Source organism: Quercus robur, chromosome 5 (genome assembly GCF_932294415.1).
Source record: "Quercus robur chromosome 5, dhQueRobu3.1, whole genome shotgun sequence".
NCBI lineage: Eukaryota > Viridiplantae > Streptophyta > Magnoliopsida > Fagales > Fagaceae > Quercus > Quercus robur.
The window spans coordinates 79,195,998-79,261,045 of record NC_065538.1 but is presented as its reverse complement, the minus strand read 5'-3'; the positions used below and the strand labels follow the sequence as shown (position 1 = coordinate 79,261,045).

The following is a 65,048-nucleotide window of genomic DNA, read 5'->3' as shown; positions in this document are numbered from 1 at the left end:
TTATCAAGAAGATGGAAAGCATATTAACTACTGCTTTGATAATTGGTGACTCACAACCTCTATGGATATGGCAGAGTTTTTGTTAGGGCCATGTGTTAGTGTTGGCAAACCATATCAAATTGTGACTTTGGTTGCGTCTTAGAGTTGTAATTGATGATCAAGGTGAAGACTCGAAGATTACTCAATATAAGCTCAAGAAAGTGAACTTTTTGTGACCCCGACACCACCTTGACATGTCAAGCCTTGAAAAATTTAATAAAGTGAAGTTTATGTAAGCTCAATGCAAGCTCGATTTCACTTGATCAGTCGAGCTGCCTTGACTCTAACCTTGATTCCTCTCGATCGATCAAAACTACACAAATTAGTAATGTAAAAGTTCTAATAACTTGTTTGTTTTAGCATTAATTCAAGCCCTACTTGTTGGGATATAAAAGAGATTTTATGAGTTGACCCTAAAGAAGTTTTTAGAGGAGAGACAACTTCCTTTTTGTGTGGCTAGGGTTGTGTTACCCAGTTTTTCTTAATTTCACCATACCAAGGATATTCAAGTGTAGATCTAAAGATTTGCTGGTGAAGAAGCATAAACCATATCATCTATCATTGACTTGTTACTATAAAAAAATACCTTTAAGAGGTTCATGGAGTTAATTGGAGGTTCTGGTCATAAAAGGTTTTCTTTGAAAGTTGTCTACAAGTTGTAGAGTTTAGAAAAAGGTAATTCTTGAGATTGCAAAACTTTTCTCTTGATAGTGGATTTGCTTCATGGGAAGGATTTGCTTCATGGGAAGGTTTTCCTTGTGGTGGTTTTTCATTTATAATTGTTTTTCTATCGATTTTCCTAGCATCACTATATCACTATCTCCTTTGTATTTGATTTTATGCGATTAGTGACAGTTGTGGTGGGCCTTTTTGTGATTTTGGGCTTGGACTATCTCTTGTTACATTGAGGGCCCAAATATTCTGGATAAGAGAGTTGGGACTGATCCAACTGTAACTCATTTTGGTTCGGCTTGTGCACAAACTATGCTCCGTTTGCCAAAACTTTGGTCACATGCCCATGGCAGGCAGAGTTGCCATGGAAGAGTTATGGCAAGCAGATGTAATAATAGTAATAAAAGAAAGCACTTTTGTCATCAAACAAAATAAATAAAGGATCCCTAATTAAAATGAAGACCACAACAATAAGAAAAACCTTGTAAAGAAAAATGGCGGAAGTAAATAGGGAAGAAATGAGTTATCAAAGAAAGAAAAGATCAATCTGTCATGCCAAGTTATGTTGCAGGACCAAGACCAAGGAGGGAACCATTTTTTCTCAATGTGAATATTCTCTCAGGAAGATCCTGCCGTAGAAATTAATCACTTTGAGGGAAATGAGTCTGAATGGCTTATGCCCAAAAGAATCCTTTGCTTCTGGCAGAGAGTATGTCTTTAGAGGGAGAGAAGGGATTAACCTATTGGTGCATACCTGCCATTCTACACTCTCCGTTTTCTCTTATTGATTCTCTCTTTTCTTCCTGCTTTTTGTTATTTCTAATTCTTTTCTCCCCTCGTTTCTTTTCTCAGTGCTTACCCATCTAGTAAGGTTGTGATTCTCTCTTAATAGTTACTATTATCGTTCTGATGATCCCCCTCTATTGTGCATGACAAGGGTCCTTTATATACTACCTACTGTGACTGGCTTTTACCATTTTAGCTTTTAACTACCTTTGTCTGGTCTGAGTATCTTTGCCAACCATCACTGGTTTGTTAGTTGTCCAGCCACCACCATTTACCTGTGTTGGCTGCGCCACTCTCCATTACCAGACAAAAAAGATTATTTTGTTTGCTTGCTCACCGTGGCATTCTTATCCGCCACGGTGTGGGTATTCTCTCTTGCTATCCCTCATGGCATGCACCTAGTGGTTTTAACTCATCCTTACTTCTTTTGGGTGGTATGTCATCCCAACGAGACATTTTCCCCAAAAGAACCTGAGCAGGATCCCTAGAATAGGTTTTCCCCTCTCCCCACTGCCAGACCATATCCTCTCTTACCTTTGACCCACGACCCACCACTTCTTGTATTGGTTGAGTACAAGCTAGTAATGTTTGGGCCTTGCGCGTGCTCCACTTTTGTGTATGTCCAAAACTTGTCCACTGCACATGTGTTTGCCATGGTCTGGAGGCTTGTCTGCATATTCTGCCGCCTATCTTTGACTTCTTATGGCGTGAACTATTTTCTGATTTCTCATTCTTTATGGCCTGCTCCTTTTAAGGGCTAGGTTTTGCTTGATTGTGGGCTTTTCTTCCTTCAGCCTACTCTTTTATTCCTTCCGTAGTCTTGCTACCATTTCTTGTCATACCATTCTGTCATTCCTATTGTGATGTTATTTGACCCAAGCTTGCTGGGTTTCTTTGGGCCTGTTACTTATTCTTTTCTCAATGACTCAATATGGTCATTGGATTCATACTCATGCCATTTTGAGCTTTTTTTTATTACATTGCTTGTGAGCTCCTTTGTCCCGTTTATTTCTTCTTGGGCATCCTTGGCCCATTTGCTTTCCTTGGGCATCCTTGGCCCTTTTTCTAATTCTGCGTTCCCATGGGCTTTTACTAACTCCTTTGGGATTCCCTGACCCAATTACCTTATCCTTTATCCTTGGGGTTCATGGGTTTTCCATCAATCCCTTACTTTCTTTATTTACATTACTTCGGGCTTGTTGTGGCCCATTCTTACTTTTCTACATTACATACTGCCCGTGGATTTGCTACTTCTCTCTTCGGGCTCCTTTAGGCCCATTTGCTTCCTTGAGGCTCATTTGTTTATTTTATGGGCCTATGATCCATTATTCTTGCCATTTGGGCTTAATGGTTTTTTTATCCACTCACTAACTCTTTTCTGCCCATATTATTGGGCTTCTTCCTTCTACCGAGCTTCCCAAAATGAGCATCAACAATAGTATTAATTTTCCATTGCATGCTTATATTGATTACAAAAAAATTGATTTGGCATAATTGGATTAATCAAACTACTTGATTATCCTGTACTACAAGCCTTCAACAACTACAGTCTAAAACGTAACAATCTCAACAAGCAATTGTTGAAACTAGTTTTTTGCCAAGTGTCTTGTAAGTTGTAACTCAACTAATAGCTGTTAGTGTTTTCAACAAAGATGTTTGAGATTCAAATCCCAACTCCAACAACTATAGAATTTAAAAAAAAAAAAAAAAAAAATTTATCCCTGGCTTCTTTAGGTAAGAAATCTAAGATGATAACTATCTATAGCAATTGTCCTTAATTTGAGAAGCCATGAATGGGTGCTAAATAAGCTTGAGTTGGATTTTGTTGTAAAAAAATTATTGGTCCAAATTTCGGTCCAACATTAATTGAATCTTTTCATAAGCAATACAATTCCAAAATTCCAAACTAATTCAGAATTCAAAATGTTTCCTCACTGGGTTTTAAATTTGTTAGTATTAATCCAAGTAATTGGCAGTTTTAAAACAATTAATGAAAAGCGCTCCATTTGATTTTTAAAAGGTTCCCCCCACCTCTTCTCTCTCATTTTTCAAAGAGAAGCCATAAAATATTTCATCATACAGTCTCCACTCTCCAGGCATCCAATACTTCCTCTGAGGTAAATGGTAATATACAGCTTACTTTTAATTTCTACTGTTCCATTGTTGATTGTGATTCTCTCTGCTTTGCTTCCTTCTATCATTTTTTGCTTTCATTCAATCATTCTTGGATGTGTATGGCTGTTGTAATGTTTTCTGTACCATTATTTACATTGCTATGATCTCGAAATTCCTCAAATTTATATTTTCATTTTGGGTCAAGTTGTTTTGAGCAAAGAGAGGAGAGGAAGACATACATAATACATCCGACAACTTTTTCAAATCTCACATTAGTTTTAAGTAGTCACTTTTTAAATAGCATATTTTTAAAATGTCGAAAAATAACATAGATTAGCGTATGTGTTTTAGATTAGATTATAAGTTAGTTTTTAGTTTTTTTTAAATTTTTTTTTATAATACTATCAGCAACAAAAATCCGCTTATTTTATTTAGTTTTTTTTTTTAAATTATTTTATTTACAGTATTTTTAGCAAAAAAAATTAGATAAATTTTTTCCAAAAAAATCTAGATAAATTATTTTCAAATGCAAAATCTTCAATCATTTATTAAAAAAAAAAAAATCCAGAATCTGTAGTAAATTTTGTTTTGTTTTGTTTTTTTTTTTGTTTTTTTTGTTTTGAGAAACTGTAGTAATTAAATTACCATAAGAAGAATTTGGGCTTATGTGGGTAATATGGGCCGGTTAAGATCCGGTTCGGCCCAATAAAAAGGCAACGTCTCTATCGAGGAGCGTTTTAGATGTACCGCCAGATCCAAATTCAAATTTCATTCTCTCTCTCTGTCTCTGTGTATCTCTCTCTCTCTCTCTCTCTGCAAACCCTAACTTCCCAAATTAACCTTCCAAATCCTCAAAAGAGTTTTTTCTTTTTTCCCCAAAACACAAACACTTCGATCTCTTTCCTCTCTCTCTCTCTCTCTCTTATCCATCAACTACAGTCCATTTCCGCAGATCGACGACCCAGATTTTTAGATGCTACGCCGAAAACTCGTCGGAATAGCGCTGTGATTCTTAGTGCAATTCGTATTTCGTCTTCAAAAATGACTTCTCGTAACCAGAACCGACCTCCCCGTAGTCCCTTCACTGTAAGCCTTTGGTTTCATTCAATTTTTTTGTTTTTGTTTTTTAAATTTTCTAGTTGTGTTGTTTGGTTGCTGAGAAATTGAGGGAAAATAGAAGAAAATAAGAGATTCCTGATTTCTGGATCTGAGGTTCTGTCAATTTTGTGTATGTAATGGAAAATTTAGGATCTAGAACCCTAATTTCACTTAACCCACTGTTTGGATGCTGAGGAAATACAAGTAATTGAATGGGAAAAAGTGAGATGCAAGTGAATTTATGTTGTGTATTAGGTTTGAAATGGATTGAAATTTGGTTTCAACTTTTTGTGTTGCGTTTAAATTCATGTACTTTGTTTGGTACTTTTTGTGCTTTAGAAAAAGGATGGTAATGAGGAGGTTCCTTTAGACAAGCGTCGGAGAATCGGAGCAGGAAGAATGGTGGGGCCACCATTGGCGGCAAGCAGGGGCCGTGGGCGGCAAGCGTTTTCCGAGGTAAACAGTAGACAAGATGTTACGGCTACTAGTGATGTGGGAAGTGGCGAGGGGTCGGAGTGTGGAACTGTGGAGTTTACAAAGGAGGAGGTTGAGGCATTGTTGAATGAGAAGTTGAAAGGGAAGAAGCTTGATCCTCTTAAGGTTATAATTTTTGTCTCATGAATTTTGAATCTTGGGGTTTAAGCTAAATTGGTTTGTGGGTTTGTTATTCTGAGTTTATTATTTATATGGTTGGCAGGTGAAGCTGGATAACGCGATTGACTATATTAAGAGGCTCAAACTTTGCTTAAAATGGTTCCAACAAGTTGAACAAAACCATGTTCTTGAGAAGGAAAAGCTTCAAAGTTCGATTGAAGCTGTTGAGAAGAAGTGCACAGATACTGGTACACATCTTTTGCATTGTACTGACATTAATCAAACATCTTAGTAAATTTTTATTTACTGTATTTGTGCATGTCTGTTTGAATTTATCATTATGTCTCTTGCACACTTGAAAAGGTTCATGTGTTTCATGAATAGTGTATAGTCATGCTAGTGGTGTTCTCATGTCTAGATCTTGTGAAGTACACACTATTCATGATACATGGGATAATAATTAGCAATACATAATTCAATTTAGGCAAAGTATAATTGTTCTTAAAGAAAGGAATTGATCACAATGTAGAAAATTTTTGGTGAAGGTAGAAATTATTGATATTGGAAACATTGATGCTGGGGTGGGCTTTTTTTTGTTTGTTGGTTTTTTTGTTTGTTTTTAAGATAAGGATTTTATTAAGAAAGAAATATATTGTTTATATCACTACGCCTTCATTTAATGAATGTGGTTTCTCATGTGTTGAAGTTCCTAATATTGCAGTTCTTGTTAATTGGGAAACTTCATAATGTAGATTCATTTTTATTTTCTTAGAGCTGGAGATGAAAAACAAGGTGGAGGAGTTAAATGTGATTATCTTAGACTTGCGGAAAACCATCTCTTCTTTGGAAGATAGAGTTGCAAAAGAAGAATCAGATAAGTTGGTAAGTTTTTCGGTCATTGCATTTTGTGTACAGGCTATACCTGTTTGTTTCTACATCTCATTTTTATTGTGGTTTGATGACTAGGATGCAATCGAATGTCATAGAAAAGAAAAAGAAGCAAGAGTTGCTGGTGAGAAGTTGCAAGCTTCTCTTTCAGCTCAGCTTGAAAAAACTAGGCAGGAGAAATTAGCTGCTGAACAAAAGGTAATATAAATTCATAATTTGGATGTCTCGCATTTATCATCTATATAGCGAAGATTGGTAATTATCTTCCTACAAATTTTGTGAATTTTTAATGTTAGTCTTAGTAGTTGTGTGTCATTAAGTTAGTTGGACTCTGTGGATTGCCAGATGACCAATGTAATGATATTCTCTCCCCAAAAAATTGTTGAATATGCAGGCAGCCTCATTTGAAGATATGTACAAGCGAGGACAAGAATACAATGTGAGTTTACAACAGTATAACGGCAAACTTCAAAAGGATAATGAAACAATTAGTGAGTCACTCAAACGAGTTGAAATGGAGAAATTGACCATTGTGGAGAATCTCAGCAATTTAAGGTGTCACAATAAGGCATTGCAAGACCAATTAGCTTCATTCAAAGTAAGTTATTAGGTGCAATATTCATGTATGACAGCAGTTGTGTTTGTATGCCATATGTTTTCCCAAAATTAATTTTGTAAAATTAAATGAAGTTTGACAAATTGCTTTGTATTGGTTTTTTATTTTTATTTTTTATTATTTTTTTTTATAAAATTAATAATAATAATAATAATACTTATTATTATTATTATTAAAATAATTAATTTGTGATTCTATTATGCATATTGAATTTTTTGTTGTTTTGGATAAATTTTTAAATATTGTGGAAGACATATCATTACTATTGTTATGATTCCCTTTTGAACCTCACTTATTGACATGGCCTGATATGAACAATTAAGTTCTTATCTGGTCTAATTTAAGAAATTAAGTTCGAGGTTGTCTGGTCTGGAAGCTCGTCTTAGTGCTGCTCTTGTCTTAGGCAACTTGTTTTTGCCATTGTTATTGATTTTGTTCTGTTCCGGTCGGAACGGTCGAAATTTTTCGTACCGGTATGCAAACTGGTACCGGAATACCCCACGTTCCACCTCGGGTCAAATTTCGGGCCGTTTCGGTCTATTCCGATCATTCCGGCCAATTCCGGCCGAGATGTAAATTTTGGCCGGTACTAGATTTGGCCTGTTATTAAAAAAGAAGAAGAAGTTATATTTGGGAGTTCTTTTGATGATGAATTTGATCCTTCTCTCATAGATGATGATGAGGAGGAGTAAATCTTGTATTATTTGATATTTAGTTATTGTCTTGTAATCTCCTTATTGTGTGATGTTAAATTGATGTTATATTTCAAGTTATTGATGTTTAAAACTTAAGAGTTAAGACTAAATGATTTGGATTATTTGATATTTAGTTATTTATTTATTAGAATTGACAATTTTATGTTCTACAAGAATATATATAGATTATTTTTTAAGAACTCCGAAACACCCTGAAACGGTACGCCGAAATCGGCCTGTACCGAAATATTCCATTCCACTGGACAAACCGAAACGGGGTCCGAAACGGTATTAATAACAATGGTTTTTGCTATAAAGTCAACCTTTATTGAATAGAAGCTATATATTTAGATATTAAAACAAGAAATCTATTAGGTGACTTATTTATACGCTCTTGATCTTAAATGTAAATTGATTAGACAATGAATTTAAGAAGTTACAAAATTGTTAACAAAAAATATTCAGGGGTTTGGAATTCATAAATTCAGTAGCGATTTGCTTGGCAGATGGCACTAGAAGCACTTTTCATCTTCAGTAACAATCTGCAACTTTTGGAGGTGTCTTGATTGGTGTTTTGTCTTGTTCATTCTTTTAGGCTTCACAGGAAGAGGTGATAAAGCAAAAAGAATCATTATCAAATGAACTTAGATGCCTTCGAGTGGAATTGCAACAAGTGAGGGATGACCGCGATCGCCAAGTGACACAAATGCAGGCTTTAACTGCTGAAATAGTGAAGTACAAAGAATTTACTGGGAAATCTTGTGCAGAATTGGATAATTTGACGATAAAATCAAATGCCTTGGAGGTTTGTCCCGATTAATTTATTATCAAACTAATTTATAGTTTATTGATAATCTTGACTTCACTAACTGTAAGATTTTGGGTCCTTTTATAGGAGACATGTTCTTCCCAAAGGGAGCACATTCGGACATTGCAGCATCAACTCACTGCTGCAAATGAGAAACTAAAGGTAATGCTTATAGCTTACAAGTTGTAGGAAGGGTTGCTTATGTTTTGTACAAGTTTTACAAGTTCTACTCTGGACATTATTAGCATGCTTGTAGATTATGACATGTCTTGTACATGTGATTGAGCTAATCCAACAATAATGCTTATTTTCTTTATTAGATGGCTGATTTATCTGCTTCAGAAACAAGGACAGAATTTGAAGAGCAAAAGAGAACTGTGTGTGAACTACAAGAGCGACTGGCAGATGCAGAGTTTCAACTTATTGAAGGAGAGAAGTTAAGAAAAAAGCTGCACAACACAATTTTGGTAATTCTGTTTTCCTCTTTCCTTGAATCCTTGTCTAGCATTATGTGGCTTGTACTAAAGTGCCTCTTATTGCAGGAACTAAAAGGGAACATTCGGGTATTTTGCCGAGTGCGTCCTTTGTTGCCTGAAGATGGAGTTGGAACAGAATCCACAGTAATTGCTTACCCTACATCAACGGAAACTCTTGGCCGGGGCATTGATTTGGTACAAAGTGGTATGTTTCTTTGCCTTTAATCCTAGTGGAACTTCAGAAGGCTATAGGAGAATCTTTTGACTTATACACCTTGTTACACATTACAAGTTTGTTGTTTGTTAAAAACAAAGGTCTTATTCTTTAATCTAATGCTACTTAATGTCAGCAGGACAGAAGTATCCTTTCACATTTGACAAAGTGTTTTCTCATGAGGCTTCTCAGCAGGATGTTTTTGTTGAAATATCACAGTTGGTACAGAGTGCCCTTGATGGTTATAAGGTAATTTGTTGTGCTTGCAAGTTGTTCTTTTCAATTCTGTCATAATGCATTTTATCCCCAAAAAAAAAAAATCTGGCATAATGCATTAGAATATGTTCTATCAAGGTTCTAGTTCTTGCATTTTGATAAATGGTGTTTTCACTTGATTGCAACTTTCCAGTTCAAGATCAGGTGTTAATTGCTCTACCTAAGTTAACCAAAATGTCAAATAAGTTGAAAGAATATTTTGTAATTGACGCATGATTAGAGTATCTCCTCAAGATGCTATCACTATGATGCGACTAATAAATTTTTGTTGGTTGTAGTAGGGATGTAAGATTTCTTACAAACTTGTTTATTAGGGGTTTATCCTCAATTTTGAATTGTATTGGGTTTGAGTTGTTTTGGTCTTTGATATGGGGCTACAAGTGTAAAGCTATTGTTGGATTTCATTTGGTTTTTTGTATTGCCTTTTTGGTTGAACTCATTTTATTGTATGGTTAAGTTGTTGTTGGGTTGTCTCTAGCTGAAGTTGCACTATGGCATGGTGTCTTGGTGTTGGTGTTAATTTCATGACATTATGTTTATCTGTCAATGACTTTATTATGGATGAAATGCTTAAAAAAAAAAAAGGTAACTGGGAACTTATAATCAGATTCAACAATATTTTACTGTGAAATGCATGGAAATGCATTTGTAATGTTAGGCTAAAGTTTAAGCTTTATTTGATTGTGTATCATCTGTTTCAGAAGTTTGATTGGCTTTTTAATTCTGAACTTTCATTAATCTAATGTTCGTGTAATGTTTTGGTAGGTTTGCATATTTGCTTATGGGCAAACGGGATCAGGCAAAACTTATACCATGATGGGTAGACCAGAAACTTCAGTGCAGAAAGGGCTGATACCACGTTCACTGGAACAAATCTTCCAGACAAGTCAGTCCCTTCAAGCTCAGGGCTGGAAATACAAAATGCAGGTAAACTATCTTGAACTTCTGTCATTAATCTGCTTACTTTTGCTTGTGAAACTCTAACAATTCCTTATAAACATGTGTAGGCTTCAATGTTGGAGATTTACAATGAGACCATCCGTGATTTATTGTCAACAAATCGATCAAGTGGTCTGGACATGTCACGGACAGAAAATGGGGCTCCTGGAAAACAGTATACAATTAAGCATGATGTGAATGGAAATACACATGTTTCTGACCTTACTATAGTTGATGTTTGTAGCATAAATGAGATATCCTCCCTTCTACAACAGGCTGCACACAGCAGGTAACAACTTAGGAGCTTTCTACATTGTTCTGCAGGTTTTGTTTTTCTGCACATCCACTGGAGTTGTGTAAAAGTGGAATTATGGTATCTGCTCTCGGAATGCTTTTCTGTTGTAGAAATTTGAAATGAGAAATGCCAATGCTTTTTAAAGTATTGTAAGGGTTAAACAGTCAAGGTTCATGAGGCATAGGAAAAGGCTTAGATAATTTTACCAAGTTTCATGGGGCCTATGACAAGGCTTAGTCAATTTCAGTTTTCAAGATTTCACACACACAAACGCACAATATCATTGTTCTTCTGTGGATTGTGCATAACTAATGTATTTTCTTTTAGTGATGATAGAACACGGTTTATGCTTTTCATTGAGCTTTCCTCTAATTATGCTTTTCATTGAGCTTTCCTCTAATCTTGTTAATTGGATGAATAAATTTAATGGAATGGTTGTTGCCTTTGGGTCTTTTAGGTCTGTGGGTAGGACGCAAATGAATGAGCAGTCCTCGAGAAGCCATTTTGTTTTTACATTGCGTATATCTGGTGTAAATGAGGTACCTTAACTAGTAATTCTGTATTCCTATTTGTGTTCAAAGCACTCATGTATGTTTTTAACTGTTGACATACTACTCTTTCTGCTTTGCTAGAGCACTGAGCAACAAGTACAGGGGGTGTTAAACCTCATAGATCTTGCTGGAAGTGAGCGCCTATCCAAGAGTGGGTCAACTGGAGACCGTTTGAAGGAAACTCAGGTTTCAATCTGATGAATTCCATTAATAACCCACTTCTTTTGTTGTTTTAATGTTCACCTTTTTAATATGATCATATGCTAATTTTTTGCAATCAGGCTATAAACAAAAGTTTATCTTCGCTGGCTGATGTAATATTTGCATTGGCAAAGAAGGAGGACCATGTTCCTTTTAGGAACTCAAAACTGACATATCTTCTCCAGGTACAGTTGTTTCTTTGAACTTTTTAATTATATGCTTGTAATCTTCATATTGCACTGTTGCTTTATAATAATGTACTTTTTTATTCTATGCATAAACAGCCATGCCTAGGTGGAGATTCCAAAACCTTGATGTTTGTAAATATCTCCCCTGATCCTTCTTCAGTTGGTGAGTCACTTTGTTCACTACGGTTTGCTGCCAGAGTCAATTCCTGTGAAATTGGAATTCCCCGACGTCAGACAACAGTGAAGCCTATGGATAACCGATTGAGCTATGGCTGAAATTGTGTTCCTGGTATTCATGCATTTTGTTGTCAGTCTTGCTGCATTTATAATCTGCGCAGAGTAATTGTTATTTGTATGATTAATGGTTGTAATTTGTATAAGGGGGTGGATTGGTTGTATCAATTGTTTGTAGTGTTCTGTTTCTAGAAATTACTAATTTGTACTTTAGGTTTAAGTTTAGTGTCTTGATTGAATGATGCAACAGATGAAATTATCGACCTTGTGAGATGATCCTTCAAAATTATTTGAAATTGTTCATCATTTGACGAGTACTGGTATAAAGGAATTATTATTAGCATCATAGAGTGGATTTGAACAATCTTATTTAGGTTACAGATGTGATTTATTCATAATGATCATTCTGTTGTCACCACACATACTAAACCTTGCATTCCTTCTATCCATACCTCTATTTTAAAACATCCAAATAAGATTACTTTATTCTTTTCCATTCCATTCCTTTATGATCATTTCATTCAATTCCATTTTATTTCTTTATGAACTCCCAAGAGAAGGCTAAATGGATGAATTGTTCTCAAGCTCATTATAACATATGAAAACTAGTGAAGTGGGAATGTTTTTGAAACTGTCATTAGAGATGTCATGTTTATGAGATTGTCATATGAATGGTATCTTGCTTAAGAAGTGCATTATTGCTATGTTCTCGTAAATCTGGATGCTATAACTTGTTATTGCTATGAATTAAGGGGGTGTGCGCAAAGGATTAGGTGTGTATTGTGTATGATTGAAATGTTGAACAGTGAACTTCATTTTGGATGCTGCAGAGGGATAATGATGATCTGTATTGAAAACAATAAATCTAATGACAATTTGGCAAAAACCATAAAAAACAAGAATTTTCACAGGCTTGAAGTGGTACGTTGAAATCAGTGCATAATTAAGTGTTGTGATGTGGAAGACTTTTGTAAGTGATTTTGCAGCAACTTTGATATCTTGGTTTGCTCAACTACTGCACTAACATCTTGTCCAAAAAATGATGGGCTTAAGTTCTGTAATGAAGAATTGGATTGATTCTTTTTGAATATATGCTGTTGTGGACCACTCATCCTCTTTGGGTATATTTTTGTCTTGCAACTTAGATGCCCTGCTATGTTGTCAGTGGCGCCCATTGGTTTTTCTTTTTCAACACCAGGAGGGAGTAAAGTTTGGGCACATGAATTAATTATAATTAATGATTTGACAATGTCAGGTTCTAGATTGTAGATGCAGTTTGTTCAAGTGGCTTTCAATTTAATACCACGTTTTTTAAATCTAGAAAAATCGAAATCAGAAATTTGAATGTCCCTAATAATTATCCATCCATTCCCTTCTTTTCTTTAGCAGTTGTTTGGTCACTTGTCTTTGTCAATTGATTCATGCATATCCTTTTAAAAAAAAAAAATCATGCATATCCCGAAAATATATCAAACCGTATATGCTATTCTATACCATCATTCAGAAAACCAGATTGAAGGGCCCCTAGGATTGACAAGAAAGACTGTGGACCATGGGCCCAACATTTCACCATAAAAAAAAAAAAAAAAAGATTCTTTAAAAACTATTCACCCAGTAACTAAAAGACGCACCCAAACAAATAAAGCTAAAATTTAAATTACAACCTTATATAAATTATTATTTTCGCTCATAAAATTTATTCTTATCATTTTAATCCTTGAACTTTAATAATTTTTTTTTAAATATTTTGGTTATTTTGTTTAGTAATTGTCAAAATGTGAAGTGATGTTGTTTTATTATATTTAATGACAATTATAAAAATGATAGAGCCATAGAGGAAGGAAGGACAAACTTGATAAAGATATTAAAGACTAAGAGAAGTAAAATGAAATTCACACTATCTTAGGGTGTGATTTGGGGTTTTGACACAAAAAAGGCAATTTCTTGGCGGAGAAATATAATAAATCTAAAGGTAGAGAGTGTAAACTCTATGTGATAGAGTGAAGTTTTTAGTGTTTGTAGACTCATGGTCGTGGGTAGGTGTGTTCACGGAATCGTTTAATGTGGTTTTGGTCAATTTTTATCGCCACACTACAAGATGTAGTTTGGCAAAAACCATCATTACACTATACCTCAATTTTATGGTCCCATGTGCGCTGTAGTACACAGTGTAGTTTGGTCAGTTTTGAGTTAGGACATTCAAAATTTTGGGTTGGATTAGGTAACCCAAAGTTGATTTTTCTTTTGTTTTGGGTCAATTTTTAAATGTTGGACTTTTTATTTTTTATTTTTATCTTTATATAGAGCCATCCAGGAGTTAGGCTCTTTTAAATATAAGGCTCTTTTAAATATACACCACTATAGGTTTCTTTAAAAAAAACATTCTCTTCTCTCCTCATGTTTATGTGTGTTAAAAATACTTAGGCTCCGTTTCACCTTTTTTTATTTATTCTCTGTGCCGTGATTGTTGACTGGAAAGGTGTGAATAGTGCACACCTCAGCAACTTTTAATTAACTTTTCAACAACTTTTCAGTCACGGGACCCACAACTTCACTTTTCAGCAACTTTTTTTAATTAAAAATGGGTCCTACGGTACTATTCACATATTTAAAAATTATTTTGCTACAGTGTTTTTCAGTTTTCAGTTTTCAGTTGTATCCAAACGAACCCTTAGTATTCTAAGAAAAAAAAAAAAAAGAGTATCCCAACAAGTTTTTAGGTATGAAAGGGCTTATCTATACTACTAATAAGATGATTCTCCTTGGGTCTCACCATTTAACGTACCAAAATACCCTTAAATCAAAAAGTATAGAAAATTAAAAAAAAATTCCATTCATTTTTCTCCCTCTTCATGTTTCTTTGTCAAATTCGATTTAAAAAAAAAAGGGTTTTTATAGATAGTTTCATGCGTTTCCTCTCTCTCTCTCTCTCTTCAAGTTCAAAATGTCACCACTTTAAATGGGACACTTACTCTTCCTCTTAATTATGAGAAATTATTTTTCCTTAATTACTATCATTAAAAAAAAAAAAAAAAAAAAAAACTCCTACCAAAATACATTTTACTTTCTCTAAAACAAATAATTTACTATTTTGAATACACTATTTTTTTTTTTTTTAGTTAACTATTTAGAGAAATGCTATGTTCACAATTAGAAACAGATCCACGTTAGGGTAGACAGGCCATTCCCCCGCCCCCCCCCCCCCCCCCCTTGCCCAATTTTGAAAAAATATAGTATTGTATACATATCTAATCGGAAAATTTAAAATTTCCCTCAAAAAGTATATTTTTGGCCCCCCTCCTTCAAATATTTACATATAACCCATGAAAAGCAAAAAGAAAATTGCAGTTGGCAATCAACAGTCGTACTATGGCTCACAACTAGTGGCTTGGTCTCTTCTTGTCTACTGTGTCCACACTAACACATGAGTTGAATCAATTGAGTATGTCCTCTCTTCTCAGATCTGAGTTGATTTCTCTCTCTACTCTGATATGAGTTTATTTCTCTCTATGATGTCTATCCACTTTGTCTCTATTTTGCCACTGTGACAGACTGATAGTGCAATGTGTTTTGTGTGTGTGAGTTTACTGTGTACATTTTAAGAAGTCATCCTTTGTAATAATGATTGAGTCTTGACTCTTGAATTTGAAAAAAGAGATGGTCAGATAAGGACAAATGAGATAAAAAAAAAAAAAAAGAATAGAAAAATTGAAATTGGCAATCAAAAAGTGAAGCCCGTGGGAACTATGAATCAAATGTGTGCAGTGGTTAGTAATAAATGTTATTAATTGATAACGCTTGTTTGTTGGTTTATTTTATGAATTATTAACTATTTTTAGAAACTAATTTATTAACATTAATGTTGTTGTAGCTTGTGGGGTATGTTTGCTTGGTTTATTTTTTGGACTAAATTTTGAAACTATAGAGCTATATAATATGGAAAAAATGAAACTTTTATTTGAATGGTTGATGATGAGAAAATTATCTATAATATTTGATTTTTTTAAAGAGAAAAAATTACAAATAATTTGAAGTTAATAATGCAGCATTACCTCTAGTGTTGATGTCCCAATTCTTGAAATTTTTTAAACAAAATTCCAAAAAATTACCACCGATTAAATCAATATCAATCCAAATTGTGAAAATATAAGATTATAATTGTAAGGACCAGATTTGAGTTTCTAGCCCAATAAGTAGATGGACTGAGGCCCAAAAAACCCAAAACAATGAATTTGTAGAGAATGAATTGGAAAACTGGGCTCTAATGAATTAGACAAATACAAAAGTAGATTTATCAGATAGGAAGATGTAAATGGACAGGTTTATAATGAGGAAAATCGTCCTTGGCAAAATCCAAGGAGATTTTTTCTTATATATTTCTATCATATTTGATTACACTTCTTGATAATGGAATCCGCGGACAACCAATGAGGGATGGTCATAATAAGGTTTACAAGTCGTTTTCGGATGTAATTGAAGGCAAAGAGGGAAGATTTCGTGAGACTCTGCTTGGCAAACAGTTCTTAATGCTATAGTAATTTTCTCTTTCCTTTTCGATCCCTGCTTCCAGTGCCTTCCTTTTTCTTTTATATTGTCTCTCCTTTTCATCTCCACCTTCCACGTGCATGCCAGATGGTTGGTCTTGATACTTGTCCCATTAACTCTCCCCATAAGTCTTCATGTAGTAGTTGTAAGGTTGAAATCTACTGTTCAGGTATTACCTCCACATTAATGTGGCTAGAGAGTTAGCTGCAGTGCATTTAATGTAGAGGCATCAGCTTTCTCTTAAGATATTTTTAGGATTTCTCATTGTCTGATGTCACTGCAATACGTATCCATGCCAACGGAACTTCTTGGAACATTACCCGAGACGACAGATAATCTTTTTGGACCTCGGCATTGGTTAGCTGAGGATGTGCTTATCCTCGGCTCACCCCTTGAACTGTTATGATCAAGACTAATCTCTCTACTTACTAACGCAGTTTTTTTTGACAAAGATATCTCTTCCTCAAACAAACCCTCGTCCTCGGATTCGGCCATAGACCCAATATATAAATAGATAACGAACTTCTGGGCCCAATATCCCTACAATAATGTTAATAAATAGGATGAAATTCAACAAAGCTTGAGTAGATGTTAGTTTTTATTTTCATAAACTTTTTTGTGTTTATACTTTGGCCCTCCCCAACTTTGAATCCTAGTTCCGTCCTTATCTACAACATTTTCACAATATCCTAAGTGACAGGTTGCTATTGGTGGGCAAAAAAGTAATTTTAGTGATAGATTCAAATTATAACCAATAATAACTAATCACCTATGATTTGTTGTGAAAATGTTGTAGATGTAGCACTTCTTAACTATTTATTTTGATTAAAAGATAACCACTTATCTATATCCCTTAAAATAAGGTACTTCCACCTCTCCTTATTCCTTTGCAAGTCAATTGCCAAAATCAAACATAAATAAACATCTCTCTTCCTTATGTTTAACCTTTAAAAAAACCCCTCTCTATTTCTCTCCTAGGGAAAGGATTAGTCCTTTCCTACGAGGTAATTCTCTCAGTGCTATTATTATTATTATTATTGCTCATATGATTTTGATTGTTGTATATGATTTTGATTCATTTGTTATGGAAATTGTAAGAAAAATATTTGAAATAATAAACATTGTATTATAACTATATTTAGTGTTAGAGCATCCACAACAGATGTGGTATAAAAAATGCCATTTTGACACACCAAAAGTCTACTTTATTATTTTACCATATCATTTTACAACATCCCATTTATCAGATGTTTTATCATTCAATTCTGTACATTAAAATAATATTTACTACACATTAAAATAATATATTATCTTCTCCCCATTATCATCAATAATAGCAACAACATCAACGCCGATCAACAACAGCAACAACACCAACAAATTCCAAATCCAAAAACCTCAACAAAAGAGGAAAAAAAATAAAAACCAAACCATCACAACAGCCATCATAACATAACAGCAATAGCCACTTCCACAGTTGCCCCACCATCCACAACCACAAACTATAGCAGCAGGAAGAAGAAAAAAAAAAAACACAATCTAGGCCCCAACAACCTTCCTCTTCCGCCACTTCTCAATCGGCAACCACAAACCACAGCAAAAAAAAAAAAAAAAAAAAAAATCCCCACAATCCAACCACCACCAACCTTCCTCTTCCACCTCTCAACCACAACCACAAACACAGCATAGTCACCGTGACTCACCTCTCACTGAAATCAAGCCATCGAAACTCAACCCAGAACCTCAATCCAAATCAAAACCCAATCTCAGACATAATCCATGATTCGGTCGCAACCCATAGCCTCAACCTAAATCACCTGAATCAACCCATCGAAGCCACAACCCATAACTTCAACCTAACCCATCGAAGCCACCTGACTCACCACCCACAGCCTTAACCCAAATCAAAACCCAATCATAAACCCAAAACCCACCAAATCAACCAAAACCGAAGCATGAGGCGGTGAGGACTGGCGAGATCGGCGGTGAGAACTGGAAAGTGAGGCGGCGAGATTGACGACAACTTTCTTGAGAGTGATCTTGAGCAACTTTCTTGAGCACGGAGGAGAGGGAAGAGATAAAGAGTGACAAAGAGAGAAGAAATGAGATAGAGTCGATAGAGAGAGATATTTGTGGAAGAGGAGAGAGAAAAATGCAATAAAATAATAATATCCCATTTTGCCATTGTTGTCTGTACCGTCTCATATTTGAGATGGTACTGTAGCAATGTGGCATAATTTTTGAGATTTGAAACATTTGATAAAGCTCTGTTTTTGTGTTTGGTGTGCCAAATGTGCCAAATATTTGGCATTTGACACATTTGAGAGAGCTGCTACGGATGCTCTTATTGTAGCAGTTGCAGTTGTTGTCTATCAAGGGATGACATTGTTTTCTTACCCTATTTGTTTTGTCCCACCCCCCCCCCCCCCCCACCCCGCCCCCAAAAAAAAAATTTTTTTTTTCCCTTTCAACTCTCCTTAAAGGTTACTCCCTCCATCCCATTTTGTTTGTCCTCTATTCTATTTTGGGACGTCCCAAAATATTGTCCTGTTTCTAAAAATAAAAATCATTAATTTACTAATGTTCCTATGATACCCTTATTAATTTACTAATTCAATTTTTTGATAAATTTATTTAAGGGTAGTTTTGGAAACTTATACATTTTTAAAAGGTAGACAAGACAATAAATGATGTTTCCTTAAAAAGTTTGACTTTTCAAATAGGACAAACAAAGTGGGACGGAGGGAGTACTAGCGGTTGTTAATGAGTGAGTTACATGTGTGAGTAGTTTTTTTGGCATTGTTTTTGTAATTTTGTCATTGTGAATTATAGAATTTTAGGTAAAAAAGTGTAATTAATTAATTATTTTTTATTGCAATTAGTTTGTCCATGATGATGAGTTCTAGAATGGAAGGACATAGAAATAGGAGAGATAAAGTAAGATGAAATTCCTGTGAAAAATAAAACCATGAGTTAATGCTTAATATTTGCAGAAAAACGTGTAAGTCTTAAATTATGATGAATGAAAAATTATGACACTAAATCCTAAAAAGAAAGAGACTAGTCTTTTATAATACCAGTTTATAGTTAATACAGAGAAATCCTCCATTTTCTTCAGCCCCAATACAGCCCAAGAAACTAGAGAAGATATTTTAAATATCCTTGGCCCTATGCAGGACTCGAGGCTTACTAAATACCTTGGCCTCCCATCTTTTATTGGTAGGTCAAAGAACCAAGTCTTTGCAATCCTAAAGGAGAGGGTTGGGAAAAAATTAGCGGGCTGGAAAGGCAAGCTTTTATCTTCGGGGGGAAAAGAAATTCTCATCAAAGCAGTGGCACAAGCAATTCCAACCTATACTATGAGTTGCTTTCAACTCCCCCAAAGCCTTTGTCATGATTTAGAAAGAATGATGAAAAACTTCTGGTGGGGTCAAAGACAAAAGGAAACAAAGATCAGTTGGGTTAGTTGGAAGAGATTATGCATTTCAAAGACAAATGGCGGCTTGGGGTTTAGAAACTTGCAAGCCTTCAATCAGGCAATGCTAGCTAAGCAAGCGTGGAGGATTCTCTCTAACCCGAGCTCTTTGGTGGCCCGTGTGCTCAAAGCCAGGTACTTCCCCACTGGTGATTTATTAAATGCTAAGCTTGGCTCTTCCCCTTCTTACTCCTGGAGGAGCATCCACAGTAGCTTAGAAATCATTAGATGTGGAACCCGGTGGAGAGTCGGGAACGGGAAACAAATCCACATATGGGAGGATAGATGGCTCCCAACACCTTCCACTTATAGGGTCATCTCCCCTCAGAACCATAACCTTGTATTCCCTATGGTCTCCTCTCTCATTGATTCGGAAACCAAATGGTGGAGAATTGATGTTCTTCATGCTACTTTTCTTCCCTTTGAGGTTGAGACCATCTTGAAGATACCTCTGAGTCACAACCTGGCTGAGGATAAAATTATCTGGATTGGGAATAAGAGAGGTGAATTTACGGTGAAAAGCGCCTATCACATAGCTTATAATCTAGCTAATACAATGGAGGTGGGTGAAAGTTCCTCTGGGGACCCTTGTAGATTACTTTGGAGAAAACTTTGGCATTTAAACCTTCCTGCAAAAGTAAAAATCTTTGCTTGGAGGGCTTGTGTTAATGGGCTCCCTACCTTCGAGAATATAAACAAAAGAGGGATTCAGAGTAATAATGCCTGCCCTATATGTGGCTTGGGAATTGAGGATATCAACCATGCTCTCCTTCATTGTGAAGCTGCGTCTTCTGTTTGGAATCATTGGGCTGATCTATCTAGTTCCTTGTGTCTCATGTGGTCCTTTCTAGACATGGTTCTGCACCTCCTTCAATCAAATGCCCCACAGTATGTGCATAATGATTCCCCCCTTTCCCCATCTCAGGTGTGGCAGTTAGCATCCTGCACTTTGGAGGATTTCAGAAAGGCCAACTCTTTGGCTCCCACCCCTCCAAGTCATCCTTCATCCAGATGGGAAACTCCTCCACAGGGAGTGTTCAAAATCAATGTTGACGGGGCCACCTCAGACCAGGGGAATAACTCCAGCATTGGAGTAATTATTAGGGACTGCAATGGCCATGTTGTGGCAGCCCTCAGTAAATACCTTCAAGGCAGATTTGCTGCAGATCAAGTGGAAGCTTTGGCTGTGGAGCAAGGCATCCTACTGGCTCAGGAGTTGCAGCTGTCAAGTGTCATTGTGGAGAGTGATGCCCTGACTGTGATTCAAGCCATCAATGACAATATCACAGGTAACGATTTGGGACACATTTTGCAGGGAGTTCTTCTTGTGTGTAAGAGTTTTGAAAGCTGTATTTTTAAACATTTGAGTAGAGATTTTAATGTTGTTGCGCATGAGCTGGCTCAACTTGCGCGTAGAACTAAGTCTTCTTGCATGTGGAATGGGGTTACCCCATCTGAGGTGTCTAGCTTAGTTCAAAAGGACTTATTGGCGTTGGTTTAGTTTCTGCTGTATCTGTAGCTTGCTGTGGTCTTTGTCCTCTGCTGTATCCTTGCTGGCTTTTATGTTATAAAGCTTCCTCTTCAAAAAAAAAAAAAATAATATGAGAAAATTACACTTTTTTCATATGTGGTTGGTCTGAAAAAACACTTTCTACATGGTTTCCTTAAAAAATACTTTTCTTACCTGTGGTTTGTTTCCCATTACACACTTTTATTAAAAACATGAGTAACTTTGTATTTTTGCTATCGTTTTATGCCTCTCTCCTCTCAAAACATAAAAAAACTATAAAATTAAGAGAAGAGAAGATCTAAAAGTTAAGTTTTGTAAAAATAAAGTGGGAAATTGTTTGCAGCTGGTTCAGGCAGTGGGATTGTGAATGTTTACAACATAGAGGAGTTCTTTTTTTTTTTTTTTTTTTTTCGAAATTCACATAAAGGAGTTTTTAGGGGGCAAGAGAAAGCCTATCAAGACCATAGAAAATCTAACCACCAAAGTGGATTTTTTGAAATTTAATAATGATGCCTCATCGATCACCAGCACATAAAACACATGATCACTTCTTTGGCTCTTATTGAAGCCAACCAAACTGATTTGAGTTACACTTGAGTCCACCGTGAAGGTCATAGATTGATTATGGGCTATGCCATTTTGCGATAGAAAATTCTGAATTGTCCTTGCTCGAGTCCACACAGTGAATTTTCCTTAATACAAGTCATAGATAGAAACCCTTTGTGGAGGTCACAGTGATTAGGATTCTGGAGAGGGTACCTTCGGGACTGAGTAGTGTTTGGAGGTTGACGTATTTTATAACAGACCATTGCTAGAGTTGAGGCTGAGTTTGATTTGGCTCTTCATTGAGATGTACTCACCAGAGATTTTGAGAAATTCCAGTCCCACCTCAAATCCAGTGTTCACTGGCAAGTTGTCTGCAATTGAAATGGCAAAATTTAGTATTAAGTGACAGTTAAGGGATCAAATTACATTTTCATGCTTCAGATAGTCAACTTAAGCTCGAGACAAGTCTTGGTGACACTAGTAGTACACAAAGTTTTCGTGTGTGAGTTTCATTTGAGAAAAAGTTAGGTTTTAATTTTTAGAACTTGGTCTTTAAATCTTTTTTTCCTTTAGTTTTTTATATTAAAAAAAGAAAAATATAAAAAAGCAACAAAAATATAAATTTACTATTATTTTTAATAAAAGTGGATAACGAGAGACAAATAATTTTTTTTTGGAGAAGAAAAAGAAAAAAAAAAAAAGTTAAAAAGAACAATTTTGTGGCCCACGCAGATATTTTTTTTTTTTTTGAGAAGAAAAAGAAAGAAGTTAAAAAGAAAAATTTTGTGACCCATGCAGATTAATAATTGGACCAAATGCGAAGAGAGAGAAAACGAAACATGGGAAGACAAACTGATCCTCTCTGCTTGCAGCTGTCGTACATATCCATCTAAGAGTAAAGTGGCCCAAGTGGGTCTAACTCAAAACATTTCATATTTTAGGGACTCAGTTTTATACTTCGTTTTATAATAGCTTCTAGAGTAGGTGAAGAAGAAGAAGACGAAAGAAAAAAAGGAGGAGGAGATGGAAGGCCTAGAGCAGCAGAACAAGACCAGAGTTGTGAAGGTTGACTCTTTGGAGTCATGGGACTTCTATGTTACCCAAGCCACCAACCAAGGCACCCCTGTAAGTTTCCTCATCAACTTCACAAATTTTCAAACTACTATTAAACTACACAAACTCTTTCTCCCCCTTTCTGGGTCTTGAAAATAAATATAAACCTTCACTTTCTTCATGAGCATCTTTTTTTTTTTTTAATAGAAAAAAAAGTTCTTGATGATGTTAATGGAATTGTGGCTATTAAAGTTATTGTCTTGGTGGGATGGGTATTATAGATTGTCATACACTTCACTGCTGCATGGTGCATACCTTCAGTGGCAATGAACCCCTTTTTTGAAGAGTTGGCTTCAAGCTTCCCTGATGTTCTGTTCCTCACAGTTGATGTCGATGAGGTTAAGGTAATTCATCTAATTTTTGTTAAAAAAAAAATGATTATTGATTTATTTGTTGCTTCTCTGTTTGTCATATCAGCTTAGAAACAATAGTTTATCTAAAAGCATATAGCATATTACACCACGTATTGAGTGCAGACTGATATGTTATATATGGGGTGTATGAACAATGATATGTTATGTACAATTTGGAAGTTGACTTTTCAAAGATTTGTAGCTCTTGCTTCAACCATTAAAAAATTGCTAGATTCCTCTTCACATAGTTACATTTCTATATGTAATGGCGTGGATAAGTATCATCTTTTAATAATAAAGATTGATTTCTTGTAATACAAGGAATGTGCTTTGTGAACGCGTGTGACCACAGCCATAAATATGAAGTGCCTTTGTAAATTTTATATAAGAAAACTCACCAAATGTGAAATGGGAAATTATTTTATTTCTAAAACTCATCCTTTGCGATAATATAGATTAATTTGGGAATTAAATGTGGACAGATTTTTTTAGTATGATAATATTATTTGTTTGTATGCATTGTGCATGAAATATTTAATGTTTTGTTGGTTAGTTTCGTACCTTTGGTTGCCCGAGATATAAAAATGATTAGTACAAAAAGCAGTAGTGCAGCTAAGCCTGATCAGGGGTAGCATTAATTAATCTTGGGCACAAGGAGTCAATAACTGGGGAAATGATGAGTGATCCACCAACTGAATTGTAAATGATGATCAAGTTTCCATTTTTGAGGCAAACACGTGAAAGGTCTCTCTGCAGAAAACATTGGCTGTGGAAGCTCCAATTGAGTTTAGGAGATGAGGCTAGTTGGCATCTTTGATCCGTTGTTGTCAATTTAGTTGCTTCATCTAAGTGACTTCTCCTGTCAGTATCAAACTCTTGGATTCTTGCGTTTTGGGATACTGAGGTGGTGTTTGGTTTAGCAATTTTTATCACTCAATTTTCAATTTCCATCAATCACTCAAAATTTGTGGACCCCACTAGTGGTTTTCTTGTTTGGCTTAATTTTTATTCTCAATTCTCATTACTCAATACTAAAAAAAAAAGTGAAAATGAGTGATGAGATATGAAAACAAGTTTTGTGAGTTTTTAGATTTTAGAAAATTGAGTTAAGTGGCAAAATCGTAATAACAAACACAAAATTGGGACCCACATGTGATGAATTGTTTCATCAAGTCAAATGGTATTTATTACTCCAAGGTTCCCAAGGGCTATTTGCTCTTTTTTTTTTTTTTTTTTTTTTTTTTTTAAATTTTTTAATTTTTTTTATTGAGGAACTGACTATTTACTCTTTTACTAAAAAGGAGGGTACTATACTAAAGGCCCACCAACTGAGTTATATTTTGCTTTTTACAAAACAAAAACTAAGGAAATATCAAGTGCCAAATAAGAATTGGAGTTGAGTTAAAGAATTATAAGTTATGAGAATGAATTTATGAATTGTAAGTTGTGAGTTATGAAAATTGAGATATGAATTATGAGATATGGATAAGATATGAACCAAATAGGACCTGATGTTGTAATGTTTCACTGGTGCAAAATTTTTTCCCCTATATTTCTTGGTGCTGTGGGATCTTTTGTTCTTTAACATTATTCTGCTTTCTACATAAATGTTCTGGTGTGTGCTTAGCTTGAATCGTTCATTTTTCAGTTGTTCAGATGTGTGCCTGCTAAATTATTAGCCTAATATTGATATACATATATAAGAATCAGTCCTCAGAGATATTTTATGTGCATATTTAGAGTGATTATGTGCTACCAACTACTTAGATATGTGCTCATGATCAAAGGATAGGCATTTGAACAATAAAAAAAAAATCAATCACTAGCACATGGAAAACAAATAAGGAGAAACCATAGTACAATTACTTTTTGATGCCTTTATTTTGAGCTGATGCAGTCTTATTAAAGGTGGAACAACTTGCAACCCTGCTACTCCCAGATTGGGCTTTTAAAGCACATACATTGGACGCTTTGCCCGTGCACTAGACCAACAACTAAGTTGAAAGTTTTGTCAATTCCAGAAAGTCAAGATAATCAAGTCATTTTAACCACCATAGCCGAGCTTTAATCTGGGGGTATATGGGCATGTGTAGATAAAATATCTTCTTACTTTCAGTAGCTAGTAATACAAAATCCAGATTGGCTTGGCAATCACAAGCATTTAATGGATACACTTAAACCTCATATCTAAGATTCCCCAAATTGATGTTTGGAAATATTTTTGTTGATAATGTTTTGACATAATATATTTTTGCATTTTGATTGGTTAGGAGGCAGCAACCAAATTGGAGATAAAGGCCATGCCCACATTTGTGCTGATGAAAAATGGTGCTCCGGTTGACAAGCTTGTTGGTGCCAATCCAGAAGAGATAAGGAAAAGGATAGATAGTTTTGTTCAGTCCATTCGTGTGTATGTTGCCTAGTTAATGTTTTTATATGTATTTGGTATTGTATATATTTTGAACATGTAAAATATGTGATTGTGGTGGTCCAGCATCAAGACAAATGATAAGTTGGTGTGCCTTTTGTGGGTGTGTGATTTCAATCTCATAAGTGTAAAAGTGCTTCCTTCCTTTTGCATCAAGTTGGCCATGCTTTTTATTTCTGGATTTTGATTTGGTGCCCTGAGTTAAAGGTCATGTCTCGAAGCAGGAAATACAGGTGAATACAAGAAAAGTTGGCTGTTTACATGTTTATTACTCCTAATAGTCCAGACAAAAAACCCCTGCCTATCTGTGCAGATTGATGTCATGTTGGGACTTTGGATTGGCTGCAAATACAGTATTCTGGGCAGGTTTAAACCAAGTGCCATGAAACAAAATTGCTTGTTAATTTTCTCCCCACAATCATATTCTCTATAAATGAGTTTAGAAAGGTTTAATGAGGTTCTGTTCATTGTTGGAGGGAATATGATCATCTCCATTTGAAATGGATGGATTTCATGATTCAAATTAATTACCACAATTGTAAAGATTTATCTAAATTATAGTATAATAGTGATACTGTAACTAATTAACTATTTATTCTATCCATTAGCTAATGGACTGCAACTAAAATAATATTAATCAATAAAAGTTGGATGGTGAAGTCCTTTTAAAAAAAAAAAACAAATCCGTTATTTATTTATATTATATGATTTTTAAAGTTTTTTTTAATTGTTTTTTTATATGATTTTCAAAGTACTATCCAAGTTTCAATTCCAAAATTGAAACTTGGGTAATTTGTGAAGCTCAAGCCCAAGTATTCAGTAAGTAACTTCAAAATCCATCCAAAGTTTCTGAGCCTTAAAGAAGTCCAAACACAAAAGGATACAACAAGCCCAACCCAACACACAAACACACCCACCAAAAACAAGTGGGGGTGAGATACAGTACAACACGTTGTTGTTGTACAACAGGACCCAAAAAAAAAAAAAAAAAAAAATTGTTATGAGTGCATGCGTGTAAGACGCAAAGGGAGCAGTGTGTGGTGGAAGTGGGTGACCTATCAGAACTCTTCTCTCTCTCTCTCTCTCTCTCTGTACAAATTCTCAAAAGGTTCAAAAAAAAAAAAACTCCTGTTATTGTGCTTCTCTACCATCATCATATATTCCAATATTTCCACCACCACCTTTAACTCCACTCAATTACATAACCGTTGACCAAAACTCCGAACCAACCTCCTTCACTCATTCCTTCATTCTTATTAGTCTCTGCTCATCATTTCTCTACGTACCACCAGCACGACGGCTTGCCGGAATATCTTGGAATTTCCGGCAATATGGAACACAGAGAAATGGGGTCTCAAGGAAATGAAAACCCCACCATTTGGATGTTTGATGAATATAATCTTATGGAGGACATTTCTGTCACTTCTCTCCTTGACCCTACAGGAGTTTTTGCTTCTACTACTTGGCCTTCTCCTCCTCATCTTTCTTTCTCCAACCCCACTTCTCTCAGGTCGTCCTTAATTCCTTTTTTACTCTTTTTATTTTATTTTATATTTTTTTATTTACTTTTTATTTCTTGTCTCATTACTTATTTGCCAATTATATAATACACCATGTCTTTTTTTTTTTTTTTTTCTTTCTCTTATAATTTTTTGTATAAATAATCTTGTATGCTTGGGTTGTAACACTTTCTATATAAACCATGATGAAGGTTTTTATTTACATTTTTTTTTTTTGTTAATAATTTAATATATGTGACTGATCCTGATTAATATGTTGAGATTCATAGCTCATTCAAAAAAATTTGACACTAGGTTTGGTCCTTGTTTTTATTATTATTTTAAGGTTTTTTTTAATATATATATTTTTTTCTTTTGTGATTTTCTGGGTGTTTTTCAATTTATCTTTATGTTTTATGGGTGATTGGTAATAATGCAGGCAAGGAGGGCTACTTTAATACCTTAGATGTTTTTGACTTTTATGAAAATTCGACATTTGAAGCTTTCAATGTGTCAACTGTCAAGCAGCATGAGAATCACATGCATGGGCGTGTGCGGTCTACACATATTGATTTATGAATATATTAGTGATTATGGTAGTCATTTCTAGTGATGCTGTCATTTAGGACTTGGTATTCCATTGTAAAAATATAAAAATAATAGCTGCTTCCAGCCAGAATAAGATTTGTTTTTAGCACTGTTTCATTATTGACTTGAAACCTAGTACTCCTCAATTTAAGAAGTTTGTAATTATGTGATAGTCATAGGATTTTAAAGAATCTTATGTTATTGGCAAAAGTTAGGATCTCTAACCCCTTTGATTATAATGAGGTGACATGATCTTTGGGAGACACCAACTTTAGGGGTTTTGCATTTCTTGTGCAGTTTGTAATTAGAGAATCAAGATCATTTCCATTTCAAGTGGAATGGAGACAACTTGTTTCACTGTTATGAATTTATTTCATGAATCTAATAGCGTACTTGCAATCTATTCGAACTCCATTTTATTTCCTCCTTTACATGAAAACCTGGGCTGTATCTTGAGCAGGATTAACTCCACTTATCTACTTAATTTTTTAAAAACTTGTATAATGGACAAGCTCATATTTTCTCTTGTTGTTTTCTCAGTATGGAGCAGATTGATGACTCATTTCCAAATTCAGATGGTCCCAAGGAAATTAGCTCTCGAAAAAGGTAAACTTTAGTTGGCTAAGTAGTAAGTACAGTATATCTTGTCTTCCATTACTGGCTAGTAGCAGTTTTTAGGGTGTTTGAGTTTCTTTTTGGTTATGTTATGTTATTTTTTTATTTTGATTTTTCCCCCTTTCTCTTAGTTCCCTCTTTCATTGTGGTACAGTTAGATCTGTTATCTTAAAGCTGATTGTTTCTCAAAAAAGAAATGTCACTAGATTTGACATGAATCTGGTAGTGCCCTGCTCCTCCTTTCCTTTTCTTACTTTGATTCATTGCTATTCTTTTCTTATTGTGAAAGTCTGATTTAATGGATTAAGTTCCTTAATAGTTCTTATGATAACTTCGCTATAGAGTTCCTAAAATTTTTATCAATCAATTTTGAAATAAGTTGATTAAATTTTATCATGTCATCAACATTTAAACAAATATTGACTATCACCATTTTGGCAACTACTGATGATAACAGAATCTAATCAACTCATTTTCAAAATGGTTGGAAATGATTTTAAGAATTCCATGACAGAGTTACCTTAAGAACTCAAAATATGCTAATCCCAATTAGCTCACAGGATCTCCTTAAAACTTAGTTTGTAATAATACACAACTTTTTTGAACTAGTCAAATTATGAATTAATTGTACTCCTTCACCCACATAGCCAAAAAATGATGATGATCCTGAAATTAGAAAAACTATTTATTGTATTTAAGTTTTTGATTATGAATGAATAAATGACAAAATGAGGGAAAATGTAAAAATGTCAGTAACATGACATTTTTTCACTGGCTAGGAGGTAATGTATAGCTTATATGTGGCCTTTTACATTTTGCAGATGAGGTGATAGGAACTAATCTTTAGGAAAGTTTCATGTTTTGTACTCTTTAACTTTTTGGGGGGAGGGGGGAGATCATAAAATGTATTTTTCCATTTCTTATTTCATATTTTGTGTACAGGGTGAGGTCTGGATCATGCTCTACATCTGGTTCCAAAGCATGCAGGGAGAAAATGAGGAGGGATAGATTAAATGACAGGCATCCTCTAATTCGTTAATTTTCTGATTCTCTCTCTCTTTCTCACTCTGTCTCTGTCTCTGATGTTGACTTTGGAATTATCTTAAGGTTCATGGAACTGGGTTCTATCCTGGACCCTGGAAGACCTCCTAAAATGGACAAGGCTGTTATATTGGGTGATGCTGTGAGAATGTTGACTCAATTAAGAGATGAAGCCAAGAAGTTGAAAGAGTCAAAAATGGATCTGCAGGAGAAGATTAATGAGTTGAAGGTGCGCTTTGATATTTCAGTTTTTACTTTTGAATGACACTAAGGATGGTAATAATTTTACAACATAGCAATATAAACTGATGTGTTAAATTTTGAACACAGAACAAAATATTAGAACTCTATTAATTATATTATTTTTTTTTTTGAGAGAGTTTCAACCTATGACGTTCGCTCTTAATGATACTCATTATTATTAGACCAAGACACCAATCAGTTTTGTTAATATGACACTAATTAGTAATCACATTCATGGTCACGTTAGTCTGTAAAAGTTTTGTAATAACACTGGTAGAACTAGAACCTTTTGTATTTTCCTTTTCTTTTTCATTTTAGAAGGCATATGAAATCACACTTGTTTTTAGGAGTTACTCCATATATACCTGATAGCTGCAAGGATATCCAAAAAATAAAATAAAACTGACCACGTTCAAATTCAATTCTTGTTGGTTATGTTGAGTGGAGGTTTGTTTGTATAGGCAGAAAAGAATGAGCTTCGTGATGAGAAGCAAAGGCTAAAGGTAGAGAAAGAGAACCTTGAGAAGAATGTAAAAGCTATGAGTACTCAACCAGGATTTTTGCCTCATCCTCCTGCAATCCCAGCTCCACTTTCTGCCCCAGGCCAAGTTGTTGGCAGCAAGTTGGTGCCATTTATGGGGTACCCTGGAGTTTCCATGTGGCAGTTCATGCCACCGGCTTCTGTTGATACCTCACAAGACCATGTTCTCCGTCCCCCAGTTGCATAAGACAGCAGGCTTCATTTTTTGCTCTGCAATCCTTGTGCATTAGGAAGCCCTTGTTCCTAATGTTTCTTTAGTATTTATATTTTGATGAAGGTTGCATTTTTAAGACTGGATTAGGCGGATGATAAATGTGATTTGGGAAGTTGGAAATGCCATTGAATGTTTAGGGATAAATTGTAAGTTTATCAGCCAATTTTGGAATCTAATTACCAAATTTAACATGTCAAGCATGTGTTTTGCTAATTGTGCGATCAATGAGAATGTTAGTTTGATTGAGCTGTGGAATTTCACATTATGGTTTGTTTTCTGCATACGAAGGCACACAATAGCGGAATCAGTATGAAGAATAAACTAGTTCATTTCTACATTATGTAGAAATCAATCAAGCTAACTCTAATTTTTAGACTCCCAAAACTTGTGTATCTACTATAACAGGAAGTCTAAGGAAGTTGTGAAACATTGGAAAACTTAAAAGGATTAATACTAAAATGAGACCAAAATACGCAGTTCCAGAATTGAAAGCCTGACACAAAATACATGATTAATACGCAGTTCCAGAATTGAAAGCCTGACACAAAATACATGATTAATACGCAGTTCCAGAATTGAAAGCCTGACACAAAATACATGATTAATACGCAGTTCCAGAATTGAAAGCCTGACACAAAATACATGATCATGTATTTAGTAGTTCTCTTATTTCTCACTGCAATTTGTTTCATTAGTACTCGCCGCATTACATTTGAAAACACATTTCTACGCATATCGTACTACCCTCAACTGAGAACATATTATAGGAAACTATTTACAAAAGTTATTCTTAACGGGGCGATTTGAATCCCATGTATTTCCCAGACACATAGTCCCTCCAAACATCGAGTGCTCCAAAGCTAGTCATTAGGACAGTACTCAAAGCCATCACAATGCTGACTGAGAATACAATGAGAGTTTCCCTCCCATAAACTGAGGTCTTATTATAGGAACCTATTTACAAAATTTATTCTTAACAGGGCAATTTGAACCCCATGTATTTCCCAGATATATAGTCCCTCCAAACGTTGAGTGCCCCAAAACTAGTCATTAGGACGGTACTCAAAGCCATCACAATGCTTACTGAGAATACAATGAGAGATGCCCTCCCATATTCTTGAATTGCTCTCTGCACCACTACCAATCCAAGAAGTGATGCAACAAAACAGACTATGGCCAAGATGAGGGCAATGTCTGTCTGTTCCATGCCCAACAATACATACTGAAATGACGACATTGTAGCTGAGAAGAACACCATGAAAGAACAAGTTGCTGCTGTTACCTGCATCAAGATATGAAAGCAAAAATAAGTATTCCTGGCAGTTTAACATGAAACATGATTAAGTGAAAATGATTGAAGATGGAATTAGATGTTACCTCTGGCGTTATCCCAACTTGAAGAAGAAGTGGGCTTATAAGCATTCCACCTCCAATTCCAAAGACGCCACCCAACATTCCCGCTAATGATGCCATTAAAGGGAAAATCATCTTGTTTGATGGTCCATCTCTAATAAGATCTTCCTCCTAAACAAAGAGTACAAGTTTAGGCAAATTGAAATATAAACGTTTTAATACAGGTAAGTCATGGACAACATTAGTCAATCTTCAATTTTTTTCAATGACCTTGTCGTTAGAAGTCTGATGTTGATTGCTTTCCTTCTTGCATAGGATCCATGCTGTGAAAATCAAAGCTAAGGGTAATTGCAATGATGAGATAACCCAGTAAAGCACTCCACAAGGCTCTATTTGTATTATACCCTGCACATATTTCAAAGGGTCACATGTTGAGAGTGCTAGGAAAAAAAAAATTGAGAATCCTTACTATATGTTTATCAACAAGTAAATCACACAAATAGAAAAAGGAAAAAAGGGAAAAAATAAGTAACAGTCACCAGATTCACCACCAGTGTGTCATATATGAACTTATGCATATAAAATTAGGATGTGGTTTTTGAACCTTTGCACAAATCAATGATTTTGATATTTTTAGAGCCAGAAAGTTCACAAATCAATTCAATAGTTTATTTAATCAATGATTTGTCGTCGTAATTGATATTCTAGTTGAAAAAAAAAACAAAGAAGTAGACAGCTATTCTCACTTTTTGGGTGTGCATATCCTAAAGCTGATCCTCTTCTGACTAAAATAACAAATAATTTGTTTTCCTTTTCTATTCTATTGGTTTAGAGAAAGAGACTTTTGCTATTGAGAGAGTTTGCATTTCAGCGTGTTTGTGTCTCCGTTAGTGGGTCCCATGTACTGTTTACAGGACCCACAAGTTATCTAATTCAGCAAAATTTTCATTAAAATTGGGTCCTACGGCACTATTCACACATTTAAAAATTATTTTACTACAATGTTTTTAGTTTTTAGTTTTCAACAATAAGCGGTATCCAAACAGATCCTACATATACTTTATTCTGAAAAGTTCCCTATGGACCATATATATTAACATTTCATAGGTACACTTTGAACTAGATATAACTTGAATTAAGCTTTGTAGAGAAAAACCTTACTTAAAGATGGTTGCAACTTACAAAAAATAAAATATTGTAAGAGACCCAAAATGCAATTTCCCTTGTGATGGTTTTTGAAACCAAGGGACCACGAAGCTAGTGGGAATTCCCAAACTACATGGATGCAATTCTATTGATAGGATTGTACCTCTAGATTTACTTAAAAAAAAAGCACAATAGCTACACATCACTTAGCAAAAGTAACATATATAATGGTCCACCACTTGATATTGCAAAATAATAATATAAAGTGAAGTCATCAGGTTGCAAGTAGTACTTTTATTCTACTTAATTAATGGACCATCAAGTTAAAAAAAGGTTTGAAATGGAGCATAGATTTCTAATCATCAAATTTAATCTCAATATGCAAAGTAAATTAAACTAAAAAATGAAATTCAATGAAATTATTGTTAGCCTTACCTGTCCATACCGATTGCCACGAAGAAGATAAAGAACGAAGAAGGAAAACCAGACCAAAACTAAGATCCCAATTTTCGTCCATGGAAGCCTCGACTTGCCATCTTCTTTCATACCCAAAAGAGGTTCTTTAGTACTATCAGAAGTCCCATCTTCAACCGACCCATTTTCCAAATTTTCACCACGATTTCTCCTTAGCTCTTCAGATTCCATTTTCCAATGCGACAAACCATTTTTACAAGTCTTTGAGGTAGTCCAAGCAAGAAAAGTAGCAAACAGGATGGTAATAAGCCATTCTGGAAAGACAAGGTTGCAAATAACTCCTATACTAACTCCTAACAACATACATGGCTCTGATAAAAGTGCTATATCAAAGTCAATCAAAGTTTTGCCACCAAACTTGGGTCTAGTGGTGCACAGGTTGCACATAACATTTGCAATTGACCCACCTGTGACCATAAAAGCTGAGAAACTTGAGGCTGTCTTGAGGTCTAGGCCTGCCACAATAGTTAAAATTGGTATGAAAAGCCCACCACCACCAATCCCGCCTGCACTAGATATAGAGGAAGCTATGAAGGAAAGAACACCAGCTATAACCATAGGAGATGCGAATTTTAGTTGGGTTTCTTGGAATTTTGTTTGCTGAGTATTCCCATATTCATAAATTTTGTTGAGGAAATGGTCAATTGTGAGGGTTTCTGAGATGGGTTGTGTTTGTTTTGCATGAGAATGACCGATGGTAATGAAAAGGATGAGAGGAAGAATGAAACATGTAAATTTATGGATCTTCATTTGTTTTGGAATTCCTCTTGATCTTTCTTGTTGTGTCTCCAGATGAACTGTATCTGGAGTCTTATATAAGGTCAGGGAGGTAGTCTTGCATGGCATTCGTGAGAAAGCCGACAGAAATGATTACACCGACTAGACAAAGGACAATGAAATGACTATGATGCTTATTTATAATTATAAAAAAACAAAAATTACTATGATGCTTCTAGTAACACTTCTCAATTATGCCTAATTTAATTAAGTTTAAAATTAGAAATTAGTCACCTTTTTAGGACCAATAGTTTTTTTTTAAGCCTCACTTTTTATAGATGTGCTACAGGTACATCTGTATTTGTAAATAATAAGCATTTTAAATAAAATAAACTATTTTATATAGGTTTGCACGTAAAATAATTGCTTTCTTTATATGTATATATATCCGTAGATTTTGTATTGAAAATTAGGAGGTGTTAATTAAACTATAAATAGTTGCTTGTTAAATATATAAAAAAGTAACTTGCCATGGAGATAGTCTTTTATAACATCTAGTTTAGTGAGTAATGGACTTTGATCTTTTATTAAAGAAAGACCAGTATGGATTAGGATGAGAGTTAATTAGGAATTGTTGGAACCAGTTGTACCCACTGTTTTGTTTGTGATTACTAGTCACAATAATAAAATAAAAAGTTTAAGTAGGTTTTATTTTTATTTTTATTTTTAATTGTTACTTATCTCTAGTTTATGGAAGAGAAATACAAGGGTAGTTATTGCGGGGGGCGAAATTTATGGTAAGACTTAAGACGTGGGAGAATATAGTGGCTTTCTATAAGAGAGAAAGCAGTGGGATAGTGGGTAGGTTTGGAAGAGATTTGTGGTGAAAGGACTCACTATTTTCTTGTGGTAAAATAAAATTACAAAAAAATATTATGCTCATAATATTTTCACGACAAATTTTAGATGGTAAATTGTTACTCATTAATGGTTATAATTTGAACTCACTACTACCATTTCTTTAAAATTATAAGTCAGGATATAAATGATGGGGTATTCCAAATTAATAATAACAAATCTCTTAACAAAAAAGTTAATTTTTCCATAGGATATTCGTTGCAGAATTCTATTTTAAGGTTCGTTAGCGTACAGCCGTACAAGAGATTTTATTTTTGAAAAAAATAAAATCAACCTTCTCAAGATTCCAAAGGCTAATATTTTCTATCAGACAAGTTTAAATTAGAATATGCCGATATTATGCTAAAAAGGCAAAACCATTTTTTTTTTTTTTTGAGAACCATTAAAAGTGTCAATTTTTTTTTTTGATACAAGATAAAAATTCTACTTTAGCTTAGGTTGCGTTTGGTTGAATGTAAAATATTTTTCGAGTGTAAAATATTTTCAGGTGAAAATATTTTCGGGAAAGGAAAATATTTTCAAGTGTTTGGTTGCATTCCAAAAAATGTTTTGGAAAATATTTTCTAGTGTTTGGTTGTGTTCCTGAAAATGCTCTAAAAAACCCATTTTTATCATGTTTCTCACATTTTCTTAGTATCCAAACAAATATTATTACAGAAAATCAAGATATATAAACAATCAAAGAAACAAAAATCAAAACAAAAAAATCAAAATCCCAAGATCAATCGTGAGAGAGGGACTTAAGTGACAGAGAGAGAGAGAGATCGAAACAAACAGTGCTATGTGACGATGAGGAATGGGTCGACGGAGTGGGTCGTTCACTGGGTCAGCTCAGGGGTGGGTCGGCTCAGGGGTGGCTTAGGGGTGGGTTGCTCATGGTTGTCTGATTGGCTCAGGGGTGGGTCGTTCACTGGGTCAGTGACGATGAAGAATGGGTCGGCAGAGTGGGATGGGTCTTCTTTTGCCGGAGTGGGATGAACAGAGCACTCACAGTTGCGTGGAGGGGACGAGGACAGCAATCTGACCGGCACAATCGTGGGTTCAACGGCGTGATCTCTCTCTCTCTTTGTTTGTGCGTTTGTGAGTCCTTTCTTTCTCTCTTTCTCTCTTTGCGTGTCTTCGGAAATGGTTTGAAGTGAAAATAACAACGGAAAATATTTTACGCCCCGTTGCCCTTATTTTACAGTCAACATTGAAAACATTTTCAGTTTGACCCAATTTTCAGTAACAACTAAACACCCACTTTTACGGAAAAACATTTCTGGAAGTGGTTTGAAGCCAAAACAAACGCACCCTTAATCTAACTATATATGTGTGTGAAGCTCCCTTCTAAAAACTTGAACCCCGACCTTTACCCCTCACACCCCCAAAGCACTTATATACTTGTAGAGTGACCATCGTACCAAAGGAAAGGTGTGTGGTGGTCTTCTTTTTTTATTATTATAAGAAATTAAAGTGTCATTTCTGTGGTCATTAATTACTTATTATTTATTTATTTTGATTCTAAAAAAAAAAATTATTTATTTATTTTTGGATAGGAACTTGTTATATTTTTGCACACTATAAATTCCACCATTTTAATGATTACCCACTATAGTCTCCATATACAATTTTCCTTTTTTGTTTTCCTCGGTTTTTTTTATTGAGTGACCTAAAAGGAATGTGTTATTCCTTTTCTAGAGTAATCTAAGAATATGTGTAATGTAATACCATTATATATATATATTTATTTATTAAAACTTCCAAATATATTTCATTGACATCTAACTATATATCTAATTATCTTTCCTAATTATGTGTAATGTAATACCATAATATATATAGAGTCATTAATGCTAGATTTTAAAGAATATCATAGTATTAAACATAAACCACGATTACTAAATTAAAGGACTAAATTTTACTTTTGTCACTATTAGTGGAGAAATTATGAGGTCCATCAGGAAGACTGTTGATATGGTCCTCCCTGACCATCCAACCAATAAAATATTGTTATTTATGCAAATATGACATCATCTGGTAATTTTTATTTTTTATTTCTTGTGCTGATTAGTAAACTTACACATATATTTATATAGATGACATCATCTTATTCGTTAGGGAGGACCATATCAGCAGTCCTCCCGGTGTAAATAATAATTTCTCTTATTAGTGCCAAAACTAATTACTAAAATCAAACAAATTAATCATGCCTCTTCCAAACTCCATGATTTCATATTCATAAATATAAAAATTAGTCATATCTCAAACAACTTGATTTATTAAACAAGAAGAGTGACCGTTATAAATACAAAAAAAAAAAAAAAAAACCCCGAGGATCATAGGATTTAATAGTTAGAGAATTGTAAATTTGCAAGTAATGACAATTTGGAGATAACTATTGGTACAAACTACAAATCAATCTTACCAAAAAATAATAAATCAACTTAAATGCAAACTATAAATTCCACCATTTAAATAATTATCCACTATAAGCTCCATAAATTATTTTCCTTTTTTTTTTTTTCCTTGGTTTTTTTATTGAGTGACCTAAAAGGAATGTTTTCCTTTTTTTTTTTAGAGGAACCTAAGAGGCATGTTTTATAATGTGCTGAATATGTATAATGTAATACCATAATAAATATGTAAGGCATGTTTTAAAATGTGCTGAAAAAGTTAAGGTAAAGGTTTTTTTTTGGGAAAATGTTAACGAATGCTCCAATGGTGTTGGTTTAGCAATTATTTTTAGAAATATTTTAGAGGAAAATGATAAAACAATTAATTTTTCTGATAGTTTTTTATATTTTTCATGAAAGTAGTGATAAAACTTTTTTAATATGATTTATTAAATAAGGGAAATGCTAACGAGTGCCTTTAGGGCACTGGTTAAGAATTCAGTTAAAGAAAGTTTTGACATCATTTTTATGGAAAATGAAAAAAGTTGTCAAAATATTAATTATTTTTTTTTTCTCATAAAAACTTTCTTTAATTGGATTCTTAACCAGTGTCCTAAGGCTATCTATTAATAATTGCTCTAAGAGTAGCTGTTAATTTGACTCAAATTTTTTAATGACAAGACCCTTTTGGGTAATCTATCTTTTAGTGCAGAGTGATAATTATTTTTTTTTTAGGAAAAAGGGGAAAAAAACTCTTTCAATCATAATCAAATTAACACTTTCCTGTTATTTAATGATAAAGTTTTCTTTTTTAAGTACACATATATATCTTCCTCAAAAAAAGAAAAGAAAAAAGTACACACATATATAATTACATTTAGTACACTGAACGCACAATCAATCGATCTTTTCTCCAATTCTACAAACTTAGTGGGTTGAACATAAATCCCAAAATTTTATTGGAACTTAAAATGATAACTTGGAATGCCATTATAATGACAAATCAGTCTGCAAGTCTTTTCACTACTCCATTACTTTTGTTCAGCAAGCATGTTGCATATAATTGGTGAAATCCTGGAAAATTCATTGCACTTCACGTGAAAGCCTGGAAGACAAACTGAGAACTACTCTGCACTTCACATGTGAACCAAAGGAACATGAAAGGATACAAATATTTAAAACAAAGAACGTCAATTTTTTTTAACAAATAGTTTGGCTGTTTTACATAATTGAAATTGAAGATATAATTTGAAAATCAAAATTAAAAAAAAAGAAGAAGAAGCAAATTGATGCAATCATTCAATGAAGTCAGTTCACCTTTTGGCCTTTGGGCACTTGTTGCATTTCAATTGCAGCTGTTTAGAATATATAATAGTATTTTGTTCCATGCTGGTTACTTGTTAGGCGCGGGTCACGCTAGTTCCACGGTTCATCCATGCAATCAGATTTTGGATACCTCGACTTGATCTTCGATGTGGATGTACACCTGACTGGTCTAACACTAGTAAGCTTATTGGTGGGCAGGTCTTATACAAAAATAGTATAGTGAATAGACATGACCCACCCTTGGTCGGACCAGTTACATGAAATTTTGTTGTCAACAATGAAAATGAGTACCTATATTGAAATTCGTTTGTATTTTTGTACGGGGCCTATGGAGTGCAAAACACCATCCCTCTCCACTATAACAAGTTTTACTAGTGTGGATAAGAGCATGGACTTCTTCTAACGCATTGGACATCTAATTAGGTGACTTATCTAATGTACCCTATTAGATGGACAATCTAATGGAGTGGCATGGACTAGCTCAACCAATCTCTTTGGCTTAGAAGTAACCAAGGACAAGTAGGTGGAAAGGATGAGGCTAAGGTGACCTATCTACCAACCTAAACTATTATTTTAGGAAGGGATCCGGGAAATTGTGGCATTTGCTTTTAAAGCCTTGTCCCTTGAAATTATTCTTGAGTTTGAATCCTTATTGCAATCGATCATATATCAAAAAGTTTGATTTACACTCTGAGAGTGTGTTTGAATACCGCTTATTTTGCTGAAATTGAAAACTTATTGCTTAAAGTATTGTAAATAAATATAAAAATTAGTTGAAATAATACAGTAAGGCCCATGAATAGTATCAAAAAGTGTAGTGGGATCCATGAATAGTAACTAAAATAAACTGAATAGTAAAATAATTTTAATTTTCCATCTCAATCCAAACTCACACTTAGAATCAACCATTCCACACCTTATATGGGTCACAATGGCATTAATCTAAGGTAATACTAAAAAAGACCCTAGATGCCACTTCGTGAAAAAAGACGCTTAATCACCAGTTTTGTTAACCCTAGCTACCGAACTCAATGGTCGAGCATACCCAATAGGCTTAAGCATGGAGTACAAGACTAGAGCAAAAAAAAAAAAAAAAGAAAAAAAGAAAAAAAAAAAGCTTTAGAGTACAAGACAATGTAGCATCTATAGTGTGCCATTCGAAGCTCTACAACCCTAATCCTATGGTAAGTAGCCACTATCTTGGCCATGGTTGGCCTAAGAGTATCAAAAAGCCTCAAACAAAGAGAAGAGTTCATCGTTACACTTATGATAAGGGTCTTATCCTAATCCTAAGAGTATGTAGCCGTGGGTTCAAATCGTTACCCTAGTTGTCATCCCTGGTTATGCCTTTGTTGATCGGGGGGTTCATCTACGAGAGGAGCCATGAAATCTCAGTGGTATTTTGAAACGACTGTGATTCACAATACAACTATGGGGTTCAATTTGTTGGGGCTGGGTTTCCATCTGTGACGGGAGCAGCGACTTTCAAGATGGTTTCCATCGTTAAGATCTTGCAGCAAAGATTACCCATCGAGGACCATTTGATGAAGATGAAGATTGTCAAAAAAAGTACTTCTTTGGGAGCATATATAGGATTTCCAACGGTGGCAAGTTCACGGACCATAAGAGAGGACCAAATTTAATTGAAAAATGATACCTCAGCAGATCAATAGGTGGATTTTGCAGCCAGAATTTTGGCTTTACAAATTCTGCCTCAAAATTATCGCAGAATTTTGAATGTCCTTATCCTGCTATGGTCAAACTCAGAATTTATGGCTAACGAAATTTAAACATGATGGATCTATCTCAAATTCCAGCTACAAATGCCACATCTAAACACAACGTTATGGTATTTTAAGTTCCAATTCCTTTTACTTGGTGGACAAGAAGTACAGCATTATTCTTTGACAAGGAATCTCAAAATTTTATAATAAGAAATATATATTTTATAATTTTCACATCTAGAAAATTCAAAAGAAATCAAGTTATTTGTGGATAAATTCCCAACAGGCTGAGCCAATTAAGAGTGGACTTCAACTAGAAGTCGTTGTGAACAATTCACATCGTGATAAAATTTACTTGTCCTAACTTTTACTCCAGATTAATCAAAAGAAAGCATTTTTTTGTCGGATAAAACGAATTATGAGACAAAATCAAGTGGAGAATTATCAAGGATATCGATGTGACTCTCTATTCCATGTTGGTGTTCTTGCTACAATTGCATCGGGTTTCATTCTTGCTACTTTTAACTTTTTATATACCAAATAAATCATTTTGATCTTGACAAGTTTGTATCGCCGCCTTTAACTTCCAAAAAGGACCAAAGCCTAAGTGCGCACATGACTAAATAACGCAAGGTGACACCTCAAGAGCCATACACATACCACGCGTATGTGAGTGGCAATTGTTGGTAGGCTCTCCTCTTAATTTGCCCACTAATTGAGAATGATCAATGGTCTTCCTAATCTTCATAGTGAATAATATATAATATCCATCGTTACTTTTTTTTCTTAATTATTAGTGCAGAGTCCATTGTTTATTTGCGTAATGATAATAATGATATTGTTAGGGTTCGTATGAGTTGGGTTAGGTTAACTTAACGTGGAGGGGGAATTCTTACAATGCACCGAGGGTTTTGGATTAATTTGCCATTTTGCAATTACCAAAGTTGATCCACAAACAAACACAAATCACATTGTACCGACCGAAAGTGCCTACAATCGGTTAGCAACCAAACAAAATAAATTAAGATAAAGAAGCATATAATCATATTAGAGAAACAATAACAAACCCAAACAGAATAAAATGTGAAACTCAAAATTAAACCCAGAAATTAGAGTGATAGAGAGAGAAGGGACTCACCTTGGCCTTGGAGGAAAAAATAGGGAGGGTCCAAGTTAGGGTTTGCAGAGAAAAGAAATTAGAGTTTGGGGTTATAATTTTACGTTAATCATATTAAAATTCAATTAGTGGGAGTTGTAACTATTGACTAGAAACTAATTGATAGTCAAATTTTGTTCTTACAACAATGGAATAGAGGGAATTTGAACCCTGAAATATGGAAAATGTTTGGCTCTAAACATGTTTGGAGCCTGGGACTTGAATTACCTATAAAAAAATGATATGTGCTTTATTACACACAATGCATTACTCATAATAATTACAAATGTCATATTCTTATTAATGATTGGAATCCAAGACTCCAAATATGTTTGGAACCAAAATGTCCTTGAGCTACTTGAGCTATAAAACTCTCGGCCTTCATTAGTAAGTTATAAGCGCTAAAATATATATTATAAGTTATCTAAATAAATATATATTGGTTGGTTTAGTTGGCGAACATGTGAAAGTGACCAAAAAGTGATAGTGACCAAAAGCGGCCAGAACTCACCAAAATATACATATGTTTTTTTTTTTTTGATAGAAAAAAAAATATACATGTGTTGAATTTTCTTGTTTTGTTTTTGTTTTCTTAATTAGCCATAAATCATATATACATTTTAAAATGGGAAAAACTCAAAAACATCTTATTTTTATCAACAAGCATGGTCTTTAATCAAACCTAAATCATGTTAAAGATGCTCTTTTTGAACAAACTGGGGAAAAAATATTATTATTCACCGAAAAAAAATTCTGTCTCACTTTTTATATTTTACTTTAGAGTCAAACAATCACAATTTTTATATACTTGTTTTTTGATTTTTGTTTTTGTTTTTTCTATTCTATAAAATAACCAATGTTTAAAATGGGAAAAAAAGTTAAGACAAGTAGAAAGTTACATGAGTGATAAAGCAAAAGTGAAATACAAACAACTGGGACAAAGATTTCTATTCAATATCTCATCAAAAAAGAAGATTTCTATTCAATAGTTACCATACAAGTTATAAGATTACTAGGAATATGTCATCCTTGTGATAGTTTTCTTCCTACTTGTCATTTATGAAATTTAACTTTTGTACGCTTTGAAATCTATGAGGATACAGTTAGATTTCTTTCACTCTTATATTTGTCCACTTGCCTAGGCCTAAACCTATTGACAACATTCAAGAACTTTAAAAACAAAACAAAAGGAAAAGCTTATCTACAACAAAAAGAGAGAGGGGGTGTTGAAAAAGACTTGAGCCATTGAGAAATGAGATATCGGTCAATCCATTAATTTTCTAATTAGCATTTTCTTCTTTGTTATTTCAACTTAAATTATTGCTTCAGATATGTTTTGTGCCAATTGTTTGATCGTGAAACTTTATTGAATACCAACCTAATTCTTTAGATTCCAAGATCTAAAGATGGATTTTGTGGTAGGCAACTAAAGATTAGGATCAATTATCTAAGTAAGATGCCACATGTGAGCCTCTCTTTTTTCACCTCCCTCATATCATAGGATCCTAGTTCACTGGTATTATATATAACAATCTTTTTACAGATGTGTTGGCAGTTTCATATAAAATCCTTTTCTATGAGAGGGACGTTAAACATATAACTACTATATGAGATAAAATTTTTAGAGGATATTATTATTGTGACCACCTTTTAAATTTGTTAACGTTGATACAGTACGGGGGAATAGTTGGAGGAAATGATAATAACTATAGAAGTTTGAAACTTTGAATTGAAGCATCATCAAAATTCGGCTGAAAGTCTAAAGTCTTTATATTTCACTTGCACTTAAAATAAAAGCAGGCCAACAACATCATTATAAGAGACAAAGGGAGAAATGAAAAGAAATGAAAAGGAAAGGAAAGAAGGAGAGAAGCACCAACAAGCAAGTTGGAATACACCTATTCTCATCAAACCGATAATAAATATAAACAGAACTTTTTCCCTTTTACATGCCCAATGGGTTAAGAACTTAAGATTGAGCAATTATAAAATTGAAAGTGCATATCAAATTTAGCTAAAATTTGTGGATTTTAATCTTTCAGAGTAACAAAACAATAAATGTTGTATCGTGCATCACCCCAGGACAGGACCTCTTTGAAATTGGAATAGTCTAAATAGATGGCTATTGGGTCTAAATATATGGACTAATGGACTAAGGAGTGTTTTGTTTTTGTTTTTCTGATTCTGAACGGTCTATATATATGGATTTTTAAGAAGGAAGTACACATTTCATATTCATATCTATTTTTGTTTTTCTCTCCAAATGACTGCGTTTAGTTGTAATAAATTTGATTCCCAAAAGTTTCTCCAAAAAAAAAAAAAAAAAAAAGTTTTAATAAATTTATAAAGACAACAGGAAAAGTTTTATACATGATAAAAATCATAATCACATTCACAACGATTAACCATTGGCTTGTTAAGTCTGTGACTTAATTCATGAAATGAAAATTTTCAACAAAGCAATTATCCCCTTATGATTTGGTGCAATACAATTACAATTTAGTCACACATGATTTGTTAATTGTTATATTTTTGAATTACTAAAATTTGTATTAAAATAAAGTCAAGAGTTTTATGATTTAGTGACATAATCTGTTCTATTTTATTAGAAGACCTAAAGTTTAAATTCTTACTTCCTTATCGTTGTTGTAAAAATCAAATTCAAAAAAAAAAAAAAAAAAGGTTTGGATCACAAAAATTTATTAGGGTATTTTGGGTGAAACACTACTACTTCAAAGTTTTTAAAATTGTGAGTTTTAGTTAGTTCAAATGGTAAAATCTCTGATGATTGAATAAGAGATTTGAGGTTTAATCTCTGCTTACACTAAAAACCGATTGATGTCTTAGTTTGATAACAAAGAACTATCATCAGAAGCGGAGTTTTTAAAATAAATTGTGATACTGATAGGGTCAAATCATAAAGAGATAAATTGTAATTTTGTCTCACTCTCTTCTTTTCTTTCTTCTATTTTTTTTTTTTTTTTGGGTGGAAGTCCCATGGTTAAAATCATAAGTAGGTGCAGTAAGTCATCACTAACCCTATCAAAAGTGGTATAATCCCACATTGATAGGAAAGAAGCATAGATGTGTGTGTATTAATCCTAGATTAATGTGTAACTTTAGTGAGTGTGAGAGCTATGAGACAGTTTTATCAGAGTAAAAAATTAAATTTTATTTAATGTATTAGTATGTGGGAACTTTTAAGTATATATAAAACAGTAAATCCCTAATTCCAAGCATGAAAGTTTCAGCATGATTTGGATTTTGATAACTTGTCTACACGGCGTTATGAAAGGACTCTATTAAAGTGCGTATATGAGTTGTAAAAGCTAGAAGATCACTTTCTTAATTCTTAATTACTGTATTTCTTACAAACGAATGAACGATTGTTGCTTTGATGAATTTTCTTTCTAATTCAGGCTAAAAGGCCAAATAGCTTTGCACTCCTTGACCCACCAATTAATATGCATTTTTTTTTTTGGGTTAAAATTAATATGCATTTCGCAATGTCATTTCTGTAGCTTGCTGCGGACTAAAAGCAAAGATCTAAAGTTGAATATTTGGTTGAAAATTCCAGAATCACTGTGTAAAAACTAGGTGATGTTCTGCACAATGTTACAAATTTATTTTTAAAAAAATTATAATAAATTACTAATTAGAAAAAGTTAATAGATGCCTTCAGAGTATTGGTTTAAAAAATATAATGTGATTTGTAGGTTAAATAATGCATGTATTAGGGTCTGATAGGTATGAAGATTTTTGTTTTTGTTTTCAAAACAGTATTAAAACAATTTTTTAAAAATTGAACTTAAGAATATTTTTTAGAAAATAATTTTTATATTATACGTGTTTGGCTCCTACTTTTAAGAACAAGTTTTAAAATGTACTTTTTTTATGATAAGTTTCAAATTTGAAGTGTGAAAATTCTTTTTGTAGTAAAGATAAGCTCCTTAATTTATGAGATATAAAAGTTTGGACAAATATGTAAGTTCCATTGTTTTCAACTTATTTACAACTATGTTATTAAAAAAAAAAATTCTATATTATGAAAACAACCGTTAGTCGTTTTCAAAATCCTATTCTAAATCAGGAAAATAGGATATAGTTTTTTGAAAATTGTATTTAGAAAATATTAGTGAAACAATAAATTCAACTGTGGAACCCACCATTTTATGGCTTGCAAAACAAAAAACTATATTTAAATAGTTTTTTGAAACTTGAATTTTAAGCTAATCTTATAATCCCCAAATATAAGCTAATCTTGTGAATATTCATAGTTTTTATTAGATTTTTAAGACTCATATTTCTAATTTCTATTGCCTTTTTTTTAAAATCCAAAAACTAAAGAGTTTGGTCCAAATAAAAAAAATTCATACTTTTCAACCCAAAAATTAAGAAAAATTTTTTTTGAGCCAAAAATTGAAAAAGCAACTTACAAAAATTATCAATTTACGGACCAATTAATTCAAAATGGACCTAATTGTACCGAAGCAAACCAAAGTGGATTGAAGTGGACCCATGTGGAATGAAATGGACCATAGCAGACCAAATTGGACTGAGTAGGCCCAAGTGGACCATGATAGACTGAAATAGAATTATTGGATTGAATGGACCCAAGTGGACTAAAATTGATTGAATTGGAATGAAATCGACCGAATTGGATTGATTAGACCAAATGGAATGAATTTGATAGAATAAGACTAGATCGAATGGACTGAAGTGGATTGAGTAGACCAGGATGGATCGAAATAGGCTGAAGTGGACCAGTTAGATTGAAATACTATATTGATGTGGCTTAATGGGAGCATAGAAACAATAAATACTACTCTTTAACTTTTAGATATTATATAGATTTGAAGATGATATTAATTGATCAACTATATTAATATAAATAGGGAAGCCACATTGATCACCCTCTCCTAACTATTTTTTGTCTATACATTATATAAAGATATTGATATAAATAGAATTATTTAGTTTAAGAATTCTTTTTTTATGATTTTTGGCATTAGTAAAAGAAATTTTATTAATGTTTGTTGCACACATCTTATTGTACACATTTTTTAGTTTAAGAGTTCTTTTTATAATTTTGAAACTGCGTCTTAAAAATAGGATTTCACAATTTAATTAAAAATTGTGATTCGATTTAAATGAAATTGTGTTTTAAATACACAATTTCAACCGACGTGGCGTGTGCACACGCCACACACTGATGTGTAATCAATCATCAGCCCTCATTAAAAATGTATACAAAGTATTTGTTTGATACTCGTTTTTAATTTATAAGCAAGCGTGGTACATGTGCAACAAATCCTTGTATTCATTCATGTGGACCAACATTAATACTACCATGTAGGTAGGTGGCAATAAAATTGCCTTGATTTTGACAAAAAAACATACGAGGAGAAATTTAAAAATTGGAGTCAAAACAAAGAAAAGCAAGGTGCAATGGGTGTTAGTGCATGCAAAACGAGATGGATCGGATGCAGTGGCATGTATAGTGTATACAAAAAGCAAAAGTTGCAAAATGACAATAGAATACAAGAGTGGCCATCAGATTGTACGGAGAATAAAGCGGTCAAGAGAGAGTGCCAGTGCAACATTTGCTACGTTCCTTGCTCTGCGCTACGGAACAGTAACAGTGCGTGCAAAAGTGGACAGTGCCAAATGCCAACAGTAAATGATAATACTAACAATAACAAACGCTTTCTCAAAAAAAAAAAAAAAAAAAAAAAACAATAACAAACGCACACACTGTCTCTGCCTCATCTTCTTTCCATTTTCACTAGTCTGTTATTAGTCACAGTCTGAGAGTCTTGAGTCCACCACAGAGAAATTGAGAGGTGGCTTTTTGAGGTAAGAGTTTTTTTTACATAACAACAATCAAACATTTCATATTCATTCTTGCATTTATTTTTTTCTCTTTTGTTCTTCCTAATTTCTTCTTGCATTTCGGGTAAGAATTTTGACATAAGAACAATTAAACCATTCGCATTCATTGCTCATGCTCATCATATTCATGTTCATGCTTGCATCTTTTTCTTTTTGTCTTCCTAATATCTTCTTTATTTATATTCTTGAAAAAGTTGTATAAGGTACTACTTAATGATTATGAGGAAATGAATAAGGGAAAACAGGAAAAGATCACTATTTGCTCTATTCTTTCCTTCTTTTTCAATGGTTTTTTAGTTTGATGGATTGCATTGAAAACTAACGGTAGCAGCCTTTGGATTTTTTGTCAGCTTCAAAAGCCTCACTAAAAACCTTGCTTTTAATATTAAAAATTTTATGGCAACATAGGATTTGCATTTTTTAATTTTTTATACTAGTGGTTTGGCCCTTATAGTATATAGCTGACCCACTTGCTAATGTAACAGTAGTGTTTGAATATTTTCCCGTGGTTTCAATATTAAATTCCATGGACTTCTGGACCTTCATTGTTCTTACATTTGCCTCTGGATTTTCAGTCAGCTTCAAAAGCCTCGCTAAAAAACCTTTTTTTTTTTATTATTTTTTATTATTAAAAATTTTATGGGCAACACAGGATTACCTTTTTATACTAGTGGTTTTGGTTCTTTTAGTATAGATGATGATACACTTACTAATGTAACAGTAGTGTTTGAATATTTTCCTGTGGTTTCAATATTAAGTTGCATAGACTAATAGATTGCTAATGTCTCTGTTGCTCATCTTTCTTAGTTTGTATTGTAGCTAAAATGGATCTCACTACTTTTGTCTTGTCTGTATATCTTGTAGTAATTGTTCCTCAAAGTTATGTGAATTTCATTTCAGGAAATGGAGAATCTTGAATTCTTGAACAGTGATATTCCCTCTAATATCCTATGTCGTTTGCCTTCAAAGACTCTTCTTCGATTTAAGTGCGTTTCTAAAGGTTGGTACAAGCTTATATCCGACCGGTCCTTCATCCAGAGTCAATTACAAAAGCAAAAGCCTACCGTATCGGGATTCATATTCCAAGGGAAGTATCAGTGGTGCAATGAAGACATCAGAACAGTTAGCTACATTCCTGTTGTTGAATCACAAGTTGAAGGTGAAGGTGACAGTGATGAAAAAGTGCAGCAAAAGGGGTTTGATTTCCTTCCTGAGGATGTAGTGATGTTAGCATCATGCAATGGGATTGTATGTTGCCGGAGTTGCTTTCCTGATCAAGCTCAAGACCCTGTTGTCTATGTGTGCAATCCCTCAAAAAAGGAGTGGATTAAATTACAATCAACTGCTGCACTTGACAATCTTAGCACCATAGGATTGGCGTTTGACCCAACTCGGGATCCCATAGACATTTCTACTAAATTCAAACTGGTTAGAGTCAGGCAGTTGGAGACTGAGGAGGAGGACTTCTGCTATACTTTTGAAGTATATTCATTCCAAACTGGGGCATGGACAAAATCAAATGAGATCTGCCACTGCAATAACAATTTAGTCCAGAACAACAGTGTCTATGTTGGAGGGATTTTACATTGGCGAACAGATGGAGATAAAGTGCTCACATATGATGTAGAGAAGGAGCTATCTTGGTTAATTTCAGTACCAATCCCCGCGATGGAATTTGAGACCATCCCTCAGGCATGCATTGGAGATTCTGAAGGGCGAATGCATTATGCAATGGTCTCTGAAAAAGGACTTCACATATGGTTCCTTGAAGATTTTTTTGAATCCAAATGGACTCTCAAACACTCAAAATCTCTGCAGGAAATTGAAGAAGAGCATCCGCGGTTTTACAATCTGCATCAAAGAGTGACGGAAGCAGTGACTTATCATATGGAGCCATGGATGGTTCCATTGGGGATTAAAGACGGATTGTTGTTACTTAGGGTGTCTACCAAGTTGTATCTTTATGAAATTGAGACATGCAGTGTGAAGCAAGCTTGTTCACTTTCTAAGTTGGGTCCACATATTATGTTTTGTCCAGTGGTGCTACCCTACTCAATGAGTTTGGTGCCATTGAATCCGCATAGAGAGCTGCCACTCTATTAGGATTTATATATATATTTTTGGGTTTTAAAATGTAAATCAGTCTCTAAGTTTGATTTTAGTCTCTAAGAATTCAAAATTTGAATTTAGTCTCTAATGTTTGATAGCATTTTGAATCTCACCTTTTAGTTCATGTCCATTAATGAGAAGCCTTTTGTGGGTTCCAGTTAACTCATCTTGTAAAGTCTCTTGTACCTCTAAAATTGTTGTCAACATTTAGGACTGAGGCTTTAATCAAACCAACTTGTCTATTTATGTTCATAGATACTGATCTAATGTACATTATTGCATCTTATTTTGCCTGTACCTTGAATTGAAATTAGAATTATCTCATAATCTCTTGGGTTTACATAATTATAGGAAATGGAACTCAGAAAAGGGCTTCTATCAATTTTGAGGTAATGCAGTTTGCTGTGGCACTTGCACTGATCTGCCGCACTCTATATGCAAGTATTCTTTAATAACCCAAGTTTTGTGAGTGATTAATATGTAAAAATTTAAGAAGAAATTGTCATTAAAAAACTCAGATGGAAATGATTGAGAGACACAGTCTGAATGTATATATAAACCTAGTTTAATGCAGGAAATTAGGAGGCAGGGGCCTCATAATTGCAGAGCATGCACTGGTAGGAATGCTAAAGACAATTGATGACATTCTGGTACTCCTCCAGGCATACAAAACTCTGAAATTTCAAGATCACATATACCCATCTTCTGATGCAAAACCATTATTTAATTTTGAAGCCCTCATATTGGACATTATCCTCTTCCTAGTTTAGGTTATTAACTGTCCTTTGGGTCTGATACTGTTGTCAGGAGGCTCAGTGAACTACTCATGCAACCCATGTTCAATCATAAGCATTAAGGATTGTATTGGTGTCTTGAAATTAATGGGCCACCACAGTGGTAAGCTGCATTTCTTTGAATAGCTTTTTGCAGCTATTCTGTTTGTGTTGCGTTCTGGTTTAGAGTAGCTGCGTTGGTTGTTTCTATGTCTTGCAGATGTTTTTTGCTTGTGTTGTGTGAAGGTTGCACTCTTTTGAACTATCTTTTCTTGGTTTGTTTTGAATTTTCCTCATTCGTCCTCCCAAAAAACGTTTATCCTACTAGTCACCAATAAAATACAGTAAAAAATAAAATAAATAAAATTCATTCAGACTATTTTTTGGATTGCTTGGATATAGCTCATCCCTTGTTTAATGGTCAGAGTTTCAAATTCCTTTTAACATGTTATATCTCCTTGAATTGAGATTCAACTATTAAGGTTCATAATATGTCATTGTCATTGTTGTCTATTGTAATCAAAATATTTTATAATTATGCCTTCTTTCAAACTTCTTACTTCTAACTTCTAATTGATGCTTGTTTCCTTGAATAATCCCTCTATGGCATACATTGGACTTCTGATCTCTTGTCTTTTGCAATTCTGCCTCCAAGGAAAAAGGTGTGAGCAACAATCAGGTCAAAATTATATCAAGGTTGATAAGAAAGAACCCATAGAGAAACTTATAATGACAAACAGAATAACCAAATAGTTGTACCTGATGCTAGGGTGCAGAATATAATAAGTTCACCAGGGCTCATTTATTCCTCCAGCCACAATAAACAATCCCCATTTACAAGGAATTTCGGAGAGCACTTAGTAATGCAAGCAATGATTTTGGATAGCCAAGGGAGTAAGTCTTTCCCTTTTGCATATTATTTCCAATGACCACATCTTCCTGTATTTGACTTCAAATATTGGTTTGATGCTATATTAGGTTACAAATTTTGAAATATTTATTGTCAAAATCATATCACATGATTCAGTCCATTGATGTTTGTCATCTTTTCCTTTGTGAGTTTGTATTGCATAATTTTGTATATGTGGTAATTCAATCTAATTCCCCTGAGAACTAGTTCAAAAATAGAAATATGAAGATGATGCATCCCCTGCTTGAAGAAGCTTCTAACAAGGAAATTTTGTAGTTAAAATGAAATGCACCAGTTAATCTCTTCACTAGCAAGAAGCACTTGTTGAAGACAGATCAGATGTGACAAATCCTGAGCCGGTGCCAACTGTTGAATATTGATCAAACATGGTAAATCTACTTACTGTAAATGGAGGTGCTGATGGTTGAGGAAGGTTTATCAATTTGCTTGCAAGCATGAGTACGACCATTGACATGGTAGGTCTATCATTAGGATCTTCTTGAACACATAACAATGCAATATGGATCAATCTCAGTACCTCACTTATAGGACAAGTATCAACTATGGTCTGATCTATAAATTCCAGTCCTTTGCCATCATTCCATAATCGCCATGCCTATTGGTAAATTTATTTTTAGTTCACAATAATAAGAAAAAACATAATTTGAGCTCAAAAGATATGGAAAAGAGACGTACATATGACAGAAGGCTTTCTTCACGCTCTGGATGATAGAAGCCGCTGTTCTTTTTTCCACTAGCAATTTCTAGCAGTAGAATCCCGAAGCTATATATGTCAGACTTTATTGAAAATAGTCCCTCCATTGCATATTCTGGCGCCATGTATCCACTATGGGAAAAAATATGTATTATGATACAATATGGTTTCAATCACAGTAAAAGAATGAAAGAAAAATTATCCTAAATGTAATATACTATCTTTAAGAGCATAAGTTACATTGACATAACCATGACTTGGGAAAGTTGGCTTTCTTCCTTTGCAATTTCCCCTTCTCACAGTTCTTAAGTTGGCTTTCTTCCTTTGCAATTCCCTCTTCTCACAGTTCTTACTTTAAATCACTATTGACATTGTAGAGTTTTCCACATGATTTTACTGCTAAATTTTTTAATGAGTTTAAAACAAAATTTGCAAAATGTAGAGTGGAAAATCAAATGAACCTCCCCTTTCCCATAACATGTACGTGAGGGACCAAACTTTTGTTTGATCATGTCTTAACAATTTGTCCATATTAGTGATTGTGGAAATAAAATTTATGAAGGGAATGCTTACTATGTACCCACAACTCTGATTGTGTTGGCTTCTATTTGATTGCCCCCAAAAATCCTAGCAGTGCCAAAATCTGATATCTTTGGGTTCATTTCATCATCTAGCAAAACATTACTTGCTTTCAAATCCCTATGGATGATTTTGAGCCGAGAGTCCTCATGTAGATAGAGAAGTCCTTTTGCAATCCCGTTGACAATGCTTGTACGTTTAGCCCAGTCTAGTTCTTTACATTTCTTTGGATCTGTATTGTAATAATGGGGCAAAAGTTTCTTTCATATAGGACACTTTTTCCATATAATTTCCTACAATAAATGATGCTGTGTATGTGTTTGAGAGAGAGAGAGAGAGAGAGAGAGAGAGAGAGAGAGAGAGAGCAAACCAAACAAGAAGACATCAAGACTAGTGTTGGCCATGTACTCATAGACTAGAAGTTTTTCTTCTCCTTCCAAGCAGCATCCCAAGAGCCTTACTAGATTCCTATGCTGAAGTTTTGCAATTAAAATCACTTCATTCTTGAACTCTTCAAGACCTTGTTTTGATTTCATTGAAAGCCTTTTAACTGCTATTTCCTTCCCATTAATCAACTTGCCCTGGATGCATTTTAAACTTCATCAGCAAAAAATGATCACATAGTATTGGTAGACATACTCTGCTACATGTTACAACGTTAAGGTGATTTCTCCGGAAATCAAATGATCCTAATTATTGCTATATATTAATTTCAAATGCAAACGATCCAATAATTTCTAAAGATGAATAATATATATTAATTACTATGCTTTTTTTACCCTGTACACTGGGCCAAAACCACCTTCTCCAAGCTTACTGGCATCAGAGAAATTGTTTGTAGCAGTCAATATTGTACTTAAATTGAAGTAATTCATTTCTCCTCTGTTGTCATCATCCCTTCCATAGATACTATAGTCTAAGTGCATTGAAAGTGAACCTGCTAAATTATTTCGTAATGGAATTTCTTGGCTTTTATCTCCATCTGAGTAATAAATTAGATAAAACAAAAATTAATGAAAATATAGAAATACAAATTTTAATAGAACTTATAAAAAAAAAAAAAATCAAATATTTTGAAAGATTGGCTAAACTGAATCTACCTAAATTTCTTTTCCTCCTGTCTGATGATGAATAATACCAGAAACCCAAGACAGCTGCAACTATTGCAATTGATGCAAGTGATGATATAGTAATGATTACTGTCTTTTTTGTCTTCTTTCCTCCATCTCCTGTTGCTCATCATAGAAATCAGCCTAAGTTTGCTTAAAGTAATTGTAAGTCGATGAATCAACGATATATGAATAATTGTAAGGACATAAGCTGCCCAAAGCCCCAAACTATCACATATAAGACAAATATGTAAGTACAGAAGTAAACACAAAGAACTTCTTCAAGTTGTAGACTAAAACCTTCATGTTTGTGATTGTGAGTTTGAATGGATGTTTACCTAGCTTCTGTATGCCAATTACTTCCCAGCAGTTCTAAAACAGCTATTATCCTTTAGCCTTCTGTTTAGAAAAAAATTTCCCTTTCATTCAGGTCCTTCTTAAATAATTTTGTTTGGTTTACTACAGTTTTTATCATTTGGAACACTAAATAATGAAATTGATCATCTAAGACGAATACTCTACGCCTGTTTGGCACACAGAAATGAAGTGGATAATTGTTATCTCAACCAATACGCCAAGTTGTTGATATTTTCATTCAAAGGATTAAAAATTTTCAGTTTATGAAAATTCAACAGTTGATGTAAATGATGTGGTACTAAAAATTATTTTAAATTTATAACATTTAATCCAAAAACATTATATAGATTCATTTGTGGAGAGGATCCTAAGATTTCTTTGTTCACCTCACTCACATATACCAAATAATTCTCCACAAACCCTTCCATAGGCCGGGGTGGGGGTGAGGGGAGAGAGAGAGAAAAGAGTCTTGTAGTTCAATTAGTACATATATTTGTTCAAACTCTCTTCTTAACCATCAATCCATACAACAAAGAAAATTACAAATCTACATGTCTTACCTGATGATTGAGGTGGGGGCGGTGGTGCTGGTGCTGAAGGCGGCGGCACTGGTGGTTGTTGAAAGAAAGAGTAGGTCTCATACCTTATACTGCAACTTGGGGTTATGATACGCAACCCTATTTTCGATTGGCAACAACTCTCAGCATCCTTGATCAACAGGCTTAAGCAACTGCTGCAACCACTACTATTGATATCTCTAGTACACTGCACCAACCCATAAGTTTGATTGGATCCATTACTTGCTGTCAAATTCCCATCATGAAACAACATATCGTCATTTACTGCTGTCCCTGTTAGAATGTTCATTAGAGCAACTGCGCTAAAGTTGGGCTGATCAGGTGAGGTTGTGTTCCCGACATTCCACATGAGTACCCCTGGAGAAGTTTGTACCTGTCCAAAGAAATTAACATTGGAATAGCGTAACATGCATTCATCGTACCATATGATTGCGCTATTATTAGATGGACACCGAGTTGTGATGTCTTGGGTGGCATAGCTGACACAACTTTGGCAGGTACTATTAGAAACATCGCCTCGGCAGAGAAAGAGTCCATAGATGCCAATATTAGAGCTATCGTTGTAGAAGCTGTAGTTTTGGGAAGCTTTAGATGATAAAGAATTCAACAGGACTGTGAGGTTGGATTGATAATTAGCGTTGGTGGTTTGATTTGATTGATCTAAACATATGTTGTCATTATAGGTTGGCTGGGAATTAATAGAGCTTGTAAGGGAAAACACTGCAAACAATATTAACGGAAAGGCTGTGGTGTTGTGGAGGGAAAACATTTTACCTCCTATTCGCCCAGGCTTGAACAGAAACTTTGTCTTTGTACATGAACATAGGCTTAAGAAATGGCTGATTATCCATTAGAAATAATTTCGATCTCAAGAACTATTCATAAAAGGAAAATTAATTATTCAAGTAGTATATTAGAAGTTATATGATGTAATTGGAGTTGATCTTTTGACTGTTTCTTTGGCTAGCTTGTGTAAATTAGATTCCTTCTCTCACTTTAAAATGCCAATGTGTACACATTTTAATCCCTACATTTAATTGAAAGATTCAAAGCCTTAAGGTTTAAAAATGAGAAGGCGGCCCGAAACTCAAATCTATATATATATATATAAAACCGAAGCCTTTGCTGGCACCACAATTTTCCACGTCAGCACAATATTTAAAAAAGCACAATATTTTAAAAATAATAAATAAATAAAAATTATAACTCCTCAAAACCCTAGTAACTTTACTCCTCTCTCAAGTTAAGAAATATAAAGCTACGGTTTCTGCAAACTCTCTCTTTCTCCAGACGTAGGAAGCCCTAAAGCATTCAAGATCTACAAAACCCTAGCAACCTTACCCCTCTCTCAAGTTAAGAAATATAAAGCCACGGTTTCTGCAAACTCTCTCTCTCCAGACGTAGGAAGTCCTAAAGCATTCAAGATCTACAACTCACGGTATAGATTTTAGCTTATATAGTTCAGTTTTTGTAAGGTTAGTTTGTTTATATATTTAGTCCTTACGTTTAAGTTTAGGTTTTAAGAGATTTATATATTACTACTATGTGGCTGAATTTCCCGTGACATCAGTTTTATGTTTTTAACCAAATACATCAGGAAAGCAAGAGAAGGCGCATAAATATTTAGTCCTTACGTTTAGGTTTAGGTTTAGGTTTTAAAAGATTTATATATTACTACTATGTGGCTGAATTTCCCGTGACATCAGTTTTATGTTTTTTTTTTTTTTTTTTTTTTATAATTTGTTTTATGTAAGGTTAGTTTGTTTACATCAGTTCTTTATGTCAAAGATAAGACTTTTATTTCTACCGTAAGAACTATTTAGGTATGTATCCCTTGCAAGTACACATGAACTTAAATTGTCTTTTAATATATGCATGCTTTATTATTTTCTAATAGTTTTCCCGTGCATCGCACGGGTTAGCGACTAGTTGTTACAATGGATAAAGTCACAACTACACTTGTCGTCTACAAAGAATGTTGTGAAATGAATGAGCCGTGTACACATTCAATTACGCTTTCATTTTTTTATTTTGAGCTTCATTGACTTTTGAGCTACGATGAGTAATGGCTTAGGCACATGGGCAGGGTGTTGGTGCGAGCTTAATTAACTATCTTAGTGCTTGAATATTTGTATAATAGAAAAAGTAGGTTTGTGTCCTAAAATCCAATTTATTGGCATGTCATAAATAATTAAATTATTTAATTATATGAGACTATTTGTAAATGAACTAATTGGATATTATCATAGTTTTTGAGATGCATTGTTTGTAATTTATGTGATTTAGTTACAAAAGATATAAATCACAAGTTCATTGTAAACTCAAAATATAACTCGTAATCGGTGATAAAATTGGGCGTTTTATCTACGAAGACTATAATGTATTAAGTAATATGGTTTGTCTTGATCATGAAAGTGAAGTCTTCTAGTTGATGTGTTGATATGTCTTAAGTGTATAAGACATATTGAACTAAACCGTTGTGATTAATTATTCAATTAAAAACTGTCACATGAATAATTAATTTCACGACTTCTAATTTCATAAATTCTCAATCCTGAGAGGATAGTGGACTTGATTATGAAATGTAGGTTACTTTAATATATCAGGAATGAGATCTAGTTTAAGGGTCAAAACCTTAGTATGTTGGATAATCACACATAGTGTTGAGAGAACGCATATTCTCAAAATGGAATTCATAATTTCTTTCTATAGAGACACGAAATATCTCTTTGAGATAAATTTAATGAGAACTAGTTATTTAGGGCTAGCCACTTTAGTAAAGAGTTACTAAAGTTTATATTTATTGAAATTAGATTTCTTAAATATGAATAACTAAAAGATTAAACTGGGTACTCAAGGAATAAAATAGTTATTTACAAAGTGATAGTTTATTATGACTTTGTTCACTATAGATATTTCATGGAGGGGTCAAATGATATTATATTAGAGTCTTGGGAAATAATTTATTAATAAGGCCTAGGGTGCAATTATATTTTCATAGTGGTACTTGTTATATAATTAATGGTAGTTTTGAGTTTGTCAGGAGTTAACAAATAAGTCTGAAACTCATTGAAGCTAGAGCCTTATTAGTCTCTTTGGTCCCATCCAAGCCACACACTCAAGTCCAATTGGGTTGGCCCAAAAGGCTAACCCAATTAGATAATTAGTTTTTATTTAATAAAAATTATTAAATAAAGTAACTGCTAAGGCAGTTACACAGTAACTAGTAAGAGTTCTCTACAGGTTTTTGGAATTCACTTTCCAAAGGAAAATTAACGTACGTAAGAACTGATTGAAAGATCATTCATCTTGGATACCATGTGGAATTGAGATGAAGATTGAAGGTATTCTTAAATCTTTTTTTTTTTTTTTTTGAATTTTACTACACCAAGGTACGATTTATATTTTTTGTTCTAGAATTTAAGGTTACATGTTATCTCTCATGAATGAAGTAGATCCTTATGTTGCTTCTGCTGTGGGTTTTGTATGAGATGCAAAACTAGTTTTTCCAACAAATGGTATCAGAACATCCATATCAGTTCATGTTTTAGTCAATCAAGTCCAAAATTCTCTTACATTAATCAGTGCAAAGTTGTGTAAAAATATATAATTGTTTTAGTAATTGTGTAAATTTAGATTGACACTATTTTTTTTTTTTTAATGTATTTTTAGGATGAATGAAAAGATTGAATAGTGGTTGTTAGAAATAATAAATAAAAAAAAAGAAAATTTAATATTTTAATAAAAAGTAGTATAAAATAGATAATTTGATATAAAATGTTTTGACAAGTGAGTATAAAATAATAATAAAATTAAGTTTTTATACTAAAATAAACAAAATATTTTTTTGCACAAATTGTTGAAAATACTCTTGATAATTGGCAAGCTACGTAATCTATATATATATATATATATATATCTATATATATATATAGGTAAAGTTTAGAAAAAATCCAATTAGATTTTCAAATTAGAGTCCAATTTTACGCCATGTATCCTAAATTATTTATTTTTAGAGAGAGTTTTATTTTTTAATTTTAAAATCAAATATGAGACCACATCATAAATAGTCATCCAAATGAGTTATTGAGTACAAAAACCAAGGAGTTTAGAATAAATGAATCGTAAAAAAAAGAGTATTTCACAATAACAAAATTAAGAAGTAATTAAAAAAAATGGATAGTTTACATTTTTATAGATAATAATATTTTTACAAGACTTTTTTAAAGAGTTAAAAAAAAAGAAAGAATGATTATCAATAGTATTTAAATTATATATATTGGAATTATACTATGCATCTTTTTGTATCTTTAAGTGTATCCATGTATATGCATGAAGTTACAAATTAGTATATATATTAATAAGCAAAACTGAGAGAAAATAATGGCTTCTTCCAATATTTTCCACACGCACCAAAACGTCTCTCACCACCCAGATTGGGTAAAGTAAGTGTTTGGGCTAAGATCCTTCCAAATATTTGTAATTGGAGAGGTAGGAGTAGAGAAAAACTAAGAGAAATTTTGTAGATGATTGTGGTTTACAATCTCTAACTCTCAAGTGTATTGCTAGGGTTTTGTCTTTAAAAGTCTCCTTACAATTTAGTGGTAATGTGGGTTTATATAGTGTGGGTAAAGAAATGAGAAAAACACTCTTTAAAAACATCTAGGTAGAGAGTTTCGTAGGTCACTCGCGAGTTGACCAAGTCGCGAAGTGACTCGTGAAAACCAGCTTAGCATAAGTCTATTTAGCTTCCAGCATGTACTTTTCACGTGGCCTTTCGCGAGTTGTCCACTTGCAAGCCAATCATGAGTAAGTCGCGAAGTTCACTATTTTCACAATTCTTTACCAAATTTTCACACTCAACCTTTACATTAAATCCCACAAACATACAGGGAAATGATTGAACAAAATACAACCGTGGAATTAAAGCCAACAAAAACATAGTTGTAAATCACAACTTTACACACACATACACACACACATATATGATTTAGAATTTAATTGGATTTAGATTATTCGATTTTTGCATCCAATAATTCACTTACCACAAAAATTAAAAAATTAGATGGACATGTGATGGAAAATTAGATTCCAATTGAAATCTAGTTCAGAATCTAATTGGATTTGGAATCTTCAATTTTTGCACTGAATAATTCACTTGGCACAAAATTAAAAGGGACATGTGGTGCAAAATTGAGAATCCAATAAAAATTTAATTGAATTTTCTTTGATCTTTGGCTATTAATATATATATATATATATATATATATATATATATATATATATATAAACTAGTTTATAGTCCCGTGCATATGCACAAATATAATTAAAAACAATCACAATTATTCAGTTTAAATTATAATTTTTTTATTGAAAATGTTCAAATTATATATGGTATTAATTTATATTTTATTTAATCTATACATTTCTAAAATATATAATAGTTTCTGTAGGGACACGTTCCGCGACGAACCGCAGTAGAGTTGGGTTCGCACGTGCATAGGCCCAAACAATATCATTTGTAGAGAGTGGATTCGAAAGGCTAGGCCTTAGTTACCCAGTGGTGGTTCTGGTGGTGTTCATAGGTGATTTCGGCGTTTTCACCCTTGGGGGCCTCCTCCCCTTGTAAACTGGGCTCTCCCTTTATATTACTTATTTTTTCTTTTATACTAGTCTGCACTCATTTTCCTTCATCCACGTGTAGGGTCGACATTTCCAAGACTGATACTTGTCCTGTCAATCCCAACCCAAAGTTGTTGGGAGTGGTTCATAAAGTTAATGGATAAGGCTCTGTTAGGCGCAGAGATATGCATGGGGAAGATGGTAAAGGCAGCCTTTCCTAGATATTTTAGATTTCCCTTCAAGTATGTCCCTTTACCTTTTTGCCCCTGTTCTTGGTGGATCTTTGGATCAGCCGAGGACTGCACTGTCCTCGGCTGCTTCTCCGGGCCAATTGGGCCTTACTACTCTTGAGCTTGGGCCATGACCTTTTTCGGCTTAGGCCTTTGAACTCTCCATCAGCAAGTGGGCCTGGCCCATCAATTATTGGACCCTACAATAGCCCCTCAAAACCCTGCTGTCCGACATCATGGTTGGAGATGGGGTTTTGGTAATGCCGAGCCTTAATTATGGCTCATTTAATTCATCCCTTGACTGGTGCTGGCGACTCTTCACCTGCCCAGGGAATGTACCGGCCTTCAAGACGTTTCCCTTGATTTGCGCACGACGCGTTTATGCCGTTTGGTTATCTGAAGCGTGCCTTTAATGTCTTCCCTTTACGAGGCCTCCCAGATTCAACGGTTTTTGATGGCGTGGGGGAACTAAACGGACGCATTCGTGTTTGCAGATTTCCTTGGAGATCTGAACGTATTATGCTCTCTTTTCCTCGTCCCCTATATAAAGGGAGAAGACAAAAGCTTACTTTCTCATACCTGAGTCCCTCAGATTCCTCCCAGAGTCCACCTCTTCTCTCTGGTTATACCTTATTCGATAGAAAGTTCACCACAGTAGTCAGCCATGAATAAACCACTTCACTCCCAAAAACACCATGTCCCAATAAAGCTCGAGATGGCTCGGTCAGGGCAAGGATGGCGGAGACTCAAGATTCGTCTCCTCTTCCTTTTAGCCAAAATCCGAAGCAGGGACTCATCACATCTCACTTTCGGTGTGACCGAGTCAAAGACATCCATTATCACCACCCTCCGCTTTGTCATGAGCATATCTAACATGGCTCCAGTGTGTTAGGAATTAGGACTGGGGCAGGGACTAAGTGCCCCTGCTTCTTCTTCTCTTCGTTCACTGGCGTCTCCTTCTGCCTCTCTTTCTTCTTCTTTCCACCACCAGATCCATCCTGGTGCTTTTCCTTCTCCCTCTTTTGCTCCTTTTTCTTTCTTTTCATTTCTTCCCTCTTCTTCTTCCTTTGCGCTCCTTGATGACAAGAGCTTGCTGAAGTGCTTCCATGTGTGTGTTTCTCCTCGGCAGTATTTAAAGCAAGAACTCTTGAAACACAATCCAACTAATTCTAATCTACCGACACTATCAGGCATAATAATAATAACTCATAGTAAGTTAAACTTAGGAAACTAACCGAGATAACGGTTGAACGTTCTGTAATAAGCGCGAGAATATTGTCTGAGGACGACAAATTCTAAATAATTCATCCGAGGGAGTGACCGAGCATTGCATGACTTCGGTTATGCTTTTGGAAACACGTTACTCCATTCCATACTGGTCCCTTTAGTGTTGAGGATCCGAGGGCAAACTAGAGAATCCATGTAACACAGTTTTTCCTTTTAAGTAGTTGGTTTCCCCAGAGGCTTGGGTCCGAGGACCATACAAGGCCTTGGTTCTGTTCAAAACTTGTATCGTCTTTTTAAGTAGTTGGTTTCCCCAGAGGCTTGGGTCCGAGGACCATACAAGGCCTTGGTTCTGTCCAAAACTTTTATCGTCTTTTTAAGTAGTTGGTTTCCCCAGAGGCTTGGGTCCGAGGGCCATACAAGGCCTTGGTTCTGTCCAAAACTTTTATTCTCTTTGTAAGTAGTTGGTTTCCCCAGAGGCTTGGGTCCGAGGACCATACAAGGCCTTGGTTCTGTCCAAAACTTTTATTCTCTTTGTAAGTAGTTGGTTTCCCCAGAGGCTTGGGTCCGAGGACCATACAAGGCCTTGGTTCTGTCCAAAACTTTTATTCTCTTTGTAAGTAGTTGGTTTCCCCATAGACTTGGGTCCGAGGACCATACAAGGCCTTGGTTCTGTCCAAAACTTTTATCGTCTTTTTAAGTAGTTGGTTTCCCCAGAGGCTTGGGTCCGAGGACCATACAAGGCCTTGGTTCTGTCCAAAACTTTTATTCTCTTTGTAAGTAGTTGGTTTCCCCAGAGGCTTGGGTCCGACGACCATACAAGGCCTTGGTTCTGTCCAAAACTTTTATTCTCTTTGTAAGTAGTTGGTTTCCCCAGAGGCTTGGGTCCGAGGACAATACAAGGCCTTGTTTCTGTCCAAAACTTTTATTCTCTTTGTAAGTAGTTGGTTTCCCCATAGACTTGGGTCCGAGGACCATACAAGGCCTTGGTTCTGTCCAAAACTTTTATTCTCTTTTTAAGTAGTTGGTTTCCCCAGAGGCTTGGGTCCGAGGACCATACAAGGCCTTGGTTCTGTCCAAAACTTGTATTCTTCTTTATTTATTTATCTTCCGAAGGTTTAGCTCCTCGAACAAGGTGGGGGAAGCTAGCCTGATGTTTGAAGCCCCTAGACTTGCCCATGTCATTGACACCGTAGAACGTAGCCCCTAGTGGGAACTTATGTTGGAATAGCAACAATGTGTCGCCGGTGATAAAGGCACCCTCGTAGTCCCTTGTTCGACAGAAGCTCAACTTCACCACCGCTCGAGCTAATGCGCAAGCCTTTCCCACAGACGGCGCCAATTGTAGGGACACGTTCCGCGACGAACCGCAGTAGAGTTGGGTTCGCACGTGAATAGGCTCAAACAATATCATTTGTAGAGAGTGGATTCGAAAGGCTAGGCCTTAGTTACCCAGTGGTGGTTCTGGTGGTGTTCATAGGTGATTTCAGCGTTTTCACCCTTGGGGGCCTCCTCCCCTTGTAAACTGGGCTCTCCCTTTATATTACTTATTTTTTCTTTTATACTAATCTGCACTCATTTTCCTTCGTCCACGTGTAGGGTCGACATTTCCAAGATTGATACTTGTCCTGTCAATCCCAACCCAAAGTTGTTGGGAGTGGTTCATAAAGTTAATGGATAAGGCTCTGTTAGGCGCAGAGATATGCATGGGGAAGATGGTAAAGGCAGCCTTTCCTAGATATTTTAGATTTCCCTTCAAGCATGTCCCTTTACCTTTTTGCCCCTGTTCTTGGTGGATCTTTGGATCAGCCGAGGACTGCACTGTCCTCGGCTGCTTCTCCGGGCCAATTGGGCCTTACTACTCTTGAGCTCGGGCCATGACCTTTTTCGGCTTAGACCTTTGAACTCTCCATCAGCAAGTGGGCCTGACCCATCAATTATTAGACCCCACAGTTTCTATATATATATATATATATATTGGTAGTGTCCTTACAATCTCACAATCACTGCATTGGAATAATTATATGCATGAGTGTTTGTATAGCAAGTGGACAGTTCATAGTAGTAGAAGGAGGAGAATGAAGTAGAGAACTTGGAGAAATAAGACAACTTTCAAAACAGTGTTAACTGTCGTATGTGATTAGTAAAAAAATTATATATATTTTGAAAGTCTTTTAGCACTTAATATTAGCCCAAATAGTGTCAAGCGTTGTATATGTGATTCCGTGTACGTACATCCCCGCAAAACCAAGACTCCTTTTGTTTTGTCAAAAGATTTCCGTTCTTTTTTATTTATTATTATTTATTTTAAAATAGCACATCACCCAAAAAAAGAAAAAGAAAAGTGCGGCAGCATGGTATCTACAACATCATTAGGGTCATTATAGGTAGCGCATTTATGTTCCAGTTCCAAAGCTTAAATAAAAATTTAATATATCAGAGTAGGACCTACTATAACTAATAAAAGTATTATGAAAATATGAGAACAAAATTGGCAAAATCCCTTTTTGGACAAAAAAAGTAGCATTATGTCCCATTTTTCAAGCTAATTAGAGAAATATCTCTCTTTTGAAACTCAATTTTTTCAAAATCGAATTAAGCATTATAGTGGCGTTTTTAGGAGCCTATAGTGACATTTTTAAGGACTTATAGTAGCGTTTTGAAACTCGAGTTCAAGGTAAAAAAAGAAAAAAATATTGCATGTAACTCGAGTTATAAAACGCCACTATAGGTCTTTAAAACGTCACTATAGGCTCCTTAAAACACCACTATAGGGCTCCATAATTTTTTTTTTTTTAACTCAATTTTGAGAAAATCGAGTTTCAAAGGAAGGACATTTTCCTAATTAGTTTGAGAAAGGGAGTAAAATGTTGGATTTTTTTTTTGAAAGGGGCATTTGCCCATTTTCTCCAAAAATATTATGACATTTTATTGTATTCTTAAACTTCTTTTTTAGTTTAGTATCTGTAGGGGAACTTTTCTAACTTTTTGTTGAAAATTTTTTTTTCCAAGAGTTTGCTAAAATCCTAGTAATGTATTTAACAAAGAGCTTCCTTAACCTCTCAATTACCCCCCATAGCATAGAATAAATGGTAGCGTAGGAAACCAAAAGAAAGCCACAACTTGAGAAATTTCAAGCGAAATTTTACCATCCCCCACAAAAGCAAATATACCTCCCGTAGTAAATCTCACAATCATTATTATAACAATAATTATTTTTGTAAACATAGTGCTACATTATTAAATGAGATAGCAAGATTTTCCTTTTATTTTTATTTTACAAATGGTCCCCATATAATATTAATGGACTTGGGTCCTATTCAAGCATATGATTCTTTAGAGATTTCCCATTGAAAGATTCATAT

The 65,048-nt window shown here is 34.4% G+C and overlaps 7 protein-coding genes across 10 annotated transcripts in view; 4 read left to right on the top strand and 3 right to left on the bottom strand.

The window, feature by feature from the left end:
* The first annotated feature begins 4,385 nt into the window (after positions 1-4,385).
* Positions 4,386-12,031, top strand: LOC126727274 (kinesin-like protein KIN-14C). Of its 2 annotated transcripts, none has more exons than XM_050432859.1 (17): positions 4,386-4,698; positions 5,050-5,310; positions 5,408-5,552; positions 6,077-6,186; positions 6,271-6,390; positions 6,587-6,790; positions 8,099-8,308; positions 8,399-8,473; positions 8,632-8,778; positions 8,854-8,992; positions 9,141-9,250; positions 10,043-10,204; positions 10,285-10,505; positions 10,969-11,050; positions 11,144-11,248; positions 11,344-11,448; positions 11,548-12,031. In XM_050432859.1, exons 1-17 carry the CDS (start codon positions 4,654-4,656, stop codon positions 11,725-11,727), a joined length of 2,421 nt encoding a protein of 806 aa, XP_050288816.1. In that variant the 5' UTR covers positions 4,386-4,653; the 3' UTR covers positions 11,728-12,031. The 2 variants fall into 2 exon arrangements, with proteins under 2 accessions (XP_050288816.1, XP_050288815.1); XM_050432858.1 differs by having other exon boundaries at positions 9,138-9,250.
* Positions 12,032-22,615: 10,584 nt separating this feature from the next.
* LOC126727273 (thioredoxin-like protein CXXS1) lies at positions 22,616-25,811 on the top strand. The gene is made up of 3 exons (XM_050432857.1): positions 22,616-22,886; positions 23,096-23,218; positions 25,498-25,811. Exons 1-3 carry the CDS (start codon positions 22,785-22,787, stop codon positions 25,648-25,650), a joined length of 378 nt encoding a protein of 125 aa, XP_050288814.1. The 5' UTR covers positions 22,616-22,784; the 3' UTR covers positions 25,651-25,811.
* Positions 25,812-26,702: 891 nt separating this feature from the next.
* Positions 26,703-30,642, top strand: LOC126727272 (transcription factor ILR3-like). Its single transcript, XM_050432855.1, has 5 exons — positions 26,703-27,165; positions 28,283-28,348; positions 29,300-29,377; positions 29,465-29,627; positions 30,103-30,642. Exons 1-5 carry the CDS (start codon positions 26,987-26,989, stop codon positions 30,367-30,369), a joined length of 753 nt encoding a protein of 250 aa, XP_050288812.1. The 5' UTR covers positions 26,703-26,986; the 3' UTR covers positions 30,370-30,642.
* Positions 30,643-31,025: 383 nt separating this feature from the next.
* On the bottom strand, positions 31,026-34,265 carry LOC126727271 (sulfite exporter TauE/SafE family protein 2-like). Its single transcript, XM_050432854.1, has 4 exons — positions 33,331-34,265; positions 32,020-32,154; positions 31,774-31,920; positions 31,026-31,678 (listed from the first exon to the last, which is right to left on the bottom strand). Exons 1-4 carry the CDS (start codon positions 34,213-34,215, stop codon positions 31,370-31,372), a joined length of 1,476 nt encoding a protein of 491 aa, XP_050288811.1. The 5' UTR covers positions 34,216-34,265; the 3' UTR covers positions 31,026-31,369.
* Positions 34,266-47,984: 13,719 nt separating this feature from the next.
* Positions 47,985-49,752, top strand: LOC126727270 (F-box protein At5g49610-like). Its single transcript, XM_050432853.1, has one exon. The coding sequence runs from the start codon at positions 48,381-48,383 to the stop codon at positions 49,578-49,580; it is 1,200 nt and encodes a 399-aa protein (XP_050288810.1). The 5' UTR covers positions 47,985-48,380; the 3' UTR covers positions 49,581-49,752.
* Positions 49,753-50,706: 954 nt separating this feature from the next.
* LOC126727263 (cysteine-rich receptor-like protein kinase 10) lies at positions 50,707-55,529 on the bottom strand. Of its 3 annotated transcripts, XR_007656195.1 has the most exons (8): positions 54,590-55,521; positions 53,664-53,792; positions 53,343-53,545; positions 52,934-53,144; positions 52,558-52,795; positions 51,966-52,116; positions 51,119-51,885; positions 50,707-51,003 (listed from the first exon to the last, which is right to left on the bottom strand). XR_007656195.1 is itself a non-coding variant. In XM_050432847.1 (7 exons), the coding sequence occupies exons 1-7, from the start codon at positions 55,374-55,376 to the stop codon at positions 51,577-51,579; spliced, it is 2,028 nt and encodes a 675-aa protein (XP_050288804.1). In that variant the 5' UTR covers positions 55,377-55,521; the 3' UTR covers positions 50,707-51,576. The 3 variants fall into 3 exon arrangements, 1 of the variants encoding a protein (XP_050288804.1); XM_050432847.1 differs by having other exon boundaries at positions 50,707-51,885; XR_007656196.1 differs by lacking the exon at positions 50,707-51,003 and having other exon boundaries at positions 51,745-51,885; positions 52,565-52,795; positions 54,590-55,529.
* A 9,333-nt stretch (positions 55,530-64,862) lies between these two features.
* The window catches only part of LOC126727264 (sesquiterpene synthase 2-like), a 3,175-nt gene continuing 2,989 nt past the window's right edge, over positions 64,863-65,048 (bottom strand). The window contains exon 7 of the mRNA XM_050432848.1: positions 64,863-65,048. This exon is cut by the window's right edge and continues 307 nt beyond it. The gene's annotated coding sequence lies outside the window, so the exon portion shown is untranslated.

Bases quoted from the DNA above. Each gene is read 5' to 3' on its own strand.
- LOC126727274 (XM_050432858.1), top strand. From the start codon at position 4,654: ATGACTTCTCGTAACCAGAACCGACCTCCCCGTAGTCCCTTCACT. The intron at 6,187-6,270 runs GTAAGTTTTTCG...TTTGATGACTAG, and splicing joins AAGAAGAATCAGATAAGTTG to GATGCAATCGAATGTCATAG. The intron at 8,993-9,137 runs GTATGTTTCTTT...ACTTAATGTCAG, and splicing joins CATTGATTTGGTACAAAGTG to CAGGACAGAAGTATCCTTTC.
- LOC126727273 (XM_050432857.1), top strand. From the start codon at position 22,785: ATGGAAGGCCTAGAGCAGCAGAACAAGACCAGAGTTGTGAAGGTTGAC. The intron at 22,887-23,095 runs GTAAGTTTCCTC...TGGGTATTATAG, and splicing joins CCACCAACCAAGGCACCCCT to ATTGTCATACACTTCACTGC. The intron at 23,219-25,497 runs GTAATTCATCTA...TTGATTGGTTAG, and splicing joins TTGATGTCGATGAGGTTAAG to GAGGCAGCAACCAAATTGGA.
- LOC126727272 (XM_050432855.1), top strand. From the start codon at position 26,987: ATGGAACACAGAGAAATGGGGTCTCAAGGAAATGAAAACCCCACCATT. The intron at 28,349-29,299 runs GTAAACTTTAGT...TTTTGTGTACAG, and splicing joins GAAATTAGCTCTCGAAAAAG to GGTGAGGTCTGGATCATGCT. The intron at 29,378-29,464 runs GCATCCTCTAAT...AATTATCTTAAG, and splicing joins AGGGATAGATTAAATGACAG to GTTCATGGAACTGGGTTCTA.
- LOC126727271 (XM_050432854.1), bottom strand. From the start codon at position 34,215: ATGCCATGCAAGACTACCTCCCTGACCTTATATAAGACTCCAGATACA. The intron at 32,155-33,330 runs GTAAGGCTAACA...AAATATGTGCAG, and splicing joins GTGGCAATCGGTATGGACAG to GGTATAATACAAATAGAGCC. The intron at 31,679-31,773 runs GTAACATCTAAT...ATCTTGATGCAG, and splicing joins AAGTTGGGATAACGCCAGAG to GTAACAGCAGCAACTTGTTC.
- LOC126727270 (XM_050432853.1), top strand. From the start codon at position 48,381: ATGGAGAATCTTGAATTCTTGAACAGTGATATTCCCTCTAATATCCTA.
- LOC126727263 (XM_050432847.1), bottom strand. From the start codon at position 55,376: ATGTTTTCCCTCCACAACACCACAGCCTTTCCGTTAATATTGTTTGCA. The intron at 52,117-52,557 runs GTAAGCATTCCC...TTTTTCCCATAG, and splicing joins ATCAGAGTTGTGGGTACATA to TGGATACATGGCGCCAGAAT. The intron at 51,886-51,965 runs GTACGTCTCTTT...ATTTACCAATAG, and splicing joins AAGAAAGCCTTCTGTCATAT to GCATGGCGATTATGGAATGA.